Here is a 72089-nt window from a genome sequence, read left to right on the forward strand (position 1 = left end):
AAATATGGTGAGGAGTTTCTTAATGTCACAGTAATACATGTATGCAGCAATAATAACACTCTTTGTTAATTCATCCTTCTCTTTATCCATAATTGGGTGTCTAATTTTCAGGGATGCAGGGCATAAATCTGTACTGAGGATTCTTAGAAACTCTTTGGTCATTTGCTTTAGATTCAAAAAGCACCTTTTCTGTATTCTCTTTGTTGAGAAGCCATTAGCTGCCATCATTGTGAGCAGCTGAGAGACAATGTGAATCATGATATTCAGCAAATAAACTGAATGCTTTTGTTATTAAATCCTTTTAGTTTATCTTGCACCAAGAGCATCAATAGCTTCGAAAGGGTCTCATTTGTAAGAGAATAGGGAAATAATTATTTTTCTGTAGATAGGTGGTAGTTTTCCCATTGCTGAGGTATACAGAATAAACACGTTTACGGATTTCAGTAACTATCCAAGTAAGATTATAACAAATATTTCCATGGACAGGAGAGCTCTGACTCAACTTTCCCAGTAGGTCAGACTCCCAGTATGCATGCACACAGTTTTGCTCCCACTGAAAATCCTGCTCTGCATTGCCACCTGTTTTGATCTGATTTGCAGTAACATAGTAACCTGTAACCTTCTGTTAAATTTGGTTGAAATTGGTCACAAGTTCTAAAACTACCTGGTGAAATTATGCCACGCAGACGGAAAGATACCTGCTTGTTCAGGTTGCATAATTACATAGGTTTTCTCTTCGTAGGAAAAAGTTTAAAAATTGTATGTGGCAAGGTAATTTTTTTTTAAATTTTCTCTTCAGAATTTGGTTACAAGTTAGTAATGTGCTTCTTTTAGATTTCTTTCCTATCTTCTGTATCTGTTCTAGGTAGATACATATTTCTGTATGTTACATACTACATTTTCCACAGTCTATTGTCCTACTACAAAACTTCATAGTTAACAGACTTGAACTAAAACTTGGCTGCACACCAGTATGTGAGCATACTTTTAAAGCCAAACTTTCCAAGCTGGCAATCAGGCCCCTCTCATTTGATGACTTCCAGACTACCAGTGTCCATGATCACTATTTTGTTCTGAATCCTCTTCTCTCTGTACTTATATTCTTCTCTACTGTTGATCAATAGCATTTATGGACTAATAATAAACTAAAGGTAGGAAACAAGGATTAAGAAATCGTTTTATAGTTTTCTAAAGGATGAAGTCACCAACATCTACAGAAAGGCTGCAAACAGCAGCGATTGTAGTGTTGACAAAATCTGTAAATGTTGCAGAACTATTCACAGCAATCAACTGGAAATCTGACTGAAAAAGGTCACTGAAGTATTCCAGAAATAAATTATAAAATGACCCCAAAAAAATCAGTTTGGTAAATGCAAAGTGGTGTGTATAGAGAAGCAAATTATAATATCTATAAACAGTATTTAACTATTTTGCTACACAGGAATGGGTTCTTGACAGACACTGTAGCTCAGGAATGATCAGAAGGTATTGGAAAAGAAACCCAAAGCAAACCAATCATCATAATTCTATATAATCCCTAATCCCATAGTACACATAGTTTAATCATTACATGAAATTCTGGTCATGCAGTAGTATTAGTGTAGGAATTAGAAAAATTAGGGAAATTCAACAAGGAGACTCTCATGGAGTAGATTTAGTATACAAAGAAAAAAGGTGAACTTTTCAGTCCAGAAAGGAGAATACTGAAGTATATTAACAGTGTATAACATTTTGCAGAAAAAGTGAATAGAGTGCTTATTTTTTCCTCACAATGCAAGAATCAGGCACTGGGCTTGAGACGAAAAGAAAACACTGTTTCAGACAATACATATTTAAAAATGGAACATCCTGCCCAAGACGGTGCAAAGTGTAAAAGCATAAAAAATTATTTCTGCAGTTCCTTCGGGGAGAGCAGGCCCATGGGCGCTCTCAGACACCATGGCTGACCACCTGGTTAGGAGACCGATTAAGGTCAGGCGGCAGGAGGCTCCTTCTCCCCTCTGCTCTCCCTGTCGGTGTTGATCCAGGTTATCTGGACACACGAGCCTCCAGGTACACAGTGGCCACCAACAGAAAGCATGAACGCCTCTTAGAGCATTATCCTTTACACAACCGAGCATTCCAGTCCCGAGGTGTCCCATCCCAGTGAAGTCCATGAGGGACAAGAGTGGTGGGAAGGAACGGCTGACTCTGGAAACTCCATCTCTCCTCTTCCCCGAGCAGTTCCCTCCTCCAGCGCCAGAGTGACGGCGGCGGCGAGCGCACGATACCGGAGGCCTACAGAAGGCAGAACGCCTGCAGCAACCCTAATGTCCAACCCACCGCCCCTCAACAGCGCAGCCCCGCCGCCATTTTGGGGCAGCCGGAAGAACTACAGGTCCCAGCGCGCTCTGCGCCGTGGCGCCATCTTGGCGCTGAGCAGTCGGGGTGGGCGTTGGCGGCGGCCGGCCCAGACATGGCGCTGTTCCCGGCCTTCGCCGGGGCTGTCCAGCCCGAGAGCCCCCCCGCCGGCAGCACCGAGGGCTCCAGGAAAGGTAAAGTCCTGGGAGAACCCTCTTTCCCCTAAGAGCCCACCAGCGGCCCTCGGCGCACGCCGCCGGGCCCGCTCCGGCCTCCGTGCTGGCCCGCGCTCCGCCCCCGCTATGGAGGCGGTGCTGCCGCCGGGCCTGGGCCCGTCACTGTGTCCATCGCCCCCGGAGGCTGCGGAGCGCGGCATAGGGGCTTTTGATTTGTTGTTGTTTTGTTTGGGTTTGCAGTGGTTTTTTTGTTTTGTTTTGGTTTGGTTTTTTTGTTTGTTTGTGTTTTTTTATTTTATTTTTTTTTAGCCACTATCTTTGGATAACGTAAAAAGTGTTTTCTGAGTTCCTTGCCTATTAGTTGTAAGCGACATTTTTTGCGACAGTCTCACGACTGAGATGATGACGAGTGTCTCATTTTGATTGTTACCGTTGCTGTCTAGCAAGTTACGCTTTTATTAAATAAGTAAAGAACCCTTTCTGGTGTATTGCCAAGCAGTGAAGTGGTTACTAGGTTTATTAATTCTGTTCGGAGAAGATTTGAACTAAGCCTTCTGCTTGCCAGCTTCCACCACCCTTGAAATCTGCCCGTTCTCTAGACACCACAGCAAGGGGAAATACGAAGAGCATTCTTTAATTAGGCTAAATTTTTTGTATATTTGGTCCAATCTGTATGATGAGTTTGTGACGCTTTTAGCAGTTCAGACTAAACCCTGTTCTAACCCGTTCTGCATTACCACCTCATGGTATTACAGTTGTTCATACTCGGTCTGCCAGTACAGGGGTCTTCTAGCCACATTTAGGAACCTTTCTGGTAATGACACTTAGTGGAGGGAGTAGTGGACATAATAAGATCCCAAATTGCGTCTTCTAGGAATAGAGGAGCTGCTATGCCAGGCAGAGGTACAGAAAAATTCTCTGGTAATAAGACCTTGTTTATATTTTAAAACATGGAATTTAGCCTTTAGGTTTGTTACATGTAGTCTGTGTCACTGCAGGCCTGTCTGAAAGATCAAATTATACAGAAAAAGATGGAAGACTGACTTTTAAGTCCAAATTTGAGTTGTTAGCACTGTTTATGAGTTACATTTTGGTATACTGGATTTTTTTTGTGGAAGAATTATTGATAAAATTTGGTTTGTGTTTTAGTCAATATTTTACTTTGCAGTTGACAACGACATTTTAGTGTAAGTTATAAAAATTAAGTATTAACTCAGAACCACATTTATGGTGGCATATATCAAATTTCACACATTCAGCTTATGAGAACTTGAGAACTTGACAGGCAACTTTGGTATCTGTCTGATAGATGGTTCTCTTTGCTCAGAGCTGATGTGAAGCCAAAGTCCGTCATAATACTGAAATCCCAGAGTATATTGGTTTTAACATGTTATGCAAAGCTGAGGTACCTTTAGCAGACATTTAGGACTGCTTCATAGCTTTATTTTAAAAGTTGAAGTAATAATATGAGTATGTTGACCATGTTTCATTGTGCCAACCACCTCTGTCTCATGCTCTTACAAACCTTCCTAAACCATTTCTAAAGTACAAGTGCCACCTGAAACACAAGTGTTGCTTATACTACCTGTCCTGCCTGATTGCTGAGTTGCAGCAGCCTCCAGAATGCTGATTTTGTATGTGATTTCTTACAAGTATGTTGTCAAGCTTAATTAGTTTCTGATAGAAGCTAAAATGCAGATTTATCAGTAGCCATGAGGAGAGCAGTGGTAATAATTAACCTTGCTGACATTTGTAGGCATTATGTGCACCATTACTTGCAGTCTGAAATATGCTGTAGGTCAGGCAATGCAGTGATTTTTGCTGAAAGCAGATTTTCAGGATCCTGAGAGGCAACAAAAGGCTTTGTATGACTCTTAAAAATGGTATCTGTAGATATGCACTGTAAATTTTTTTTTTTCCTTTAGAAGGTATAAAAAGCATGCCACTGGATTGCTGCTACTGTTGTACTCATAAACATGGGTGGTAGAATAGAACATATTATCACAAAATAGGTCTTCTATATGTTTTTATTCTTTATGTTTAAGAACATAAATCCGGTCTGCAAAAATGATAAACTGTTTAGACATTCCACAAGAAAAAATGCAAAGAACTGAAGAGACAGCGTTTTGGAGTTTGGAATGCATTATGATGTTTGAAATGCTTGTATCCAGCTAATTGATTCACTTGAGATTATTTACAAGCTCTTTGGACTTGAATATTGTATAATGGAAAAAACTGTTCAGTTCTGTCCAAGTATTAGGTCAATTCAATTAAATTGTTCAGGAGGTGCTGTACTTGGAAAATTTGGAACATTTCCCTGCTGTATCCACAGAGGTGCATCAACTGTGCTACAGGGGTTGGTTCTTGCAGTGTGATTCTTCAGTGCTTTAAAGATGCAGTTTGATCTTATTGGCTCAGGTAGAACCAAGCTACAGGACCTTGGAGGCCCTAAAACAGTAATTTAAAATATAAAAAACCCCAAACCTTATTCTGCTTGTGCTAACTGTTATAATCATATTGCACCAAGTTAGTGAGTGACTTCACATTTGTAAGGGAATAACAGGTTCTTTCAGGTAAAATTAAGGGAAAATGACATCTTGGAAGTTTGTTTCTAATAGTTATTGTTTTGCTGCATTTGAGGCAAATTTCATATGGAAATGGATCTCATGCATGATTACTGTGCATCTGTCTGCCAGCCTACTTCCTCAGTATCTCTCTCTTCCTCAATACAGAACTACCTTACAATGAATTTATTTCTGTCAAGAAACAATACTAGTAAATTATTTATTACATATTACATTTTATTAAAAAGAAGAGAAACTCAAAGGCTATGGAGAATATTTTTGTGCCTGAAAGTAAGTTATCAGAGATCTGGCCAAAGACAAATTAGATAAGTTTTGTATATATTTGAAACAGATACAATAGTTTTAAGGCGGTCTATCTAGCTATTAAGTTACAGTTTTGTGTGGTTATGTGATACACCTTTACACCAGAGACTCTGCCAGCCAGTACATTTTTCTGCTTTGTTAGGTCCATCTGGGTAGTAGAATGCAAATCAAAACAGAGATGGATTTATTTTTTTTAAGAGAATTAAATTTGTCTTTTATTTCTGTAAATAAATAAAAAAAAGGTTTTTTGCACAAATTAGTGGCATTTACTGAAATCTGGAGTGCTCTCAACTATTGTACTTTCTCTGAATTTGACTGTGTTTAGTAAAGACCAGAGTGCGACCAGTGGAAAAACCTTGTAGGGTTGTAGTTTGCTCCTGTGTTCCTGTACACCTTGTCTGCATTACCAAAATTAGCAGAAATAATTTAATGTAAGGAAGATAATTTTTCAAATCCATATGACGTTTAATAAATATATCTCAAAAATCTCATGTATGAAGTGGCACCCAGTATACTGCATGACATACATAGTGAATAATACCTCTAATTTGCTTATGCAGTTATCAGGTGTTTGGACTTATGTAACTCCTGTGTAGTTTTAGTATATAATGGCTACAGATTTGTCCATGAGAAACATTTTGGTATTTCATGGAAAATGCTGAGTATGATTCTTCTAAGAAGTAATTCTGATTTTAGGTTACTTCTTAATACATCTCTTACAGTATTGAAAAACGAAATTAACTTATTGTTGCATGATACTTTGTTCCCCAGCAGAGGGAATAATTATTTTGATAGACAAGTGAAATGTTGCTTGCATATTATCCAGCATAAATCTTTCTCTTTTAAGCTTGCCATGGTTTAGGAAGGATGCTTTGTGGTAGATGTACAGTTTTAAAATCAGACACATCAAAAATAAAGATGTTTGTACCAGAGTGGATTAACTGAAATTAAATAGTAGATTTTTATCATATTTAAATAGGCAAGCAAGTTTGCAGTTTTGAGGTTTCAATTTTTATTCTAATTTTACATTCACATATCTTAAGTATTTTCCTGAAAGGGGAAAAAAGTTGTCATGTTTATTTGCAACAAAGTAGTGGTAGTATGTTTGCCTTAGGTTTGGTGATTCTGATTGGCAAGCAGAAAGTCACAATAGTATGGATATTTATCATTCAGCTGAATTTTTATTTTTCAGTCTCCATTCTTTGTTTTGGTGAGCTGGGAAATGGTACATGGTGGTGTTCTGCAGCCTGTTGGTTGGGGTGCTCATGGGAAGTGTGGTTTGGTCCTGACAGTGCCATGGATTTTAGGTTCTCCTGTGCACAGAAGTGGAGGTTCAAGAGGAGCCAGGGAAAGTGACCCTCCCTATGGGGCCTTTGGTAACAGAGTCAGTCTCTTGGGAAACACAAAGTGGAGCTTTGCTTTACTGAGTGTGCTTCTTGAGGAGTTTAACTCAGGTTAACAAACTGTTTTCCAGCCTTTTCTGTTTTAAATCCTTTTGTGCACAACAATTCAGGGACATGAGACAGAAGAAAGAATTTTGGTATGAAGAGCTATTTCTGAAAGAAATACTTTAGGAGAAGGAGAGATATAAGTTTTGGCAGACAATGAGTTCATGCTGTTTAAGGAGTAGAGGTCAGTGTAGTCAAGAGCACAAAGACAAGAGTGTGACAGGAAGAACACTGAGACAAAAGTGATCTTAAAGACCATAGAGAAGAAGCAGGGAGACCAAATTTGTTCCTTTTGTTGTTACCTCCAGTAGTCTGCCACTGGAGAGGTTACTGTTAAATTCTGTACTTGAGCGAAATAACTTTTGTTGTTTAATGTGTTAGAAAATTTCACATACTTAAAAGACTTCTAGAAATGACATCTATGAAAATTGTTATAGAACTCGTAATACTAGTAGAATTATGACAAAAAATTCCCCCTCTGCTTTCTGTCAGTATCTGATCTTATCTGATGACTGAAATGGCTGAGATCTAGATGCAGAATGCTTAATGCTGACTAATATATCAAGATTAGCATAAAATTCACACTAGTGAAAAGTCTAATGGTATTTCAGTGGTTAGAGAATTGACCTGGTTTGACCTTATATAAAACACTTGAGTATTCTTATCAGTGATGGATGTTCCTATCAATAAGATCATGTTAAGAATATTTCCTGTACTATGGGTAAAGTGCACTTTTGTTAGTTTATATAAATTGTGTTGCATTCATTAACTGCACCTTTCATTTAATTATGCTTTTCTGTAGTTTCTTTAATTTCACTCTTTAAATATGTAAATATTTCTATATTGTATTGTATATAGTATATTCAAAGTAATGTATATGATAAGTAACATATAATATTAAATATATTATACAGTAGACAGTCTTATTATAAATAACAAATTTATACAGTATATAAATAAGTAAAGCTTGAATTTTTAAATTATAAAAATTAATATTGGACAGATTTTTTTTTTAAAAGTGTAGAGCTGTGTATAAAATATACTGAATGGAAATTTCATGAGCTGCTTTCCAATATGCTCAGTTATCACACATGACTTAGTGACATTTGCTGTGAATTGAGCTGTCCGCTGACTATATTAAACCCCAGTTTAAAAAAAGTGTAGCAAGCTAATTTGTATTGATCTCACACTTTTCTTTACCTGCAGAATTAGACTGGCTGAGTAACCCGAGCTTCTCTGCAGAAGATGCACTATTACTGCACCAGCGCACTACAGAAGCTGCCAATCTCATTCCTGAAAAATCACCACTAAAAAGGTAGACTGTACTTCGGTGTATTTTAAAATAGCCTCTTTCTTTTGTCCTGCTTATCTTCTGTTATATGAGAACAAAATCAGGAGCTAAAAGCTGCTTTTCATTCTACTGTTCAGTATTTAAAAAGGCCTGAACTGAGTCATGTATAAAAGTATGAATAATGCTTCCATGTCCTTTAACTTAAAATAATGAGAAATTGTACTTACGCAATTACATTCCAATTTTCTTTTTCTCAGAGCTGCATTTAAATCATTGTTATTTCGGAATAGAAAGGGAAGTGAGCAGTCATGATTATTCATTAGCTTTTGAATGTCTTAAGTGACCCTTGAAATAATGTAAAGATTAAGCATCATCTTCATGATTTCTTTGTGGAAACCAGAGAAATCAGCCATTTCAGAATTGAGTTTTTTACTTTTTAAAAGACAGTTGAAGATGTGAGCTGATGAAATACTACATGTATCAAGTTGTGTGGCTGTAGAAGATGCCGATCATTGAAGTGGCTTTTATATTCTTTTACAAAAATGATCTTTAAGCAGCTGCATTTGCTGAAGAACTAGTTTTAATACATTCACTAGACTAGTTGTTATACTTGGCTTATCTACACCGTAACTAGCACTTTATAATAAATGGAATAAACTTGTAGTTGTCAGGTTCAAAACCTTAGTCACTTTTAATTTGATACAAGCTCCCGTGTTTACAATGATTGTTGGTGGTCATAGTAGAGAATATAATCCCAAGCACAGCTGAATACATCTTTTTGTATAGATATTCTTGCATTTACATATATTGTACATATATTGTGTGTTTTAAATGCAATCAGTGTTCTGTTTATCAGTCCTATATTCTACATATATTTCTTCAAATCTTGTCAGGACTTTAATGTCATAAAACTAAGGATTTTGCAAATTACCATTCAGATAGAATGACGTAATAAACCCACCATATTAATTTTACCTTTGAAAAAGTTTGTCAAAAAATAATGTGCAGAGGAATTTTTTATTTTTTTGCCTATTGCTAGGGTACTTGGTTTAATAAAAACTAATCAGTTTTATCTCAGTTCCATAAAAACTAATTGCTCCAATCTAGTTGGTGGTTTTAGGGGGATTTGTTTTGGTTTTTTGTTTTGCAGGAGTGTGTGTGTGTTTGTTTTAAAGACCTGCTAATGGTTCTTCTATGGCTGCTTTTTTCTTAGTGTCCTTTAAAAAATTGTGTTAAGGCTGTTACTTGAGATGCCTTACTTCTGAAATGGTGCAGTTTCTTTTATTGATATATTAGGAATACTGAGACTCGTCACTCCTTTCTTTCATTGGAAGATTGCAGGAAAAAAAAAGTTTAAAAGAGGTTGTGCTTTAATTAAGGGATAGAGAAGACCTCCATTGTTCATTTGATTATTAAGTATGGGAGTGTCTGTGGTATGTATAGTGTGTTTTGCCAAAACTGTCCTTTTTTGTGATCTTTCAGTCAGTTGTCTGTTGCATATAGTGTTATTATATTATATGATAACATTAGTTCAGTAATCATAAAAAATTGTACCTTGATTGGTCAGATTTGGATTTCTAATCTGGAAGTGATTTTAAAAGTGTGGTTTTGGTATTTCTTAGATAAGTCATAAAGAAACAGGTCACCCTGAAAGATTTCTCAGTCTTTTAGCTTGACCTAAGTTGTTTAGTGAAGTTAGGAAATTTTATCTGCTCAGTCATCTTCTTTAATTTGGCAGTGTTAACAGGTGGATGTTTATACAGATCACACATCAAAATGCCTTGACAATTAAAATGTTAAGACTGGTTGTCAGTAATTCCAACAGCTGAAAAATATAATTGTTGTTTAATACAGATTTATATCACTTTCATTGTATGTGTTACTGCTACTTTCTCCAAAAAATACAGGGATAGTAAAGGTAAGGGGTAAAAGATTCTGAACTTTCTTATAGTGCTATTTCTTAACAGTTTTACTACTTGGATATAAAGGTGTATATATAGATATATATACTTTTTTCCCCAACAGGACTTCTTCAAGATCTGAGTTGTCAGGAGAAAGTGATACAGATGAGAGTCTGAAAGAGGGAAGTAAGAAAAGGAAAAAAAAAAAGAAAAAGCATCACCACTATAAGAAGACAAAAAGGAAAACCAAAGGGGACTCCAGTAGCAGTGAATCGGATGTGGACAGTAAGCACATCAAGAACAAAGGAAGTGGTAGAAATGGTGAAAAGGAAGCAGCAGCAAAGTATGTATATATCTATTTATTAACACTGTGCGAGATGGAAATTCATTGGGTTCCTGTGCTTGTCTTTTCAACTGAAATTCTTAGCACTAGTTGACCATTTTTTTCTAAGCTGTATATGACTAAGCCTGCATTCAGAGCAATGAAAATAGATTTAGAACCACTTGTTTAATCATATTGAAAAACTGTGACGAAAATATTCAGTGCAGTACTGTTGTGCAGATCAAAGCATGATGTGGTGGTAATGAAATACATTTTTAAAGACATGTAGAGGCGTATGTTCAGTTTTTGTAAGCATCTTGTTTCTTTTCATGGACCTTCTTTTGGGAGAGTTTGGAGTGGGATTACATTAAACATTCTTAATTAGTGCAGAACTCTTAATATATGGATGAGTTTGCCTTGTAATATAACTTCCTCCCCACAGAATTAACGTTTCCTTTTTTTGATATTAAGACAAAGTTTGTTGTATGATTTAACATTTCTTTTATATGCAGGCATTTATTACTCCATATGCTCCATACTCCCTACTTGTAGTACATCTATAAGGGTATTGAAATTGTTTTGTTAGATCTACTTTGTTAATTCCAGGTGCTCTAAAGTCCTGTGTAGTTAGTGAAGATGTAGGTATGTAGTGACTATTGTGATCTTTGAGCACTGAAAGAGGTTCTGTGAATGCACTGAGTATCCAGGTTGGGCATGCCTGGCTGTGCTTTTCTCAGGCTGTTGGGTTTTGAGCGTTTCAAAGTGTCGCTATCCAGCTGGCTGTGTAAGTCACCTTTCCCTGGCTCTCATCATGTTTGCTAGCTTGAGCAGCCATTTTGCCTCTCTCTGTTTGCTTAGTTCCTGTGTTTTCTTTGGCATCAGCAGCTCTGGCTCTAATTCACAGCATTGCAGCTACTCCCAGGCATAGAGTGAGGATTTGGTGACATTGAGGAGTTGTTGTTATAACTGCGTGTAGTCCAGGTAGACTTTGACTTTCCACCAATTTACTGCTTTTCTCAAGGCAGATGAACAAGGAGCCAAACGCACAGGCTTGTGGGCGTGTGTCTGTGCCAAGGGCTTGTAACATTGTTTCCCTGTGGAAGAGTGGCAGTGGTGCTGCAGGTATTGTCTGACATCTCTAGCCATGCTAGCCTCCTCCTTTATGAGAACTCTCTTGTTGGCTTGGGGTGGCTCAGGTTGACTGTCAGGAAGGACAGTAAAAATCATTTGGTTGCTAAAACCATTCTGCTCTGTCTCATCACTCATTTTTGCTGGAGGGCTGTCTGGGCCTGGTTCATAAGCTGTTTGCTAGATTGGGCCAACCAGCTCATGCTTTGCCTAAGTGAAAGTGTTGAAGTTCTTTCATGGTGTCTATTTTTACTTCTTTCCATAAATTGTTGATGCTGAAAGAATTTAAATTTTCAAGAGACTGGTTTTGAAATCTGAACCACAAAATTGCTCTGAATGTGAAAGGTCTTGTGAAATTTTAGAAAACATCTCAAGACTCTAAAACTCTCATATTTGTACCATGAATTCATATTGGAAGTTCATAGTTGTCTACAGCTCAGAGGCAGGTGGCAATTTCCACTTAAGTTCATTCGTATAACTGTAATCCAGAAACCACTTTGATGCACACTGTTTTATCAAATGCATGGATAGAATTACAGCTAATCAGTGTAATTAATCCTCTTACAGATTGTCCTCTTTCTCTTAATTGTCACATCTTACTAAGACAAAAGTAAATTTTAGAAGTAGTAATATATAGCTTTTGGGTTACAGTTTGCCAGGCAATTGATTGGATTGATTGGTTAAATGTGTTTATTTTTCCCAATTGTAAATTCAGTTTTTGGAAATGCAGGGAGTGTTTGTGTTTTGGTTTGATGGTCCGATTAGTGTATTTCTAATTGGTTTTTTCCAAGCACAGGACTGACTGTGAGATAGTGGGTCACGTAGCATGACTCTGAGTAAATTAAATTATTACGAACTACGGAAATGTAATGTTTCCTGGGTTTTGTAAATGCTGAATATGTGCACAAATGCTTAGAATATCCTCCTCCTTTTCTACAGTCTAGGTAAGAAAACATCAAGTCTCACCAGCAGTCGCTCTGTTTGGCTCGATGATGTCCAGGCTTTCACAACAGACACCTTCAGAATAGACAAGAAACCAGACCCTGGAAACTGGACCTACAAATCCTTGTATCGTGGGGACATAGCAAGGTACAAAATGTTGTTTTCTATCGGTATTCAAACTATCACAGCATCACTAACTTGTGATTTATTAACTTGAGTCTGGCTGTGACATTTTGATATAGAAGATGAGAAAAGGTAACTGAATAGTTTATTTCAGAATTTGACTTGCCTTTGGACCAATGTCACATGTCCCTTGGGGATCTGTATTGGGACCAGTGCTATTATTTAATGTCATCATGACATGGACAGAGGGGTCAAGTGCACCCTCAGCAAGTTTGCCAACAACACCAAGCTGATCAGTGCAGTTGACTTTCCTGAAGGACAAGATGCCATCCAGAGGGACCTGGCCAAGCTTGGGAAGTCAGCCCATAGAAACATCATGAGATTTTAGAAGTGCAAGATGCTGCACCTGGATCAAGGCAACCCCTGGTATCAATCCAGGCTGGGGGATGAACAGATCAAGAGCAGCCCTGCTGAGAAGGACTTGGGGGTGCCGGTGGATGAGAGGCTGAACATGAGCTGGCCATGTGTGCTCGCAGCCCAGAAAGCCAAGTGTCCTGGGCTACATCAGTGTGACCAGCAGGTCCAGGGAGGGGATTCTGCCCTCTACTCTGCTCTGGTGAGACCCCACTTGGAGTGCTGCATCCAGCTCTGGAATCCCCAGCACAGGGAGGACATGGACCTGTTTGAGCAAGTCCAGAGGAGGCCACGAAGTTGATTATAGAGGGTGGGGCACCTCTCCTGTGAGGAAAGGCTGAGAGAACTGAGGTTGTTTACCCTGGAGAAGAGAAGGTTTCATCCAGCACATGAAGGGACCTACAAGAAAGATGGAGAGGGACTTTTTTCAAGGGCATGTAGTGATAGGGCAAGGGGTAATGGCTCTAAACTGAAGGAGAGTAGGTTTTCATTGGATATTAGGAAGAAATTCTTTACTGTGAGGGTGGTGAGGCACTGCAACAGATTGCTTAGAGAAGTTGTGGTTACCCTGTTCCTGGAAATGTTCAAGGCCAGATTGGATGAGTCTTTGAGCAACCTAGTCTAGTGAAAGGTGCCCCTGTCCAAGGGGTTGGAACGACATGATCTTGAAGGCCCCTTCCAACCCAAACCATTCTATGATTCTTGCATAAATATTTTAAAAGGTAAAAGATGGCATTAAATAATGGGTATAAAGTGTGTGATTTTCATTGTCTGTGTAGCAAACTGCAGGCATGTGAGTCTGTAGAACTGCCATCTGGTGGTGGCAGAATGGGTCAGATCCAAAGGTATGATTTGAGGTCAGGAATCCCAGGTTGTGTTAGAGATCATTGGGTGAGTTACCCCTTTTGGTCTCTTATTGTTCTGTGTCTATGTCTGAAAGGGAAATGAAGGTACTGATTAGTTTGATATCCTTGTTTAAAAAAAAAAAAAAAAGAAAGGTACAGGTACTTTCTTAGCAAACAGATTCAGTGATAGATCAATCACCCAGACATTGTACCAAAAGGTGTTAGTCTTATGCAATGCTACATTTCAGATTAGTATAGATGAAATTGCACATTCAACATCCTTAGTGAGTTACTGGTACTATGATGACCCTTCAGAACATTTCCCTGCATTAACACAGAAGCCCATCTAAAGGAGCCTACACTTGGCCTGTGCATTGTCTATGTACATTTCGTGATTTTCCTGAAAGTTGTTTACTGTATATAAAATAATACTGTATATAATTACTTGTGGAAGAAGGAGAATTTATGGGTTATATTTCTGTAGTGTTATATACCTTTGCAATAAAATTGCCTGGTTACAATTAATTTCAATTTTTTACCACCTTTGAATTGTCAGCTGTTTTCTGAGATGAAAAGTATTATTTTAGCATTACATGTCACTATATCTACCACTGACATTCTTGGTAATATTTGAAGATGGTATTTTCCTTTCTTAATCCATAGGAGTATTGTGACCTTTATGAATGTGGTCTTTCTTTTCTCTCCACACCCTTGTCCACTTTTTGGCATATAAAATAGACAGGAGCTTAGGGACATAGAAAGAAGTTACTGGACTGAACTAATGGTGTCTGATTTTCAGTTTAAAATAGTCTAATCTAAGTAGCCCTAAATGATGTTGTATGTTGTTCTTTCTCCAGGTTCTACTTGGCTTAAAATGATAGGAAGAAAAAAGTTTTTTCTTCTACTTGAGTATGACAGATATTGTTGAAGTCAGAGGAAGCTTATTATGATATTAGAAATGTGGTGGCATAAATTGGCATATTAAGACTTCATAAACTGAAGTCTTAAATAAGCAGAAAGTTACCAGGTTCTTAAACTTTTGAAGGTCTATGCATACGTTATTTGAGTCAATTTGAATGCCAGTATTTCTTCCATGCTTGCTTTCAAGAAGGAGGTGTTTTTTCTGATGTGTATTGTAGAATACGTTTGACTGTATTTTCCCTTCTAAGGTATAAAAGGAGAGGGGAGTCCTGCCTTGGCATAGATGTGAAGAAACAGTGTATAACTTGGGACAGTTCTACATCAAAAAGGAAACAAGTACAGATTCAACCTGAGCGCTACTTTACAAAGAGCAATGTGAAGATGCTGAACACAGATGGGATTCCTGTTTGCAATAAAGATTGTCCTTCTGACCCACCTGCTTTTATACCAGTTTCCCAAGCAGAAATTGATGATTCTTCTGACAGAAAAGAGGTAAATCCTCTTGGGATTTATGATCCATCAACTGCAGTGTGGCTACAAGGAAAAGGGCTCAAGAGTGCAGACAATGAGTCTGTAAATACGCAGCAAACAATTCAAGAGCCTGGGATAAACATGAACCCCATCCTAATGACAAAAGTGGAAGAACATAACAAGAAAGTCAGAGAAAACCCAAGAGATATTAATGCTTGGATGGAATTTGTTTCTTTTCAGGTATGTATTCTAATAGACCTTGTTGCTTATTATAAGTAATAAATACATAAACATTATATTGTAATTTCATTTGTTTAGTACTGTATATCTTCTGTCGATGAAGAATGAATTGTTTATTCATATTCACAAATGTCAGTATTCTTGTGATTCTAGTGATGATTCTTCCTAATGTTGTAATGATTTTTCTTTTTGTTTTAGGATGAATTAATGAGAGGACCTAGCCCTTATGCCAGTAAGGGAGAGCAGGAAGTAAGAAGAAAATCACTCAAGTTAATCTTAGAAAAGAAACTGGCTATATTAGAGAGGGCAATTGAAAGTAATCCCAGTAATGTTGATCTGAAACTTGCCAGGCTGAAGCTTTGCACAGAGTTCTGGGAACCACCAGCTTTGATCAAAGAGTGGCAGAAGCTAATTTTCTTGCATCCCAATAATCCAGAGATGTGGAAGAAATACCTTCTGTTCTGTCAAAGTCAGTTCACTACCTTTTCTGTTTCAAAAATCAATAGTCTCTATGGAAAATGTTTGACAACATTGGCAGCTGTACAGGATGGCAGCATGGTATCCCATCCTCTGCTGCCTGGCACAGAAGAAGCCATGCTGGGTAAGGTTCTTCTGTTTCATATTATGGTCAGATTGTCTTCATAGGAGCCAATTACATTAAGAATAGACTTTCCTATGTATTGTGTGAAGCTTTTCTTCTCTTCAGAATGCCTGGCATCCTGATTTCTTAGCTGAGAATTAAAGGAGATATTCCAACCAAATATGGATATAGCAGATCTTTTTGTTCCCCAGGAGAGTTTATGATACAACATCCAGTAAAGTCTAATGTGCTGAGTGGTTTATAGTGCAGTGTCAGGACTGGAGAATCGCAGCCAACAGCCGAGGGATGCGCTTTTGAAAGAGTGGCTTGTGAAAAAAAACCAATTATCTCTTGTTCAAAAGTTTTACAGCTAATTACTTTAATCCAGAAAAGAGGAGGAACATGACAAGTCTGATGTGAAATTTTCTTGAGCACCCCGGTTTGTAAATAGAGAATTCTAAACTGTAATACCATGTGAACATGTCTTTTGTATTTGTTCTATGCATATATCTACCACTTGATTATATAATTATTCTTGCAAGGAAAATTAGTCAGATGGTTAGGATGCTGGAGTGGATCCAGGGAAGAAATGAGTTCATGCTCAGTTCTGGCATGGTCTTTAAATTTATTTGGAGCTAAATGGCTTATCCTTTCCTGTTGCAGTTTTGCTTCTCTACCTTAGAGTGTCATTGTGATTATTAATCAATGAGTACACTGAGGAGGGTGAAATATTAATGTCATCATGAATATTTTTGCCTTTTTTTTTCTTTTAAAATTTTTTTTCAATGTACAAGAGACTATGATGAAAGAGTCCATTTTTTTAAATGTGTGACCTCCTGTTTTTATCTGAGTCCTGTAACTGCTGTTTCAGCAATGATGCTGTCTGTTTTGCAATGTCCACTCTGGACTTAGAGATTTTGATGGTGGGTTTACAAATTAGTTTCAGGTGTTCAGATCTCATGTGGTCTTTGACTGATTCATCTTGGATCAAGCACTGGAAAAAGTGCTGCAAAGGAAAAATCCTGTACTGGCAGGTGGATATTATACAGCCTGATAGCTTCTAATTGCTTCCACTGTCTCTAATTTCCCACACTTCAGTCACTTTGTACACTAACCATGATAAATGATTCTCAGGACAGATGTTTTATTCAGAATCTATTTTTGGTTACAGGAAGGTTTTTCTTTAATTTTGTTTCCCTGCACACATTTGAACATGTGTCTCATTAAAAACTGTTTGTCAACTGCTATGAGATTTTTTTTTTTTGAGTTCCTTTAACTAGTTAGCTAATATTGATGTTTTTCAAAGTACTTTTTTGCTGCCAGTGTCCATAGATAGGTTAAAATGAAAATGAACTCAACTTTAGGAGTGGAACAGAAACACAAATAACTTCCTGTTGTTCTGTATTAAGCCTAGAGTTATTTGTTCATGAACACTGTCAAGTATTTTATTTTTCCCCTTTGGAATTCATATGATTGAAGTAGAGAAAATTCCAGTGGGAGACTTCTTGATTTGAGATTTCTTTATTAATGACTCAGCTATATAATTCTTGGGCTGATTTTTAACTGAGAGTAAGGAAGATTAGCAGGCTGTTCGTTAAGACAGATTGTTTCACAAATTAATTATGAGGAGTAGTAGTATAGATATATAGTAGGCTTGTATCTTCAACCTTTGACCTTTGCTAAGGACAGAGTATAAGATCTCTAATTTTAAATAGCAGCACACTGTGCCATCTAGTGTTCAATTCAATACACAGCACTATCTACTTGGAAATGGGTGGGTGGTTTTTTTTTTAAAACATGAAATTTAAGAAAGGTAGAACTGAATTTAAAATGATAGATCAGCTTTTACATAAATTTTGAGATAAAAATTTATACTTTAAATTTAGTAGGAATTGTTAATCAGATAAAGATAAAGCATTCTCAAATTTTGCTGTGTAAAAGGAATTCTGTTTTTCAAATTATATCTACTGGTTGGAAGAAACATCCTTATCTTTTAAGTCAGTTCAGCTGCAGAAGTGTCTTAGGATCATGGACTGAATTAAGTACATATTCGTTCTATTTACCACAAAGAAAATGCTGATCTTTGAATTTCTCTAAGTATCTTCTTCTTTTTTATAATGCAGAAAATCTTACACTGTAATTTATTTTTGGCACCAGTTTGGCAGCAAATCCTGGTGAGATATTCTCTACATTCAGACTCTTTTAATCAAAGTTCATCTCTTTGAAGTTTTGAGACTAGGAAAGGACAACTTTTTCTGTGTCAGTTGAACACAGTGCCTAAATTGGTTAAAATACTTTGGAAGATTCTGTTATACACTTAATAATTGTTTTAGTTGTCTAAATATTTTCAGAAATCTGAGTCTTTGTTATTGGAAACAATCATTGGCTTTGCAGAAAAAGATTGGATTAAATGCCTGGTTTGTATATTCTAGCTGAATTCAAGTTTTTATGTGCACACACATCTGATGTACATCTGAATACAGGTGAAAGGAGTAAATCTTTTTCCACTTCTTATTAAAAAATAGCATGATCTTTAGGAGCAGTTGATTCTAAACTATGTTGTTGCATGTGTGTATCTGGACACATAAATATTTTGATTGTTTAAAACCCTCCAAAGCCTGTGCATTTAGTGAAGAAAAAAGTTTTTGAAGAACCAGTTTCAAAGCTGTCAGTGACTTATTTAAGTCTTTATTTACGGGTTTTGGTGGTTTTTTTGCAAGCCAATTAAGATTATGATTTAAAGCAATTAGGTTTTTGAACAGCCTCTATTTTGTTAAGACTACTGGAGTGTAATTTGGAGTGATTAAGTATCTCTGAAATGTTCTTGAGCTGCCTGCTAATAGAGGTGTTTATAATACCTGTTATTTTCCAGCTGTTTCATTTAAGACTCTCATTGCAAATATATGACTAGGAAAACTGGGGCTTTGCTCCCTTTTTTGAGCTGGGACTGAGGCTCAGTATGCAGTAGGGATATGGCAGTGATTACAAATAAAATTTGTTGAAGAGCCAGGGATAGGGCTCTTCTCTACTTTTAAGCAGTAACACCTTGACCAAAAGACTGGACTTCTCTTAACTCAGGTCTTATGTAAAGGTGAAGAAAAAGGGAGTGACAGTTGGAATGAAAATGGTATATTACCAAAATATTACCAGTGTAACTATCTCATGCAAAACTGAGGCAAAGAGGATTTTTGTTGTTATCAGCTACTGTGTGCATTGTGATAACACCCAGCATCTTCAAAGAGGGCTGTGACCCACTGACAGATGTTGAATACACTGAAGTTGGGACCATTGTCTGTCTTTTTCATCAGTAAGGACAGTGCATGTCCAACATGAATAAAAAGTCATCTCTTTGGTACATTTGAAGTGGGCAGTCTTAGAGTTAACTCAACTATGACAGTTTTGACAGGCATTTGTGCTAGTTACTCTCCATGTTTTGGATTTTGATACTATCCCAAAACAATTATGCACGACAGCACTTCATGTATGTATTTTCTATATGTGGACTGTAATAAAATATTTTGCAACAAAATTAATTTGAAATACTAAAATTTTATCTTCTTTACTTTACAGCTATATTTATTCAGCAGTGCCACTTTCTGAGACAGGCTGGCCATTCTGAGAAAGCAGTGTCTTTGTTTCAGGCTCTGATTGACTTCACCTTCTTTAAACCTGACAGTGTAAAAGATCTGCCAACAAGGGGACAGGTAGCAATTTCCATTTAAATGGGTGTGTGTCTTAATCTATTACAGAGAATGCAGTACCAGGAACATGTTGATGAATTTTTGAGGACATAGGGAAATATTTTGGATAACCACTTACTTAGTGATTCTTCAAGGTGATGCTTTCCTTGAAAAAATGCTTGTGGGTTCTCTGGAACTGCAGGCCAAACAGCTACTTCTGCTGTATATAATACAAGTGTGATAACCAGTCATTTCATGACTTCTTTTTTACTAATTAAAGATGAAAAAAAATCGGAAAAGTAGGAAAAAATAGAACTAGCTGACCAATGTCTTTGTCTAGTTAGCACTTGCCCTGCTTCTTTTCCCCAGAAAAGCTGTTGTTTTGTTACTGTTGATGGAGAAATCTGATATGACCTAAAATCTCTTTCTCTTCTAGACGGTTCTTGAAAAAATTTCTTAGGTTCTCTGTTACGTGTTTTCATTAATTTGATGCCTCCATTAGGAACACCTTCATGCTTTCAAGTGCCTTTTATTTAACCCGTGTAATTCTGTTCAACTTATTGTGTTAAATGCTAAAGTAGTAAAATGCTTTTTCTCTTAATTTGCTCAGGAGAATTTTGGACATGCACCCCAATAATAATAAGTAAGATAATATTTAGATGCCAGTAGCATCATCCCACTGAACTGTTAGGAACTGTTTCATTTTTAATGGGTGATAGGGAGGGCCACCACTTAGACAGCTGAGCTACCACAGAGAACAAAAATTGAGTTTGCTTCCATTACCTCACCTTCTTCCCCAGAAACCACAACTGAGACTCCATTTCTGTTCTCTCAGTTAGTGCTGTTACCCACAAATGGAGCAATCTTAAAAGTTAAATAATTGTGATGTCTCCTTAAAGAGCCAAAAGTTAAGAGTTCAGTCATAGCTATCAGGTGGGATTTGATACAGTTGCACAGATACACATATACAGAGTTATAGTTCCAGTCATTTGAAAAACTTCAAGATTATCTATAGTATTTAAAAAATCTTAAAGCAGGATGAAAAGGAACCTTGATTTACAAGGGCAGTGTTTTGGTTGAAAAGTGCAGTTCTTGAAAAGAGGAGAATGCCAGATTTACAGCTGATCACACATTCTGCTCTCTTGCAGCAGCGTTATGACTCAGTCTGGAATTACTTGTTTCTGCACTGTTTTCACAGTTCACTTTCTCACTTGCAGCAAAGAATAAATCCATGAAGAGCAGAATTAGAATTTGCAGTTGCTGTAAGCCATGCTTTTTCTGATGTGTTGATGCTTGATTTTTCTTAGAGTAAATTTTATTGTTAATATTTGTATTAACAGTCACATGTCAGTGTCCAGGCCAAGGGTTAGTACTCAGCAGAAGCGTGTAATCAGAGAGAAATGGTCATTAGAGCAAAAGATATGCAAATATATATATACAGATATATAAAGATATACAATTGATCAATCTAGAGATGACCGATTGCATAGAGGCAGTGACAGTCAGGACTAGAACCCTGGACTTCTGATTCACTGGGAAGTGCCCTGACCTTATTGACCACCCTGAAATCTGAGAAGTGAAAGGCCTTACTGATCTTTTCCTCTTGTCCTTAGTCCAGTCATATTAATGTTCAGCTGTAACATTTTGATTTGACCATAGGTATGTGATTCAGTTATCATTCCATTAGCCAAAATCTTCATAGTCCCATGGAAGTTAGGGGGGAGGGGAGGTTTGGGATCTGAAAGCCACGCCTTGGGGACTTCGGATCTTTATCCTTGAAGGATCCATATAGGACATTAGGCTGTTATAGCAAAAGTATTTTGCTATCTTTAAAGCCTAGTGCCTTTAAAAACAGTCTTTATGTTCACGAGAAGAGCTGATGACAGTCCTTATGTGTCACAGGCATAACTGAAGTACTGAGTTGTCCCTGCTGAATCTTAAGCAGCATCTAAAAAGGTCTTCAGGTACAGCAATTGCACCCAGATAGGTGCTTGTAGGGTCTGGAAAACCTAAGTTGACTCAAGTGGTGTTTGTACAGCAGTAAAAATGATTTTTCTCTATGTTTTGTTTTGGCTACCCCTGCTTGAAACAACAGGTGGAATTCTTTGAACCCTTTTGGGATAGTGGAGAACCACGAATTGGAGAAAAAGGAGCAAGAGGCTGGAAAGCATGGATGCACCAACAAGAAAAGGGAGGATGGGTTGCTCTTAAGGATGGTATGTGTGTGTCAGTATGTGTATTTTTATGTCCGTGTGTTCTCCTAAACATGTTGATTAGAATGATATAAGCTGTTTCTTCTCATGTTTTTGTGTAGAAGTTCTTAGAAGTATTTACGGAGATTAAGATAATGTCTATCACACTTTCCAGGGAATAGTATGTGTTGAATGTTGTACAATATTGTTTATGGAATATTGCTGTCCTTCCTAGGATGAGAATTAAGGCAGAGGATGGCATATCTGCCACTCTGTGCTGAAAAGGCTAAAAGTGTGAGTAGTTAGTGGACACTCGCACCCACTAAAAGTGAAAGAAATCTACTTCCTTTAAGACCCTTTCATCATATTGGTAGATGAGGTGGGATTACATTATTAGATGATAGTTGCCTCAAGGATAGCTAGATTAATGATTCTATTTCTAGAATCAGATTTCAGTTTCTTAAGCAAAGATATAGTAGAAGTAGGAGGAAAACCTTTCCTTTTTCTTTGTGATGCAGAAAATGAAGGAATTCATTTGCACTTGCCTGGAGTGCTTCTGGGTGGGCAGTGATGCAGAAAATGCCTCCCTGCTGCTTAGTCTCACTTTGTTTTCTGGTCTGCAGCGCTTCCCTTCATGCCAAGGACTAGTTCTCGATCAGATAAATTGTGAGGGGAAGCAGGGGACTGGAATGTGTCTGACCAGAGATGAGCTGTCTCTGCTTTTGCTGTTCCTGCTACTGCAGCAACTCTAATGAAGCAAGTTTGGCTCTGCTTTTAGTAAACAAAGGAACTGAAAGATGATCATGCGCTTCCCTTGTCCCTGGATTAAGATGGAATTTCCTTGGCACATACAAGTGCTTTTCCCCTTACGTGTCAACTCCAAAAGTTCAGGTGCAATCTACAATCAAGTGTGATCATTAGAACTGCCAGGTTTTATCAAACTTTGGTTAGAGCGTGGAAATGCTGTCGTTTTTCATAGAGTTGCTGGCTAAGGGAGAGGCTACTGATCACAAAAAATATATAGAAGGTAAAAATCTTGCAACCACCTGTTTGTTTTACCTGACATTTAAGAACTGGGATTGGGAGTGTTTTACCTATTTAGTGGCAAATGTCAGGATCAAGAATGTGGAGGTGGTGTAGAAATGGCTTGACTTTCTTACAAAAAAAAAAAATTAGTGCAGGTAACCATTAAATTTGGAGGGCTATTTTTTCCTCAACAACAAGAAAGAAAAAATGTGTCAGAAGAATCTCTACAAGCTTTCCTTTAGCCTACAGGTTCTGCACAGAATTAATATATTGCTGTCACAGGAAAAATATTAAAATTTTATTTAATAGTCCAGAAAGATTATCATAAAAGTGGATATGGTTAAGCACTTCATTTTGTGTGTGTGTTTAACTGCATGGGTTGTTTCAATTGCACATTAATGAAAATATTGAAAATACCAGATATTATAAAACAATATATCCAAGCTTGTTTTGCAGTGTTTAATTTTGAAGTACTACTTTTTCATACAGTGTTTTTCTCAAAATGTTTTATGCACACAAGTATTCATAGAGCATATATGAGATTTTATACCTAGGTATGAAGAGCCTAAATTGCACAAAAAGATGACTGACTCTTGGCTGTTGCTTGCAAATTGCTATTGATAAAAGTAGTCTACAGCCCATCAGTGTTTTCTCCTCTATGAGAAAGTTTGAGTGCTGACACTGATTCAGAGCTTCTAAAAGTTTGGAAACTTCCCACTCTTACAGTTGGTGTCAAAACCCAGAACTGTAATGTGGAAATTCTCAGCTCTGTCTTGTGTCTGTTTTATTAGCACTGTATTTGTTTACATTGTTAAAGTAGTTAAATTGTGTGTCGTGTCTGACCTTTGGATTTGGTGAATTAATTTTTCTTTAATAATTTTGTGTGTGTGTGTGTCTTGGTTTGATTTCAGATGATGAGGATGATGAAGAGATAGATGAGGATCTAGAAATAAAGGATAAAACTCTCCCCAAGTGGCATATTTGGTTGGATATTGAATATTCCCGTGAAGCAAGGCATTGGTTACCTTGGAGGCCAGACAAAACCAAAAAGGAAACTGAAGAAGATTGTGAAGATCCGGAAAGACAGGTCAGTGTGATATAATAAAACAAGGGGAGATGATAAGACTAATTATCCTTTAATTTGAATTCATTGCTAGTGGATATGTTAGAAGAGTATTACTTTTCTTCATTTGGAAGAAAGATCTTTTCTTTTTTTGAAATTCCAAATTTACTTGAGGTTTTATGTTGAGACTTCTCAAATCCATAGGAAGCTCATGGTAAACTTTGGAAAGCCTGCAGGCAAATAGTCTGTCTTTGCTGTTCACTGATGCCTGTCATCTGTTTGTGGAAATGTCACAGAAATCTTATGTTTAAGAAGATATGGGCATTAAATAAACAAAGGTTTTGTTGCCTTTAAGTCAGATAGTTGGATTTTTTTTTTCCCTTGGGAAATAGTCAGACATTGATTTTCAAATCAAAATGTGTTAAATGGCCTAAGCCAATAATATCTGCAGACCTTCATTGTGTAAGTTTTCTGTGGAGGTCTTTGATGCTCAAGGGCGAAGAAATCTCTTCATAGTAAAGTAACAGTCTGACTGGAAAACCGTATTGTTGTTTTACTTCTCTCTTTTTAATTTGAATCACATTCTCTCATACCACTTAATAGTAATTCTAAATTGTATTGACTTGAAAAGGTTCTTTAATTACATAAGTTACAGATTTACTGCTTTTATTTGATTGCCTGAATTAATGGAGTTTTGTAATTTGGATTTTTTTAGGTGTTATTTGATGATCTTGGACCATCTTTAATCCGTCTTTCAAATCCAAATCTTCAACATCAACTGTTGTACTCATTTTTGCAATTCCTAGGAGTTCCATGTACAAGTAAACTCTTTCCTTCCAGTCTCTATATTGCCATGGATGAAAATAACATCTTTGACAGTGTGCTTTATGATGATAAACCGCTGACTTCTGTTGATTTTCCACTTTCTGGATTCAACAGTATTGGTCATATGGACACAATGCTACGAGGGAGACGTCAGATAGGCCACTGTAAAGAAGGAGAGGAGTTCATACAGAATGTTTTCCATGTTCTATTCCAGATATTTACAGGAAAGGAAAAATCTAATCTGTCTATTTGTTGGTTACAGTATGAAATATATAAGGTAATGAGGAGTCTGCATATAATGGCTTTTGTAATTTGTGACTTTATTCTGTATTAATGTTTATATTGAGTTAAAATAAATATTGATGAAAATTGTCTTGCAGGACTAAGTATTCAAATCAGGAAATGCTAGTTAAGATTGCACTGGGGTAAAAAAAAAAGCAAACTGACAAACCCTTTTCTTCAATACGTGTTATACACTGGCATACATGCAGCAAACTTTAAAAAAGTTTTGAATAAATGTTATTATATGATACATTATATGCTGGGCAGGAATGGTCGCAAGTGGTTTTTTTACAGGGCAAAGTGAGTCAACCAAGTACTTCTACCATACTGTTCTACTAAGTGCATAATTCCCCAATACCATAATACAAGCACCTAATCAAGAAACTTTCTACTTCGTATACAAGTTACATTTGGAGTCTTATTGAACACTCCAATCTTACTTATCATTTGCTGCAACCCTGGCAGTGTTCAAGGCCAGGTTATATAAGGCCTTGAGCAACCTGGTGTAGTGGAAGGTGTTCCTGCCTGCTGCAGGGAAGGTTGGGACTAGATGATCTTGAAGGTCCTTTCCAACCCGTAACATTCTATGAATATGGATTTACTCAGGTAAAACTGTTCTAATAAATGCCCACAGAAGGGCAGAGAATCCAGGTTGTCTTCCTAATGCTTAAGAAAGTTTGGTATTGTGTTTCCTTATGGATAAGATCCCTGTCTCTTACTTCAACACTACCTGACCAGAAGATCTACTGTCCTTTAATCTTCCCATCCGACCTCCAGATTTGTCTGTCAGAACGTTTCCTGCTGTGAAAAGCTACTTGGGTTTAGTTGTGCTAGTCATAAGATGCATAATTTATTTTTCCTTTCTCAGTCGTTGCAAGTTAGCAGCTCTGTGTTTGAACAGTTGGCCTTTTAAAAGAGTGAAATTTGGTATTACTTAATGTCAGCAGCAGGAGTAAGAATGATAAGTGTGTGTAATTTTACTGTATTGGAGGGAGCTGACAACAGGCAGTTGTGACAACTTAGAGTACTTAGTAGCAACAGATCTGGCTGGTGGTGAAATATGGAACAATATGAAAACAAAACACAGTATTGAAGTAAAAAATTGCTGTGAGGATTTTTTTCTCTTTTCTTCTTCCACCCCTCTCAAAATTTGTTCTGTTTATTTGCCCTGCAGGTGATTCAATGTCTCGAAGCAAAAAAGAAAAAGAAGCTAAAAGCACAAGGGAGGAGAAGTAAAAAGCTGGCCAAGAATTTCCTTAAAGCACCTGACAACAGAAACAACCTTACTCTCTGGAAACTCTATGCCTACCTAGAATGGCTGCTTGGTAACACAGATGATGCCAGGAAGGTGTTTGACACAGCTCTTTGCACAGCAGGGACAGGAGGATTGAAGAGTGCCCACCTCTGCAGCCTCAGCCTGCTTTATGCTCAGCTGGAAGTGGAACTGCTAGAAAGTATAGAAGGGGCTGTTATGTCACGTGCTGTTCATATATTGACCAAATTGACTGAAAGTGGACCATATGTGCCCTATAGCGGACAAGTGTTATCTGTGAATGTCTTGAAAGCTCGTAAAACATATGAGCATGCACTGCAAGATTATTTAAGTAAAATACCAGTTTCTGATCAGGATCAGGTCAGTGATGCTGATCAGCTGGTTAACTTGGTTGGTTGTTATGCACTGTTCCAGTATTTGACTGTTGGGATTGATGCTGCAGTACTAATATATACACAGGCTTCAGAAAAACTTGAAGCTTCTGGTCCACAGAAATGTGAAAAAACTGGAGAGAATTTTGGCATTCAAAATTTTCCCAGTGCTCTTGAAGCTGTCATGCTGCTGCATACAAATTTACTGAGATTTCACATGAAAATTAGTGTTTATCCTTTGAATCCTGTGCGAGAGGCACTAACGGAGGCTCTGAAACGGTATCCTAGCAACCAGTCTCTTTGGAGGTCATACATCCACATCCAAAGAAAGTCCCACAGTGCTAGCAAAGCACGAAGATTTTTTGATAATGTCACAAGGTCTACTAAGTCTTTAGAGCCATGGCTGTTTGCAATCCAAGCAGAGCAGATGAGAAAAAAACTCACAGAGAAAGTCCAGAGGTAATACCTTGCAGGTCGTTACAATTATGCTTTTTTAAATCTGTCTGATAATAGAGGAGAGCAAACGCTGTCATAGTTCTCATTTTGCAGATGAAGCTGTAACTAGCGAAGATTTTTTGTTCAAGGCTGATCAGGGAGTCAATAGCAGAATCTTGAATAGAATTAAAGCCCTAGGGGATACCCTCATGTCCTTTCCACTGGACCAGATTTTGTGTTGCTTTGTTTGATTACTTGCTACTGGCATCAGAGTGGTACACATTCCTTTAAAGAATTTTTAAATAACTAACCCTGTGAAGATGGCCAGGGTAGACACTATGAGCTTAGAAACTGCTGCATTATAATGCTACAGCAATAAGGAGTGTAATACAGAGCTATGCTGCAGTTCCTGTCTGAGCTGGCTGCTCTACTTTATTTCTGGATCACAGAATACAATTGTGGCAGATCTGTTTCCATAGTGAGTCCTTGAGAGTTTAGTTTTCATATGGGGCTGTTGCTAGGTAGAAGAGGCTGGAAATTCTCTTAATTTGCAGTAGTCTGTGATTTTTGTTTTTGCTCCTGAGAAAGGAGGAAAGGGTAGGAAATGTGGGGAACAAAGTATGTGTTCATTCTTAGAGCTTAGTCTCTTAACTGTTGTCTGCTTGTTGCTTGGAGCTACCTATCCACTGCTACCTACATATCTCTAATAACATGGGTAGCTTGGTTGTTTGTGTCTGCACGTAGCAACAGATTTCTTGTAAAGTGTTATCTGCAAGTTTTACATAGCTGTAAGCTTACAATATTCACACTTGGTGAAATTACATAATTATCAATATACTTTGAAATGAGGGCGCATCCACTGCTTTGATTGCTGCAGTTGGGCAACAGGCATTGATACATGATAGTGACATTCCTGAGCTGTCACTCTGTCATCCTAAATTGCAGTAAGAATTCTACAGGCATCTGTAAATCTGTAAAGGAGGATTGGATTTCAATTTACTGTTAATTACAGATTGACACTATGATAGATTTTCATTATTTTTACTGGAAACTGATGTTGAGTTCCTTTCCAGATTTTTTACTGCTAGCATAGCCTTTCCTGTATGTTATATTTGTAAGGGACAAATTGGATTCTGCAAGAGCAGAGCTGAACTACTGCAACAGGGAGATAAATGGCCTGTCAGTCATGCATAAAACTAATGTTTTGTGATGTTGTGACAAACTAAGAAAATGTCTGTGCTGTATGTGACTGTTTCCTATTCTGGCTTGTATTTCTACTTGTTTAAGTGCATGGAATTCAGATGAAGAAATGAACATGAAAGGTAAAACAGGAACATACGGAAGTCAGTGTTAGGTACAAGGCTTCAAATATCTGATTCCATGCAGAATAGATTTCATAATTTTGCCTCGGGGCAAAATGAGAGGACAAATTACCTCAAAGACCCTTGAAAAAAGAGGCAGATTAGGAGCCAAGTGTTGATGGTGACTGGGACAAGCAGGCAGGCTAAGCAAGCACACACAGACAGAAGGAACATTGCCGTGAGTGCTCCAGGCTGTTTCATCAAGCTCAAGCCACTCTGTATCAGCTGTAGATGGAAATCAATGCTTTGGTGAAAAATACCTACTTTTGTGTTGTGCCTGCAACTTAAGGAATTTGAGTCTCTGGGTGAAAGTTATTATTTTGATCATGGTTGAGATCCAGAGCTGTAATTTTGACCTGGATTGAAGACCAGTGTGTGGCCTTACATGGATGATGGGGTAAATTTGAACAAACTGGCCTGGGCACCAGGAGATCTACTGACCCAGACTTGAATTTGTTTTGAGATGCTATGCCAAGCTTAGAATGAAGAAATTATCTTGAATGAAGATGTTTTAAGGTCATATGATAGTGGGTTATCGTATTCAAAAAGAAATTACTTTTGACTATGCTAAAAGAATTTTTCACAAAAATATATATTTTTTTAACTACTTTTCCTATTTAAAAATATGTTGATTATATTAGCAAGTGCTAAAAATATTGTTAATAACATGCAGAGTTTGTAGCGTGAATTACAAAAACCTGGCTATACACAGTGCTGCAGAGACAGTACATTGTTCTTTACCCTCTCTTACCTGGATGTGGTCCCTTAGCTTGGGTTTAAAGGACTCTTGTTTCTTCTTTTGTCTGTGTTTCAGGGCAGATGTTGGTGAAGTACATTGTACTATTCCTGAAACTGGATTAACAAATCGCATTGTAGCTCTATTTGAACACGCAGTTCAGAGTGAAAATGGTACCCATTGTCCATTGCTGTGGAGAATGTATTTGAACTTTATGGTAAGATGAAGACTTATCAGTTTTGGTTTATTTTACCATATTTGGAATTCTCATGAACACAGCTGCAATGCTATATAAAAGAATGAATACTAAATGCTGCCATGCCTCTATGATTTGCAAGGTGATATATGTGAGCTGTATTGGTTCTTATTGCTGGGAATATTAAGGAAAATGTAATTCACATGGATTAGGAGTAGTAGCTTTGACAGTGTAGTCTTAATATGGATGCAGGCAAGTTACTGTGTCTGTCATCTTACATAGATAAAAATATGTCATAAAATGTCAATAGATGGATTCCACCCAATCTTACAAAATAAAGGTAAGTTGTCAGGGGAGAAAAACTTAAGAAAAGAGGAAGTAAATTGTAGGGATGTATGTTTTATTATTTTTTATGTGAGTAAAATCAGAAAAGATGACTTTTCTTTATGTTTTAGACCTACTTTGTGGTTCTGAAAGGAAATTACAAGGTCTTTTGATATTTCAGTCAAATCTCTATCCTGCTTTTTTTTAACTTCACAGAATCACAGAATGGTTGAAGTTGAAAGGGACCTCTGGAGGTCATCTTGTTCAACCACCTAGAGCTGGTTGTCTACTACAGTGTCTAGATAGGTTTTGAATATCTCCTGTAAACTCCATAACTCTCCAGGCAACCCATGCTAGTGCTCAGTAACACTCACAGTAAAACACTGTTTCCTGATGTTCAGACAGAGCCTCCTGTGATTTGGTTTGTCTGTTGCCTCTGGTCCTGTCACTGGGCACCACTAAAAAGGATCCAGCTCCCTCTTCTTTGCACCCTCCCTTCAGGCATTTATATATATGTATAAGTTCACCCCCCAAGCCTTCTCTAGGCTAGAGTTCCCACTTTCTCTGCCTCCCCGCTTAAGAGAGATGCCCATGTCATCTTAGTGGCCCTTTGCTGGACTCTTTCCAGTATCTGCATGTCTGTCTTTTACAGGGAAGCCAGCAGCTGGACGCAGGGTGTCAGGTGTGACCTCACCAGTGCTGCATAGAGGGGCAGGATCACCTCCCTCAGCCTGCTGGCAGTGCTTTGCCTGATGCAGTCCAGGGTGCCATTAGCCTTTCTTTCCAGCAAGGACACATTGCTGGTTCCTGCTCAAGTTAATGTCCACCAGGACCCCAGTTCCTCTTCTGCCAAGCTGCTTTCCAGCTGAGTAGGCCCCAGCATATATTGGTGCATGGGGTTGTTCCTTCCCAGTTGCAGGAATTTACACTTCTCCTTGTTGAACTTTGAGGTTCCTGTCAGCTGATTTCTCCATCCTATTATGTTCCCTCTGGATGGCAGCATGACCCTCGGGTGTATCAGCTATGCTCTCTGCAAGCTTACTGAGGGTGTAGTCTGCACCATTAGCCAGGTCATTAACAAACATGTTAAATGACATTGGACCCAATACTGTCCCCAGGGGTACTGCTAGTTACTGGCCTCCAACTAGACTTGTTCCATGGATCTCCACCCTCTGGGCCCAGACTTTGAGACAGCTTTCCATCTGTCTTGCTGTCTGTGCATCCAACTCTTACGTCAGCTGCTTGTTTAGGAGGATCTTATGGGAGACAGTATCAAAAGGCCTTACTGAAGTCCAGATAGACAATGTCCACTTGTGATTGTTCAGCCTGGAGGAGTGAAGGGTCCTGGAACATACTGTCAATGTATAGAAATACCTCATAAGAGGGTGGGAAGACAGCCAGACTCTTCTCAGTGCTGCCCAGTGACAGGACAAGAGGGAAAAGCCACAAGCTGAATCAATATATCAAATTCTGTTTAGACATGAGAAAGAGGTTTTTTACTGTGAGGGTTGTGAAACACTGGAAGAGGTGGTCTGGAGGTTATGTAGTCTCTATCCACAGAGATGTGGTTCTGAGCAGCCTGCTTTCGCTGACCCTGCTTTGAGCAGAAGGCTTGGAGTACACGGTCTCCAGAGCTCCCTTCCAACCTCAGTGACTGTGAAGAATGCAAAGGCAGAGTGTTACAGAAAGCTCTTTGCAGAGCTGCAGCCCTGGGTTTCCTGTGAGTGAGTGAAATTCTTTGCTGTTCAGTAAAAGGAGAGACTGGATGTGGCACTTACTGCAGTGGTCTAGTTGACAAGGTGGTGTTCGTTCAAAGTTTGCACTCTGTGGTCTCAGAGGTGTTTTCCAGCCTAATAGATTTTGTGATTCTGATTGCACCAGAACAGCACAAGTTTCTACGACCAATGTATCAATAATATGAAAAATAATTTCTATACTTTAAAACTTGACAAGGAACAAGTTGCTGATTTTTAGCAACAGTACTGATGTAGTCAGAACAAAAGAAAAGGTAAATTCATAATGGAAGATCTCTTCTCCAAAGATCACAAAATATTTAATGTGTTTTCAGTACTTTGAAATTGGTGCTTTTTCAGATTTACCATAAAATTGCATTTGTGAAGTGTTTTTCAAAGTTTTTCAATTCAAAAGATTTCTTCACAGAAATTGTGTAATTATTTCTATCTGTAACTGGGATGACTGAAGCTAAGGAGACTGTTCAGCACTCTGACCTCTGCTGCCTTTCTCTTCTAAATTTCATGATAGCTGTGTGCTGTGTACTTGTTATCCATAGTTAAATGGATACTTTGAGGAAGAAGTTTTAACTCCTTCTAGACAGATGCTAATTTGTCATATACATTTTTATATGTAAGGAGGTTCAGCCTTACCAAGCTTCTGCTGAGTAAGAACATGTATATGTGTGGTCTCTTCAGTGCATAACACCAATGGATTATCACCTGCACTTTACCAAAGATGCTCTTGTGCAGTGTATGTGTAGCATATCAGATATAAATGTTGGTTAATAATCTGCACTCCTGCATTATTATCTAGGCAAAGGTACTGACTTGAACTGAAATACTCAGCAGAGGTTCTTTTTGTGAGGTCTTGTTTTATTATTTGTCATACAAGTAAAGTTCTGAAACTCCTTAAAGACATCTGAAGAGTGTAACCAGTGTAACGTGACAAATTGAATAGCTACCACAAGATATAATAATAAAGATTCCCCAGCAGCAGCAGAACTCTGAGCTTTTCAGCAGTCATTTCTTTATCTCAGAGGTAATTGTTTCATTATTTCAGCTATTACTGCACTGAATTATGAACATTTGTTTTTCTCGCACAGGCTTCACTAGGAAAAAAAGAAAAAAGTAAAGGATTGTTTTATAAAGCCCTTCAAAACTGTCCTTGGGCAAAGGTAGGCACAGAAAACATGTAAACCTATCATATTCTAATTTATGAAGTTCTGTATTTGAAAAAAAGTTAGACTTTAGTAGCTGTTGTAGTGAGTTATATGCAAATAAAAGAAGAAATTGCTGAGGAAGTACTATTAAGATTTTCTGCAAATAAGAGATGCATCTGAAATGGGAACATGGTTAGTACTCAGTGCCGTTTGTGTTTCAGGACACAAAAGTGTTGCATTGCATTGAGGCACGGCAGTAATAAGTCCTGTGTGATCTAGAAGTGACTGAGTCTTTCAGACTGTGTTTTATCATGAGCATGGTAGTACCAGAAATCTATAGGCAAATAAAAATGTATGTAGTTAATAGTATAGAAAATTAATGAGGAACACCTGCAACTCCTCAAGTAATGTCTGTATATGCTGCAAATGCTCCAGTGCCTCTTGACTTCTGTTTTATCTTTTTAAATAAAGTTATTTAGTAAAAGTTGGAAGTCTGTTGATTAAGCATCTACTCGGCTGTCACTGTAGAAGTACTAATTCTGTTTGTATTATTTTAAAGTAGTATATATTTCTTATGTTCTTGCTACAGAGTTGTTGCCTATCTACTTACTTCTTTATACCATGTTTCTCTCTGTAATAGAAAGATGGCACAGCAAACATTCTTGTTGCCTTTTCAGGTGCTCTATATGGATGCAGTAGAATATTTCCCTGATGATGTGCAAGAGACACTTGATCTAATGACCGAAAAAGAATTGAGAGTGAGGGTACCTATGGAAGAGCTGGATCTACTATTAGAGATTTAAAAGAAGACTGCAGAAATGGAGAAAGTTCAGAAGCTACTTCCAAAGCTAACAGTTAGATCCATTTGTTTTCATACAGGAATTCTGTTGGCACGTTGGTACTATGTACTTTCTTTTAATTTTTTTTTAAATATAAATTCCCATCAAAATGGAGTTCTGCTAGCTGCAAGTATTCTGGAATCAAGGACTGCGTTTTGCCCGCAAAAATGCATCCACTACTTCTCTGAAGTAGTGCTGGCTCCCACAGGATACCCTCTAAATAGCCTCCTGCTGAACGTTGCCCAGTTTCTTATTCTGTTGTTTGAAATTACATTCCCTAGGGTTCAGTAGAGGTTCAGTATATGCCAACTATGGTTTGGTGAGCAGCACGGGAAATAAACATCTGCCAAATGGATGCTCCACTGTCCTCCAGTTGGCAGACTTCAGTAATTTCTTTCAGCTTGGTATGCGTGTGTGTATATATAACTACTAAGTCAAACAACCATTACATCTGTACATATCCTGTGAGTAAAAGATAAATCTTTGCTTGATCAGGCACCTATTTTGGACTTGTATACTTTGACAGATGACCATTTTAATACAAATATTTATGAAAAATATACCAGAATATTTGAAAATTCAAAAGGAACTTGTTTTTTGTTTATTAATAGAACTGTAAGTGTATTAAAAATGAAAATGTGTCCATAATGCATCTCTAAGCAGCTCACTTCTAAACAAGTTTTTGTAATTGATTACTCGCTTTTAACCCAAATGCAGGCAATCATCATAAGAGAAGGCAGAACAGGCAAAACATGATTGTTTAAATAGTAGCTTCTATTCCAAGACTCTTTAGTCAAGCTCCTAGAGAAGTCATATGAAATATGGTAGCAATTTAAGGATACAGTTATGTTATCAATTTATTTTATAAGACAGAATATGCTGAAATATGGAAAAGACTGTTTAGCATCCCTACTCTTGAGACTTAAGAACTCAGATATTGGATCTTCATCTGAAAAAAGGGTACCTGCAGCCACTGAATACCCAGAACTGCCTCAGATGTTTTTCGGGAAAAAACTTAATTGTCACTAACAGCACTAAAATAATTGGGATCATCCAGCTGGTGAGACATGTGAAACTATTGACAAAGCCACACAACCTGTGGTTTGGGTTTGCCTGTAGCACCACAATACAAGATAGAATACATTTTAGTTCAGGCTGCACTTCATTTATTCCTTTATAAAATTATTTTAAATGCTACAGGGAATATGTATAATTCTAAATGGCCTTACAGCACTTCTGAAGAGCCTTATTATATTGCTGCAGTTCCAAGTGATGCTGGTTTTGCTGTGGAAGTAATTGATTAGGCTTCGTGAGAAATAAGTATTTTATATGTTAAATCTGTGCTTCTTACAAAAATTACAGCTCCTGAAATGGAGGTAGAAGTTACTCTGTGTCTGAACAGTAACATGACAAATTATGCCCGTGTTTGTTTATGCTTTCCCATCAACTCAGAACGCCATTTCCTCTGAAACCCTAAAAGGGCCGGTGGAGTGGGGATCAGCTTAATTGTGCTCCTGCTTAACAGTCACAGAGCAGCCCAGGTTGGGAGGGACCTTGAAAGATCATCTGGTCCAACATGTTGTGAGACAGGGAGCCTAGGTGAGATTACCTAGCACTGTCTCCAATCACAGCTGAAAACTTCCAGTGATGGCAGCAATTAGTTCTGTTTCAATCACTTCCTTGCATCCTGTCCCCTGAGTCCTTTCCTTTGCAGAGCTTTTCCTAATCCAGCGCTTGCACTACTTCCTTCACTTGGGTGGTCAGAGGCTGCTCACTTCCTGGAGCTCATGGAGTCTTGCCCAAAAAGCTACTCCAGTAGCTTTTTCTGTTCTGTTCACTTTCTCCTGATCTTTATTACTTTTGTCTTGATCTTGAGACTCTATTTCAGAAATGCTGGCCAAAGAGGTGTAAGTCAAATTCTGCTGCAAAAGGTAAGAACCAAATTTCCAAATATGTTTGCTTTTCAGTTCCTGTGGTGGCAGACATGGTACCAGAACAGAGTCCTTGGATTTGCTTAATGCAATGCAGCTTTTCTTCAGGGAGCTGAACCAACCTCTTTGTGGCTGTTGCTTCTAGCCAGAATTAACAGCTGTGTCCCAAATAAAAAGTGCCTTGCTCTCCAGACATCGTAAAGCTTTTCAGCCCCTCAAGCAATGATGAGAGCAACTGCCATGATTAGAAAGTGCTAAAAAATCCTTGGCTTTTTGTGACCTTTCCAAGGAGACAGATCTCCTAAGGTTTATAAGAATGGGTAATAAAACTTGTTTTTCTATCTGCAGATGAAAACCAATTCTATTTCAGGGTTTCTGTCATCCAGATTAAATAAAAGACTCCATTCATCTGTAGGGTTTGTTTTTAACAATGAGCCACATAATTTTTACATGGAAAAATGAAAGCTCTTGGCCTTGGTGCTACCATTGTTGTTACAGCACTGGCAGTTATCAAAGGCACTGCTCTGTGTGTAACTCTGCTCTCTTAGTAGCCAGCATTTGCTCCCAGTTTCCAGAACAAAGACTGCACATTTCTTAACTGTGGTCTGTATGTGGAACTTTATATAAACCTTAAACTTCACATGTAAAACATTTGGAAACTTATTCCTTAGAACTTCACAAGTCCTTCACAGAAGTACACTATACAGAATACTTCATAAGTAGTATATGCATGGCTACAACTGAGCCAACAGAAATCTAACCCCTGTGGAGATGAAGCTGCAGGCAACAGATTTGTGTAGATGGGAAGAATTCAAGATTATGCTGCAGAACACCAAGTGTGACTTGTAGTTTGAATTTCTCTGTGCAATCAGCTATGTGACAGACCCAGCACCTCCAGCATCTAGGCTGGCCAATGCCTCTGCCTGACCAGTGTGCATGTGGGCAGCGTGGGGGCTCTAGAACCTGTTCCTACTGTGCTTCGTTCCTTTCAGAGACATTATCTAGCTTGGATGTTTATGTAATGAACTGTAACCCTCTTGGGAAAAACAAATTTATAAACTAATCTCACAAGTACCTTATCCAAACATGTTTGGATCTTTAAGATTACTAATGAGTGTCTATCTTGCTCTCTTACAGGCACAAGTGATAGAGATGGGTACTTTTAAAGTGTGTCTCACTCAGGGTTGCAAATTTGTCATTTATTTTCAGGTATATATGACATTGAGGTTACTCAAAAGTGACTTTTGTCTTAGTTAGCCCCTAAAAACAAGAAGGTAATTAAGAGCAGCAGCAATGCTGCAGTAGATGTAAGAGACTGCCATGCCTAAGGAGGACTGAGAGGTGGGGCTCCTGGACAGCTCCCTGCCTGGCAAGGTGTGGGTCACTCAGACAAGCACTCATGGGTCACCAGCACTTTCTCTTGAAGGTAAGTCTGATAACGCAACAGACAGTTCCATGTAAATAGCAGGGCTTTGCCACCAAAGTGGTTCGATTCAAATAAATGTTTTATTGGGAAATGAAGAGTTACACTGACTGAAAAACCACAACTCACCAGCTTTTAACTTGTTCATGAATGAAAATTAGCTATGTGGTTTTACACAAGACTCTCATCAACACAGAGAGTTCTAGGTAGTCCCCACAGAGAGAGAGGACTTAAAGATACAGTCCCTCAGGGGTTCCCTCCTGCTTCTTGTAGAGAACGTTCTCTTTAGACTTTTTGAAATCTTCATTTGTTACTTTCATTCGCCGTTCCCTCAAAGCCATCAGTCCAGCTTCTGTACAAATTGCCTGCAACACAGAAAGCAAGAACAGTTACGGCTGCTCTGCAACCCCTTTGAGTCACACCTCTCAAGGCAGCTGCATCTTCATACTGCTCCAAAGACTGTAAAAGGGAGGAGTGTTAACAAAATCTGTTCTGCAGTTTGATGCTGTTCAGTAGCACTGAAGCATGTAAAACAGGCTGGGTAAGGACAGAATAGTCAGAGGAACGTTTCACTGACAGAAAGGCAGCTTTGTAACAACACTGTTTCCCTCCTGTGAGGACAGACGGACCCAGCTCTGTCCCCAGTGGACTGTGTGATCCTTCTGCAGGGAGATAAGAGACATGTGATGTTGGTTTAAGCTCATGAGTGTGGTAACTCCAGCCAGGGCTTTAGAAAAGCCTGAAATTTCCTAATCTACAGTTAAATTTTTATCTGCTTGCAACATATTCCCTAAAATTGCTTTTTATCCTGCACTATCTTAAGTAATATTTAATATATCTTGCACAAAATTCCACATTCCCCTTTTTTGCACTTTGCTACTTTTAAAATTTCATATTCATATAACTCAGGTATGTACTCTTACCAGCACAAGCTTCCTCATAATTATGTTTTTTTTTAATTTCCCACTTGTACAGCAGAGTACATGTCATGCATAAAAGGTATTTTAAAGCCATCCAACTGTCCCTCAGTAACATAAACACAAGGAACTAGAGAACAGTCAATAGACAACAGTTTTGGATGCAGTAAAAATGCGATTGAATTTTTGCTTTGAAGTGAAGAATGGTGATGGGCACTAACCTTAATATCTGCACCACTGAGATCATCTTTTGCCATAATCAGCTCATCCAAAGTCACATCATCTGCCAACGTCATTCTGCTTGTGTGAATCTGGAAGATTCGTTTCTTCGTCTTTTCATCAGGTAGAGGGAACTCTATTTTCCTATCAATACGTCCTGTGCAAAGAAAAAAGTTCAGTGCTAGGTTTTTTGCATGCAGCTGTTGGAAACAGAGCAGGAAGAACATGTGAAGGTCTGACTGACAGCAACTGTTTCGCTGGGGTGTGTCCAGAGCAAGGCAAAGGAGCTGGTGAATGGCCTGGAGCACAAGTCTTATGAGGAGTGGCTGAGGGAGCTGGGAGTGTTCAGCCTGGAGAAAAGGAGGCTCAGGGGAGACCTTATCACTCTACAGCTACCTGAAAGGAGGCTGTAGGCAGGTGGGGGTTGGTCTCTTCTACCAGGTAACAGGCAATAGGTCAAGAGAAAATGGACTCAAGTTGCACCAGGGGAGGTTTAGACTGAATACTGGGAAAAATTTCTTCACGGAGAGGCTTGTAAAGCATTGGAAGAGGTTCCTCAGGGAAGTGATGGAACCGCCATCCCTGGAAGTGCTCAGAAGAGATGTACATGAGGCACTTGGGGGCATGGCTTAGTGGTGGAGTCAGCCATGTTAGCTTAATGGTTGGACTGAATGATCTTAAAGGTTCTTTCCAACCTAAACAATTCTATGATTCTTCATGCCACAGTGAATCATGTCTTAGAGTAGAAAGTGAGATCAGACTATTTGCAATGAACAGGAAGCTACTGGAGCTGAAAGATACTGTGATGCTGAAACAGTCTGTCAGTGCAGGCAAGAGACCCCCTCACCTTGGAAACATAAGAAACCTTCCTTGAGTTACATATAAATATAAAAAATCCCATTGTATCACAGCACAGAAAAGAGTTAATGAAATACTTATGTTCTTGTAATATATTTCGTTCTACACTGCAATTACATTTAGCTCTGAAATTTAATTTTCTGCCACACACACAAAGAGGATAAATCACTATGCCAACTTGAATAACTCTTCCTCCTTATAAAAAAAACCTAAAAAACCAAACCAGAAACAAAACCAAAATCAAACACTCCTAACTGAAGAAGAAAGATTTTACAAAAGTAGTTTTGTTGCAAGTCCCTACCCGCTGTTTCCTCTGTCAGTAGGGACTTTGGATGTTCTGGTACCCATTGTTTCAACTGAGCAATCTTTTGAAAAATATTTTCTGTCTCCAAATCACTCCTGTTTTTCTTTAAAACATCTTTTCTAAAAAGGGTGATAGCACCACATCAGACAACTCAGACTATGATAAATAATGGTAAATCAGTCCACTGAGCTGCTAGAAGTGCCCTGGTTGCACAAGGAGTGGTTGTAATTTATTTAAATACTAGATACACAGGTGTAGGAAGTTCCCTTCCAACAACTTCCAGATCATCTTAGCTGTCTTTCAATACTGGCATAGTATTATCTCCTCTGTACTCTAACAGCACTGGGTTTGAGTTGAAGGGTGTAAACCTAAGATGGTGACAAAACCAGACTTTTTTTGAAAAACACAAACATACCTCAGCAACTTTATACTGTGAAGTTTTTTATTCTAACTCCTCAGGTCTAGTCTGGTGACTGTTCAGAGTAGTTCTTTGACAATTTCATCTTAAGTTATCTTTACTCTTAACTCTGTTACTTTAGGAGTATCTTTACAATTTAGGATACTTACAACTTCAGTATTTACTTGAAGGTAAATCCTTTGATCTCTGTGTTGCTCTCTACCTTCTGAATTAACAGACACCACAGACATTATGTCTCAGTACATTTTTAGTGGCCATTTAGAAATACTACCTGTCCCTATTCAAGCTCAACATGTAACATACACATCTCCCTCCCCCCCCAAACGGCAGTGTACCAGGTCAATAAGAAAGCAGCCTGGTTTCCTTGCACCAGAACCCAGGCTGTCTCCCTTAAGGCTTAGGCTCTCATCCCTGAAGCACAGGTGGTGCTGCCCTACCTTCCTCAGCTGCTGCAGGTGTTAGTGAAATGCTGCTGCTACTGCACAAGCCTTGTCTTAACAACTAGTTAAAATGGCTGTGCCACCTTCACAGAAAGGAAGAATATTCAAATTGTTATATATATGTCAGAGGGATTAACACATCTCTTCTTAGTTTTTTCTCCTATTTGGAAGATCGTAAATGGGTTCCAATTTTAACAGATGTACCAGCAGAGATGAGATGGTGAATAAGGACAAAGCAGTAACTTGCATTCTTTTTACCTGCCTGAGTTTGTCAAGTTTAGACAAGTCCTTCACAAGAAAAGTGGCTTAAGCATACACAGCAGGATGTCCCTTACCTGGCCTAATTAAAGCTGGGTCCAGTGTTTCTATTCTGTTTGTAGCCATAATAACTTTAACATCTCCCCGAGAGTCAAACCCATCCAGCTGGTTCAGCAGTTCCAACATTGTGCGCTGGATCTCTCTCTCACCACCTGAATTTGAATCATACCTTTGAGAAAAAGAGCACAGTCAGAAAAAGCACCATGTAAACTGCCACAGAGTGGCAAAGTGCAGGGGGAAGGGGTATTTTTTTAAAACATCCACGGGGTATTTTTTTTTCACATTTAATGTTTATGCTTACAAAACAAAGTGCAGGTTTTCAGAATCATTGTGGCATCTAAGTACGTAAAGAGACTATTTTTGTTGCTGGGGAATTAACAGTCATAAAAAGGAAATATATTCTTTTTCCACAGTTTGTTACATATTTGGAAATATCTTCTTTCCCCCCAACAAAATTAACATAAAAAGAGGCAAAACCCTAATTCTTAAAAGCATATGCATCCATACATTGGGGAGCAGCTGCCTATACTGGCACTTTGGGCTAGTGGCCGTGTATCTGTATGAGCACCTTCTAATTTATTTAGAAAACACCAACTACTTTAAAGACTATTTGTATTGGACAGTTCCAACAAGCCTACAGAATTTTCAAAGTAATACAGCTTGGATATGGGCTCAACAACAGTTTAGTGTGGCATAAGCAATGCTTCTCCAGGACAGTAACTTACTGTGTAATGTTCTCAGAGCATAAGTTTTTAGCCAGAGAGGCAAATGACAAATGGATTTACTGTGTACTAAGTATTCTGCTTTATTGTTGGATCGCTAAAGCCAATTACTGTACACTTGGATTTGCAGTTAGGGGATCCCATATGCACATATACACATCATGTCTTTCTGGTTTTGACAGTCTCTCACAGAGATGCCCTCAGGTAGCAAGAGAACAGAGGTTAAGTCTCCGGTCATGTCTATTTAATATGAAACTATTGCAATATATTTCGGTTCCAAAGAAGTTATTTGAAGTGTTACTTATTAAAAATGCTTACATCAACAATAGTATATGAAAACAGTCGCAGAACTAAGAAACTGAGTCCCAGTATAGTAGCAAAGGAGTGTTTCTAGTAAACCCCTCGTTGTCCCTGGCAATGCCCGTGTGTGAGGAGGGAGCTCAGCCACTGTACCTCTTTGTTCCAATGGCATCGATTTCGTCGATGAAGACGATGGATGGAGCGTGTTCCTCTGCCACGCGGAACAGCTCCCGCACGAGCTTCGGGCCGTCACCCAAGTACTTCTGTATGAGCTCTGAGCCAACCACTCTCAGGAAGGTTGCTGAAGTTTGGTTTGCCACTGCTTTGGCGAGTAAAGTTTTACCTATTTTTAGATGAAAGAAATATTGTTATTAGTTTGCAGAGGGGGGAGAGAAAGGAAAGAAGGGGAAGGGAGGAAGGCAGAGAGGGAGGGGTGCCTTAACAAAACAGTCATGTGACATTTGTGACAGACTTGGCAATGCTTTAAATACTGACCAAGCATAATTTATTTTACTTGTGTTAGCACAGATGTTACTGCACTGTAAAATACCTGTGCCAGGTGGTCCATACAGAATGACTCCTTTGGGTGGCTTTATACCCATCTCTTCATAATATTCAGGGTGGGTAAGAGGAAGCTCCACAGACTCCTGCAGCACAAAAAAAACAAATGTGTGTTTTTATAAAGATCTGTGAGGATCTCCAGAACAGCATTCCTAAAAGTAATAAAGGCAAAAAGAACTTAACTGATTTCAAGACAGACCTTGAAAAGCATAGCTCTCTGTTGCCTCCAATCCTAAGGCAGGCAACTACTCTATTTGCACAACTTTTCCTATTATTTCTGTTTGACATGTGGAAGAGGAGCAGTTGAGTGTTTCCCCTATTCCAACCTCAATGCATCATGCTGAATTTAGAGCCCCATGAGGGATCCACTCATGGAGGACCTTGGGGCAGGGGGACACTTTATGGAAGGATGCCTTCTATAAAGTCTTACCAGATACTACAGATCAGTATTTTGAGAGCATTTGTGGTTTTGGACACCTACCCAAAGCAAAAGGGTTGAGTTTCACCAGGGTTCAGGCACAGCTCTGCTGGTAGAAAACACCCCCTCACCCCCAACCAAACAACAAATGAATGCAAACACAAAACAAGCCAAGCACTAAATCCTCAGATCGCAGGGCATCAGACACTCAAAACAACGTCTGCACTTTTTACAATTTAACTCTCTAATTGCAACAATCATTAACTTTATATGTTGCAAAATAATAAGTTGTTGGAGAGATTTTACAAGCTCTGGGCTCTACAGGTTCCAGAGTAACTGTGAAATGTTCCTGTGTATGCAGCTGCTGAAGATCCACTTAAAAGACTGAGGTCCACGAGCCTGCCCAGTGAAATCAAATGAAGAAATGCACTCTAGCAAGATACAAACCACCACTACATGAACAGCAGCTGGTCCTGCTGTTTCCCTTTTGAGCTCCTAACACAACAGCTACGTTCTTGGCTTTGTGAGTACAACTGAATACCTTGATTTCTTGAATCTGGTTGTCAAGGCCACCAATGTCAGCGTACGTTTCTTGAGGAGCTTTCTCTACTTTCATCACAGTCACTAAAGGGTCTGTGTCATCCATCAGGACTCCTATCACAGCATGAACCTAATTCAAGAATTAAGAGCTGTCAAAGAAGGCAGGCAGCATTATGAATACAAGCTCAAACCTAATCTCAATGCCCCTCTATTTAGGTGTGTGAAATGCACACTCAGCATACATACATACATACAATACAGCATTCTCTCTCCTGTGGTTCTCAGAAAAAAAGGCAAGTTAAAAACAGTACAAGAACTTGTAAGAAACTTAATTTTATAAAAACAACTCACCTTGTGATTTAGTAAAACAGAACAACCTGGCTCCAGCAGATCCTTGTCCACAAAGGACAGAATACTGACATAGTGTTCTGATCCTACCGACGTGGACACGATGGCATGGTTGTCATCAATGATCTCCTCCAAGGTACCCACAGACATCGGTGTTCCCCTCAGATCATCCACCTTAGATCTTTCTTCCTGTTGTTAAGGGAATCCAAGAAAAGACCTTCTTGTACAACACTGGCTCAACAATTCAGACAAAACATAACAAAACCAGTCTTTCTATTGTTGTTTTGCTGCCACAAAAGGCATAAAAGCAGAAGCCAGTAACAAAACCCACTATTATTTTAGTCCTACCCTATGGACTCTACTATATGGATGTGAATAAGCAGAATATTCTTTCTCTGTTGATGGATATCTGGGGGCTACACTTTGGCAGAGCACTAAGAAACAAAAAATCACTGTGGCCTCATCTGTAGTAATCCATGCTTGGTTTAAAACCATTTAGCCAGTTAATGAAGAATTGTGATAAACCTAATATGTTTGTATCAACTTGCACATTCGTGGCACTTTATTTCCATTGCTTTGGTATGAAGTTCACATTAATGAGAGCACTTACTGTAACATTAGAAGCAACAGTTCACTCAAACCTCACCTCTTGTTTTTCTTCCAAAGGTTTCATCTGTTCTTGATTTCTGATAAATTCTTCCTCCATTAACAGATAATCTTTAATTCTCTCCAATTTCAACAATTTGAGTCTGCACTGTGTGTGAGGAGTCACTGTAACCAAAACAGAATCCCAGTATTTTAGACCAAGTTTGACATGGTACCAATTATTCACTAATTCATTTCCAGAAATCCTGGGTTTTTTTTTCTGGTAGTAACTCCTACATAAGCAGCAGTCACTATTTTACCTGTCTCACTGCAATTCCAGACAAAAAACATATTTAAAGATAATGTTTTTCTCTGAATTTCTTCTCACTTCAATTCCTTTCTCTCTTACTGGGAAATTCACAGGCTGCATTTTGAATTTTGCGGGTTTTTTCCATGTTAATTAGAAACAAAATTCCATTTGGCTTTGTGTTTATGACCTGCCCAGAGCCAGATCTAAAGGAGAGGACAGCTCCACACTTCCTGAAGAGCAAACAGCCCAGCACTGCTGGACAGGCAGAATGCTCACCCAGGGGCAGTTTGCTGGCAGCATCTGGTCCCTTTGTTTTCTTCTTCTTTTTCCCCACTCTGGTTGGAACCGGAGGTTCATATTTCTTCTTCTTATCCTTGTTCATAAAAAGAATTCCATGAAAAGAAAAAAGAAATCAGGATAATAACAATGAGAAAATACACACAGGTGTTAAGTGCACAAACTAAGAAAGAGCGCAAGGTGAAGGGCTTCATAACAAAACTGTCTCCTCAGGATCTACAGCGAGAAGCCCAAAAGAAATATGACTTTTAGTTTTTACGAAAAAATTTCTTCTCCTGCCTATTTTCCACCCCCTTTCTAATTTAGACTTCTGCCAGTTTTCAGTGACTACAGAACATGGAAGGCTCAAGCCTGATGTAAATCACAAACAAAACTAATACATGAGAGGATGACGAAAATATTGAATCTGAAGCTTTCTGCTGCACTTCAATCAAAGGATAACACACTTTCAGTGTCCCAGCTTGGACACTGCCTGCCATGTACACTGTACTTCCACTCCCAAATGAGACCAGCAAGGCCTCTAAAGGCCCAAAATGTAAAGGATACACCTCATGCAGGTGACTGTATGATGTCACTTTCAAGCCAAAATCAGTTCCTTAAGTGATAGCTTGAAGGCAATTAGTTTTTCTGAACCCTGACACATTTATAGCTTTATTCTTTTCAAAAATAAATTACTGTCAATTAGCTTCAGTTTCCCTTAAGTGCCCTTTCCTCTTTTTGAACAGCACTTGTTTTCTCCAATGCACACTCAGAAGAGATAGACATTCATCAGAGCCAGCAAGAGCATAGTTTTATGCAGTTCCAAATACAAGAATAATAGAAAAAAACCGTATAAAAAAGGCTACTGCAGTCATGCTCTGTAGCAGAGCTTGTACTTCATCCTATAAGTATTTGTTACCTTGTCATCCTTCTTGCTACCACCAGGACCGTGTCCACCGCTCTGACTTTGCCCCTAGATAAAAGGGAAAAAAAAAAACAAAATAAAAAACCCCAAATGCGTGTACAGTTCTATGAATCGTGAGCTCAGGGGCAGTTCCATGTACAAAAACGCCGTAACTGCATTTCTCCCGTCTAAACGAAGCACTAATATACTCCAACCGGCTGCCCAAAGCCAGTAAACAAAGAGAACTGCCCTGCCCGGCCCGGTCCCTCCGCCCGCGCTCCCCCCTGCCCGGCCTGCAGGCGCCGGCGGTGACTCCGCAAAACGCGGGGCGCTGGCGGCGGATGCCCGAGGGGGGCGGCCGGCACAGCCCCGCCGTGCCCACAGCCCCGCCGTGCCCACAGCCCCGCCGTGCCCACAGCCCCGCCGTGCCCACAGCCCCACTGTGCCCCGCGGGCCGCGCTCCCGCCGGGCCGGGCCGAGCCCCGCTCACCATCGCCCGCCGCCGACAAGCGGAAACACCCGGGCGGCCCCGGGACAGACCGGGCGGCGTCACTACGGGCCGCGGCGAGGGACAAGCGCGGGCGGGGCCGAGCGGGTGTCAATCCGGCCGCGGCCGGGAGAGGGCGCGGTGTCCCCGCGGGTGCGGCGGGCCTTCGATGTGGGCCGTGGAACGTCGTGATCCGCCCGAGCCCCCGGCTGTGGATGGTATGTCCCGGGTGTCCTTACCGGGGACAGCACCGGTACTCAACTGATCACTGCCTCACGAGGGGAAGCGGAGGGGCAGGCACTGATCTCTTCTCTGTGGTGACGAGTGACGGGACCCGAGGGAATGGCCTGAAGTTGTGTCAGGGGAGGTTTAGGCTGGATACGAAGAAAAGGTTCTTCACCGAGAGGGTGTTTGGGTGCTGGAACAGGCTCCCCAGGGAAGTGGTCTCAGCACCAAGGCTGACAGAGTTCAAGAAGCGTTTGGACAATGCTCTGGGGCACATGGTGTGACTCTTGGGGCTGTCCTGTGCAAGGCCAGGAGTTGGACTCGGTATTGATGGGTCCCTTCCAACTCAGGACTGTGGGTTACTCCTGCCCACAGGCAAACCGCATCTAAATGACTCCCCCTGGAATCATTCACTGGAGAGCACAGGGGTTTCTGTCCTTTGGACAGACACTCTGCGGTCACATTTCAGTTACTGCTCTCCTTGCAGCCGGTTTTGAATACAATTTCAGATTAATAACACTTTTCACATTTCTTAACAGAGGAAACACATTGTGATGGCTGAGCTGAGAAGACATTTTAAACAGTCCGCTAAGGCAGATTTTGCTTCAAAAGTGTGAAACTGCCTTCTCCAGCCTTGAAACTTGCAAGAAAACGGAGTTCTTCCCCCATGAGATATTTCTTATAAATCTTACAGTTTAGTTCACAACAAAACGGAAAGCACATGGTAGCAGCTGCCACAATGTTAATATCCACAAAAAAAGATACTAAAACCTCTGAATATCCTGGGAAAATATGCCTATTTAATCCTGGTAGTTCAAGTCACCTCCCTTCAGCACTTCTACTTAACCACTGAGAGGGGTCTTCCTGGAAAGCCCAAAACACTCAGGATGCATTGTGCCACAAGTAGAAGTGTTAAAGAGAGCAGCTCTGGCCTGCTTTGTGTACCTGCCTGGGAAGAAGTCCTGCTCCTGTCAGGTGTCTTGGGAGGTTTTTTAAAGTATGCTGTCATGAAGAATTAGTCACAATTTCGCCTTGCACATATTGCAAACTCTCCTTTCAGTGTGTGGCTTGGTGCCATGGAGGAAGGTTTGTGGACACTGTAAAGGACAGCAGTGTAGCCTAGAGTATGTAAAGGAGCCAAACTAGAGCTAATGTTTTGCAACATGCATGGAAGGATCTCTGCTGAGACCATGATATACTGGGTATTGCTGACAGCAAATGATTTCGAAGTGCTGCTGGTGCTGGTGGTTCTCCACCTGTAGCTGAGCTGCCTTGTGTTTTGACTGTTCCAACAATATAAACAGGCGTTCATTCTGTGTATAAAATGCCAGTAGCTCTTCTTCCAAAAGTTTGTTTTTCCATAGCATTTTTCCATCTGTGTTTTCAAAATAAATGAAGGCATCCAACCTTGTTTTAAAGTTACTTGCAGAGAGACTAACCAGAAAAGCTTTATCTTTAAAGTAACAGGGTTTTTTTCCCTAGACCTGATGCTTCCTTCCATGTCTTGCATCAGCTAGTCAATATAAAAACATATTATTTTTGTGTGTGTTGTAAGAATTGTTTTTCTTATGGGGTAGCACTGTAAGAACACTCAAAAAGTTTCCAGGAAATCCCTCCCTCCAGAAAAACATAACTTATGCATACAATGAGTTCTACCGGTCTGTGATATTCCTGGGGAAATGCAGTAGAAACTTCCAGTGTCTGCTTTTGACATTCCCGTCTGAGTAGGGAACTTTATTGGCTATTAATGTAACTGGCAGGGTTGTGTAGAAAGGTATGAGGTTTTGATCATTTACTTTGGTTTGGTTCCATTTGTTCACAAGGGTTACTGTTGTGCACTGTGGATTTAATCTGACTTTTCTACTGGTTTTATTCTTTTATGAATTAGCTGGGTTTTTTTGCAGTATCAGCCGTTCTGTAACTTCTAAGAACATTGGAATGAAATTAAATAAAAATATGTGTTTTCTTCTTTAATAACGTTCACTTTTTGGAATTTACTGTCTTATAGAATTGCATCTGTATTTCTTACAGGGTACAGGTCCTAGAACATCCTTTCTCTCAAATATATACAATTTTTCCTCCCTTCAACCTCCCTTTAGATTCAGACATACCCATATTTATTTTCAATTATACCTGTAATTGATAGTTCTCTTCATGATTGAGATTTCTTGTCACTTTTTTCTTATGAAAGCCTGATTTTAGAGGCTTTTGTTTAAGTGGGATGATTATGGCCCAAGCTGACCTCAATGGTGTAAGGTGAATGTAAAAGCTGAACTTCGCACTTATGAGCTCACAAGACAAATCTGTGACAGCATGTCTGGTTTTGTAGCCTTTATAAATATTAGGAAATTATATGTGGCAGCAATAGTCAAAGGGTGTTGTCAAGATTGTCCACCAGCTCATTTGCTTAAATGCATGCTATGAAACAGCTGTGGCAGAACTACAGGAGGCAAATGCTGTGGGTTTTGAACCAATTTCTGATTTGAGGTGATCTGGTAAATGGCTTTCAGTTCTTGGGGTTAGTAGTGCTGGTGAGCTGCAAGAGCCATAGAAATGCAGTTCTGTAACCTGGCTTGCCTTCACTTTGCACATCCACATTTTTGGCTTGGTCGCAGAGTACAGATAATGTCAAATTAGGAACTTTAAACAATAAATATGTTTAATGATCCAAGTGCCTCTGATTTCTTGTGTTACGCTTACTAGAAAAAAAAACCCAAAGGAGCGAGCAGGGGTAACAGGAAGGAACACACAGTCCTTGTTTGTTAAGGATGAACATAGCCTTGGGGGCATCAAAAAGCTTTTCTTTATAGAGTTGTTCAGGGAGGGTGGGTTTTTTTTGCTTTGTTTTTTCTTAGTGCTTTCTACTCCCTCTTCTTCATTCTGCAGTAAGATTACTGCTGATCTTTTTGGCATATTGTAAAACCCCCAGCTCTGTTCCCAGGCCTTTGAGGAGGAGGAGGGCAGCTGAGGGCTGGGGGAATATTGGGCTTGGGATTAGTACATAGCAAAGAGGTTTATTTTCCCTTTGCACATACAGGAAATTACTAGGATTGCTTGTGTTTTTGATGTTAATTTGTCTTTCTTAATATATGTCTAGCTGCCTAGAGCTTTATATGTTTGCATAAAATTAAATAAACCTACAGATTGGAAAAAGATTAATCTTGCTCTTGCTGCTGCATATAGTGGGTCACATTTTCAAAAGTTGCAATTTGGACTCTCTCTTCTCATAAATGAGCTAAGAACTTACATCCCCTTCAATAAACAAATAAAAATGCAGGTTATTATGGACCATTTGGATTTTTTTTTAAGTGTGCATATGTCAAGGTACCAAATTAACCATTAAGCTTCTCTTCTGCTTACAAGTTGTTCAAACATTTTAACAATGGAAGGTATTCCTACCACCTACTAACTGGCATGTAACTATGTGAAGGGTAGTTATTAGCAGGATACTTTACCCTTGTAGGATCCTCGAAGAATCAGCCAATTGAAGTTTCTCTGCCACTCAGAACAAGGCTCACCATCTTCTGGAAGAGTCTTTTACTTTACATTGCCCATCCATGGAACTAGGGACATGACTTTTTTAAACTAAGTTTCTCTAATAAGTGCCTGCTGTCAGGCAACATGATTGCTTCCTCCTTCTCCCATCACCAAGACTCAAATATGATGATTTTAAAAATAGGAATGTCACCTGCACACTCCATTGTTTTTCCTGAAGTCCATATTGTATGTTTGAATCAGTTAATTTTCCAGCTCCCACTGATATGTGCTGGTGTTGTGGTCTGAATACCACTGAAAAGCAGAATTCTTGGAGCAGGAATTATTTGGAACTGGACAAGCAGAATTCAAAACATCTGAAGTGCATGGATGCTTTCAAAAATTTTGGTAGTAAAATTCTTGGGAATCTCTGAGTGCTGTGGCACCTTGAAGACTGTTTCATATATGTTTTCAAAATACTACAGGACAAGTAATTTTATTAAAAGTTATGTTTTATGATATACTATGTCTTTATATGATGTCATTTGGAAATCTCAAAGCAACATACAACTCCCCTAAGTTAAACCTCATAGTCTTGTAGGCAGGCAGTTCTTCATCTGGCTGATTAATGGTTGCTGATGCTGAAAAGATGCCATCACCCAGTCTTCTTAGAGTCAACTCATTGATATACTAGTAGTCTAGAATGTTTTTAACAAGCTGAATACATAATCATTAATTACATCAACATTCAAGCAAATTAGTTTGTTCCAGAGCCACTTGGCAGGACTCAGTCAAATGATGAAGAGATATCAAAATAATTTTTATGGAAAGAGAAAAGCACGAAATAGGCTTTTTGTTTCATTTTACAGAAAGTAGTATTTCTAAAGACACATAAAAATGCTTTCTAAATATCATACTGACTACTACTTAGGCTGTTAGTCTGAAATTCTTAGACAGTAATAAATGTTTGCCAAATCTATGTGTTCCATTGTTTTTTAATAACTACTAATGATTTGTATGTTTTCTGTCATGAAAGGGCAGAGTTGTTCTAATTACTCATCTAATGCTGCAAGGGCTTATGCTTTGCAAAGCCCAAGAAAGGCATTATGCCTGCTCCACGGGGCTTCTCCTCACAGTGTGGTGCAAAGGGAGGCCAGAGGGCAAAGCACATCAGCACAAATACACCAGCAAAGCATTCATTAAAGACAGTAGTTTGGAAGAGAGTCTTAAAGTCAGAAAGCATTTAGAGACAGTCCTAAAGCCCACTGAAGCAGATGGAAAGAAAGGCTGAACCTAACAATGAAAAGCATAAGTGGCCTGAATACACCCGAGTGTTAAAGGGAGTAGAAAGTGGAAAGAGGGGAGAGAGCTATCATCAGTGTAGGAGAATGGGAAATAATTGTCTGAGACATCAGAAAAACAAATGGAAATATCTTAATGTCCCTGGTAACCTAGGAGTCACTAGCTTCACCACCTGGAACTGAGATGAAGATAGACTGGGTTTAATTGCTCCTCCCTGAAGTACTGGTTCTGCATTAATCTGTTGGCTATAATGTAATGGCTCCTCTCTGTCATTTCCTACAGCATTCTAATCTAATACTGCACAAGCATCTCACCATGTTCATATCCTCTGTTGAGTAATTGTGCCTTTGGTTTCATGATGCATAGTCTGTTCAATCAGCCTGTAATTGCAGCGCTATCTGGAGGTATGGTTGATATATTTATGTAATTATGTTTATTGTTAATAATGCAAATTGAATTTGATGAGTTAGTCAAATCGGTCATCCTCACTTGCAAGCAGCAGTTTCTACAGACGATTTCTTTGGCTGCTGAGCACTGGTTTTTTTAGTTCTCCTTTGCTCATTCGTAGAAAATATACTCTAATTGAAAGATAACTGTGAAAATAAGAACTAAAGTCCAATCGTGGAAGTGTCAGTACTTATTGCAAAGGCTGTGCAGAAATCTTGTCTACGCAAAACAGCTGAAAAAGGTCCTGAATTCAGTGCAATGAATGTGGCACTGGCATGAAGAGTGAGAAATGAGAAATGCATGAATTCCTGTTTGCTTTGGGTATTTCTTCATATGGGCCTTTCTAATAATTGCCAGGGTGATGAATTCAGGAGTATTTGGAAATACCAGTCTTGTCTGGAAAATCATAGGAACCATTCATAGGTGCTGTGATTCTGAGGCTGTATTTATGTTCTACAAAGATGTCTGTTGAAAAAAACTTTGTCCCTCCCTGATGTAGTTTTCTTTCCTTCCAGTCCCACATAAAATCAGCCTTGGCAAAGGTTTTCAGATATAGGTTTACGGTTGGTGAAATTGCCTCTACTCCCTGATGTAAATACAGCTCTCTATTTCAGTTTCCTTCTTTTTCATTAGCAGCAGTTTCCTTCATACTGTATTATTCAAATGTTATATCTATTAGGATAATATACTTAATATTCTCTTCAAGGCCAGATTAGTAAAGCCCTGAGCAATCTGGTCTAGTGAGTGGCATCCCTGCCCACAGCAGGGGGGTTGGAATTAGATGATCTTTAAGATCACTTCCAACCCAAAACATTTTGTGATTGTGTGATTATAGTGTGAAGTGTTCAGAGACCATATGAGTTTGATTTTTTTTTAGAATTATACTGTTTTTCAATAACATTAAACTTCACTGGGGTCCTGCTATGACATTTTGGGTGTCACCACTTCTTTCCTAGTCTTCTGTTTTAGAAGCTATGCTATTTACTCTTAACTACATTTGAAACATGTAAAATCACCTACTGTATTAGTGATTTCTTGAATGGCACCATGAAGAGTTTTGGTGACAGGCTGATGTGCACAGTTCTTCATGTCAAAAGTATTATACCACATTAGTATGATAACTCTAAGACAAGAGAAAGGCTTCAGCCAAGGATATATAAAATTATACAAGTTAGAGAAAGAAGAGACATTATTTTTTTTGGAGTAATTTTCTCAGTCTGATAAAAAAATTGATGTAACCTATGATAGTACCCCCAAGCTGGGTCTGAATGACCCCTCTGACACAGACTAGATGTGAACCAACAGCAAGGTATAAAATTCTCTGTTCCATTATCCTGCTTTCATTGCTCTTAACACCTAAAGACAACTTTCTGTAGCAGCAGTGTATTGTTTGGCAGGTCTCACATCCAAATAATGGTCCAGCCCCAACATATTTATACATGAAATGTGATTCTATCATGGCAGAGTCATGGATTCAGGAACCTCCTGGGAGTGTTCCAGTTAATTAAATATGAAGCAGGGACAGTAGTTACAACAATGTCCACATATTCTGCTGTCAGCTCTTAAAAGAAGAGCTCTTTAGCTCATGTTAAATCAAATCTCCCCAGCCCAGCAATGAAAAAGACAGATGGTCATTCAGAGAAACAATGGTCCTTCACAAAACTAAAAGAAATTCCAGCTAAAACGGTATGTGAAACACAGTGCACCATTGGTAATCATTATGCAGAACTGTATCTATCATTGGATCTAAGAGTATAATTTAATTTAGAGAAATTAATGTCCTTCCATGACTGTACTTTTATTATCAGTATCTCTCTTTGTGAGTATATGTGTTCCATCTACTTGTGCTTCTCTGTAATCAGATTCAGAGATATACCATATATCTGCAGGATGCAGGGTAGAAAAACATTTGCAGTTTCAGAAACTGTCTGGTGCTGAGTGTCAGATTTAAGTTGTTTCTAACTAATTGCCTGGAGGTCTGTCTCCAAACTCAGTTTAGGGATACAAGTGAAATAAGCAACACGTTTCCCTCCTCTCCCAAACCCAGACTGTCATACAAACCTTAACTGAGCAAGCATATTCTTTATGTTTATGCTATAGGTACAAAACCCCCCAAAAACCATCAGATCTGGCAGTATCAGAGGCTGCCTGTAAGATTAGTTTTATACTTTCACCAAATCAAACTGAAAACCAGCAACATTGTTTAACATATATGTAGCTTAATAAAGACACTTCTGATCAAAGAAGTGAAATGTTTGAATTGAAGAAAGATTAATAACTCAGTTCACCTCGGTATGCTAGGAGTGCAGTGCATGTACAAAGGTAAGGTAAGTGTGCAACTCTGAGTGCAGGGCTGAAATTTGAGAAGGAGCTTATGGCAGGACAAATCAGGGAGGAAAGGCAGCAGTGTGTAGGCTATGTAGTGCAAGGGAAATAGTGGAAGCCAAATGCCTGGACCTTTCAAACTACATTAGTAGTATATCTGGTAGAAAATCCATATTAAGAACAAATCATGCATTGTAAGAAAGAGTTCTATGGCAACATAACAGTATTCATCCATGAATACATAAGTAATATTTTATGTTTAAAAGTAAAATTCATTACAGAGGTTAACATTTTTAGATCCTCATTCTCATTTTGGTGATTCTCAGATAGAGCTTGCCAGCAGAGATCTTTGTGTGCATGCATGCTTTTCACCTTCATGAAAAGATGTACTTTTTGTTTTAGGTTGCTATGTTTTTCCCCTTAGTCACTCATGTATTGTTTGTTGTTGCTCCTATTGATACTGCACTTCTCTGCAATTACGATCTAAGTAAACTGTCTCCCTACGCTGAATGGTCGCGGCTGCAAAGGAAAACAAGCGAGACCCTTATAGCCAGTTTAGCTCAATTGTAGATACATAATAAAGTGAGAGACTAAACAATGACAAAATAGGATGTGATAAACAAATCACCAAGGATGAAATATTTAACCTTGCAAAATCAAAAATAAATAGAAAAGATAAAAGATCTAAGCAGTATCTAAATGTGTGTCAGGGTATATACATGGCAAGGGCTGAGAAGAACAGAATAATAGAATAATATAACTAAGAAGAGACAGGTTGTATGTAAATAGGGATACCAGGATGACACAAAGTAGCAGAACATAATGTTACTGCACAAGCTGCCCAGACGTGAGTCTGTGGAGTATTCCTCCAAACAGAGTATTGGAATAAAGACATTTAAACTGACAATGAGCCAAATGTTTGGATACACACACCTCTGGCTATGTCCCGCCCTGGCTGTGAGTGGCTCTGGGTAGAGACAATCTGCTCCCCAGCAGTATGTGGCACCTCATTTCCTTCTGTTGAAGCCTGCTTTCCTGGGACTTTTTTGTCAAAAGGAATTACTCACTTTGCAGTCTTTTTATCTTAGGATGCTCCTTTTGTAAATGAAGAATTGGTCATACAGTATGAATAAGATTTGAAAATGGATCTCTTGAGCACATTTAGTTGAGACTGAATACAACACTGTTGCAATAAAGTAAATTCAGTTCTGCCTGCAACAGCTGGGAACGCTATAGGGAAGTGTCTTGATGGCTTCTGTGGGGCAGGATTACAGAAAAGGTTAGAGAAAACAGTCGAGAAGAACCTACCAAATTTGCTATTGGTTCCTTAGCAGCACTGTTAACCTTTTTATACTTCATTCTTCTGTCTTCTGTTTAAGCTTTGAACTTTCAGAGAATTAGCTAGGATTTCAAGGTATTTTCCTAATCCAGGCTTTTGGCTGTTCAGACTGGAGCACAGTTACTACTTTGTAAATTAGAAGCACTTCCAGGTTGATGTTACTGCAATTAAACGGGAACTATCACTGTTTCCCTGGAAGGTAGCCAGGAGCCCTCTCCACTGTTAGTCCACCTCCACTCTGCTGAACGTGGGACTTTGTATGGAGATTAAATAGTTTTCTTCTCTACTCTCTAATATGAATAAAAAATAACATTAATTTTTCTCTTTATTACATCTTATTGACAATGACATAGTATTTGCCTTTTTTTTTCTTAACATAAGCACTATTCCTCTGGAGCAGCAACCGAGGCCTTGAAAGTATCTCAACAAAGGTGAAATACCCGTGCCAGGGCTTGGGCAAATGCAAACCATGTTATCTAGAAAGTGATTTCACTAGAGAAGCGGGGCACTCCTCTGAAATGGTGACAGCAATGATGTGTTCCCAGAAAGCTGGGAAGTCTCATGAATCAGCTGTAATCAAGGAGAGTGAAAACTCCATTTTTTCAGTCCTGGTCTATTTAAAGATGCCACGCTTCTTCTATAGCAGACAGTACAGAGCATGTCTTAAACACAGTCCATCACTGTGAATCTTATTTTGGAGGTCCTGACACTTTCTATGCACTTCCAGGGAAGCCCACGCAGCCAAGTCAAGGTCATGATTTCCAAGAGGTAACAAGAAAGAATTCACAATCATGTGATCCCAGAGAGTTCTGGTTGATTTCTGAAGCCCAACTTGACATTTGGCCACTTGAGAATCTATATTTATGGCCTTTAACTCCATAGTAACTACAAACTGCCCTGTCCTAGTGAACCATATCCAGGCAGACGAGAAGCAATCCCGTTATTGTAAGTAATTATGTTACCTAGGTAAAACTCCTAATATTAAATACTTGTCCTTGAGCCAGAAAAATCTGTAGTCTGTGTAGTCATGGTAGTTTTCACTTATGCTAGATCCCACACTATTAATATGCTGTCTTAAAGATATAAGGAAATTAAAACAGAATCTGACTCATTGCCTTGTAAGAAGACTGTCTCTCTTTTTATTAACTAACTGCAGTCTGTGTCTTCCCAAGATATTTGGAGCAGTTGATCTGTCTTCCACCTCATGAAATTAACTCACCTTGGCCATATCACAACAAGATAAATGGAATCAAAATAAATGGTGCAGAAATGATGCATTTGTACAGTGAAGGGCAGCAGTGTCAATCATGGCTTGTGTGGACTTCAGTAAAAATTTGCAAATTGTTCAACATCATAAGCAAGACAAACTAGAAGCAGAAGTGTCTAGAGCAGGTGGATTTACTACCCCAACCAGATGCATTTTTTAGAGATCCTACTGCCCGTTAAAAAGTGATTGACTGTGTAATTACGGATATGATTATGAATATTAGATCAACAGGCTGACAATAATCATGATAGTCAAATTTTGGTCCCTGGCAGAAATGAGATTAACGATTGAGAAGTTCTTTCATGGATACTAACTAGATTTCCTGTGCAACATAGGCATTTTTTATTAAGCTTGTTGAACAAAAAGGCCCCAAAGACATCCTGAAATAGCAGTTTGTTTCATCTATTTTTCTTTCTCTGGATATGTCAATGTCTGATGTCCTCATCAGTTCGTTCTATAGACCACTCACACATTGTGGAATGGAAGCCAGGTTTGATGAGCAATCCAAACTTGGCAGGGAAGGTAGCACAGCTGGATCACTGTTTGGTGAGGTATCTTACCTGAATCTGGAGCAGGGTAACTCAGTGTGGGTTCTGGACAAGCAGTGGGAGGCTGGTGCTCAGGCTGTTCACGGCAGCAGCCAGGTCTGAATTGCAGTCACCAATGTCCATTCCAAGGTCAGAAGTCACCAATGTCCATTCCAAGCAGCAGGTTTTGGCTGAAGGCAGCGCAGCCCCCAGGGAGGCAGCCAGAACCATTTACCTGGAAGTCTGTCTGCATGTTCATAGCACTTGGGTACCTTCTGTTCCTGACAGTTTGCAGAGTCCAAACACTCTCCCCCTCAAGTGAGCTAAATCCTTTGTAAGAGGCTCTTTTTGACTTCTCTGCTGCCTCCTCCTGATAATTTTTCTGTGGAAGCTGCAGACAATCCAACCCCATGCTAACAACTGCTTGCTGCAGGGCTTGTGTGTAACATTCACAGCATTGCCAATCCCAAATCTCAAGGATGTGCTGTAAACACTGAAATAAGAATTGCAATCTTTTCCATGATTTTTAGAAACACAATTTAATGCTCTGTCTGCCCACAGGTTTATGACCTTACAGCTTTTCTTTGTGACCATGACAAAGAGTACTTCTATAAAAGAAAGCTGAGATTCTCCTGGATCACAGTGATGCAGGGGCTGGGAGTTCCAAGGGAAGTGTTCCTGGCTGCTGGCTGAAGTACAATGGGATTTCAGCTGACTCCTGTCAACTGTAGCCAGGGAAGGTATTTCTGGAAGAGGAAAGTAAGAGTCTGGATGAGATGTGTACCAGTAATAGAAAAAAATGGGAGCATATTTATTTTTCATTGCTACCTTGTTGTTTACATACACTCCCAAATAAAAAGGAGTGTAGGGCAGGTGGAGGTCTGACATATACTCAATTCACACAAACCCAGCAGGAACATGATGTCTCTGTGTCTGCTCAGTCTCCTTGGAGGAGGCAAAAATTGCCGGGGAAACCCTTAATCATTTACTTGCTTTAATGTCCTGAGTTTCTAAACAATTCTATTCCTCCCATGGTAAAAGAGATGCAAGAGAGGAAAACAATCCTGAGAGTTTTGGTTCTGGAGTGAGATATCCTGACAACCCTTCATGTCCTGCAGACCCCTCCTAGCCAGGCTTCCCGGTGACTCAGGGCTACTGGAGAGCTCCTGCATTCACTGCTGGCAGCTGAAAGACAGTGTCACACAGAAATGTGAGTGGTCAGAAGGACCAGGAGGTCTTATTTTTTCCTACATCTCCATGCATCATGACTCAACATACATGGTGACTGAGGATTTCTATACATGCAAAAGACAGCCTGGATTTCATCCCTACTTGTGTGACCTGGTATAAAATTCCAAATGGGCAGTTCAGTTTTCATGACCTTCTGTCTCTTAATCCTTTCCCCTCAGCTCAAGTGGTGGCCAGGCATCCCAGATACAAAATACTGTGAGATAGGAGCATCAGCCTCAGATGAACTGGGAATAGACAACTCACCAGAACAGCTGCAGAGGAACAACCAGGTACTGAAAGCATCTGGACCCTGGAAACTTGTAGTAAGCAGCCCAAAGGGAAAATCACCCTTGTTCTGCCAGCCCTCCAGAGCAGACAAGTAATAAGGAGGAATGGAAACACACACAGTATCACCTACAGCGTGTCAGGCACCTCCCTGCACATGCTGTTCAATGACTGATGTGTGCAGCTGGGCTGTTTGCTGTACCAAGGCATTGGCTCATTGAATTAATACAGTAGGTGCACTGTTGAGAAAAAGAAGAGATTAGACTTTCCTCTCATGTGGCTCGTAACAACTAATTATTGTAGAAACTTGCTGTGAGAACATGGTAATTGTCAGATTAATGTATTTTTTTTATTGAAACACAATATCTGTTGAAAACATGTGAGCTGTTTGTTGTCTTTTTGGCCATCTATCCATGTTATCTCTGGTTCAGCAGAAAAGTTCCCATGTCCTTTGTCTATACAGCTAAGTGAAAATAAACCATCACTCTCCAAGCATGAATGCAACACTCAGAACCAGAACTGGGTCATTAGGCTGATTCAACTTTCTGAAAGTAAGTTTGCACCAGAGCTGACTGTAAGAGTCTGCCTGCAGTAAGCAGTGGCCAGAGCTAAGTGGTTTGATGGAAGTCCATAAGCAGCAATAATACAAATACCAGAAGTTTTCTCACTAAAAAAATGGAGATCTATTGCAAATCTGTAAATTCTTTCAGTTAAGCTTAGGTGCATGGGACCAGAAGCATTTAATGCTGCTTCAGGATTATGTCATTGAACAGCTATTGTTGCAATTAACCTTAATAGAAAAATCTTCCTGAAAGCACGTTTCAGTTCATTGTCTGAACTCTGCCTTTAGCTCAGTTATTCATTTCCTATCTAATTACCAAGTCATATTTCCTCTTTGTTACAAATTCCTTGCTATTTTATGCCTAAGAAAGAGCTAGTCTAAATTTTTACATTTGCTGTTATATATATAACAAGTAAATTGCTTCAGGAAATCCCTTGGGGCAGTTTGTAAAGCAAAGCTCATTAATTTACTTGCCTAGGTTGCCTAAACACTTTTCTGCAGCTGGGAGTGCAGGTGCATGCAAACCCTGGTGGTTCCCTTTTACAATCTAATCCTTTCCCTCGATGGCAGTGGTGAGTGAAACATGCACTCCCTTAACACCCAGAGTCTGCTCAGAGCAGGACCGTGCTCCTGTCTCCTGGGCTGGCAGCTACAGCTCCAGTCTGTCCTGAGTCAGGCACAGCCAGGGCTTGGCTGCCTCTGTCCTCAAGACTTCTTCTTCTAGAGTCAAGCAAAACTTTACCTTGTGCATCAGAATAAAAGAGTTACCAAGCACATATTTCAAAAACTTCAAAAAGCTGGAAGGGGCTGTTGGGGTCATGAAACCCAGTCTGTATGATCCCAGGCAGTGACACAATAGAATTCTCCAAAGCATCCACTCTGTGCCATAGCTCTGGCCTGGAAATATTTCCCCATTTCCTGTGACAAATATCACCTCTTTTGTACCCACTACCAAAAGTCCACTGTAACATGACATGGCAAAAATGCACAGGAGATATGGAGAGAGTCACCCCAGTGATTAAAGTATCACAAACATCTCCTTGCCTGCCTGACAGAGCAGAAATTAAACCTTTTATAGCACACAGGATGCCATGGACAAAGAGATCAGAGACTAATGCTGTTTAGTGTTCTTGTGAGACTGCAGAAACACATCAGTTTAAAGGTTTTGAAAGTATCTCTAGCACTGTACTTCATGAATGGGGAGAGGGGTGCAAACCAAAAGAACAAGGCTAAAGCATTTTGTTCTGAATCTGTTATTTCTTAAGACAAAATATTTCCAAAAGGCAATTAAAGATTTAAGCAACAGACATTAAAAAATGCCTGGATTGAGCTATGAATTTACCTATTATTCTATGTTCAATATCTGAAGAAACCTCAAAGCTTATGCCATGTAAGATGTGTTGGTGTATAAGCACTTGGATTATACAGGTCTCTGCAGCAGTGGGTCTTCAATGGGTCAGCACATCAATCTATCTAGAAACTGATGACAGCTCATCTCCTGTTCAGTTTGGGTTTTCATCTACAGGTTCTTCCTTTTGTTACTTTGGGACAGGGAATTTCAATGAGTGCTCTATACCTGTAAATTGTGTGGATGGTTTGGTTACTATGCTGCCATCTTTGTGCCTCTGTTTTGAAGCTGTCAAACAACTTCATATCCAAGCACTTCTGATTGCAAATTCCAGATTGTTTACTTGCATTTGATTTGGTTTCTCAGACAAAGGCAGAAACAACATTCACAAATGACAGAACAGGGCTGTGTTGCTAATTAGCATTCTGCCAATTTATAATATTTTATCAAGCCTAAGCTCCCAGCACAAGTGGTCATATGTTACACTCTGCTCTAAATTTGCTCAAAAGATCAACTGGAAACTACAGTGGTTCTTTTTCAAAAAGAGAAAACTAAAGTTAAAGTGAATGTCAAAGATGCTCTGAAGCCCTTTGTTGCACTTCACAATATGTTATTCCTATTGATTCATCTGGAGTGCCTGAAGCATGCCTGAGCTGAGGCAGAGAATCTGAAGTCTGTCAAGGGGGGAACTGGTCTGTAGAAATACACAATGATGGGCAGATGAGTATGAGCCCTCATGTTCCCCAACACTGCAAGCAAACTACTGGAGCATCCATTTCCCAGAGAGTTGAGGCTGGTCTTTTGGCAGGGGCTGTGTAGAAGGCTGTGATCTGTGTGTGCAGGACAGACTGTCATGAGCAGAAGTGTCTGTAAAAATGCTCACCCAGAGGGAACTGGAAGACAATGATGAAACACAAAAATGGTAGTGCTGGCGTTCCCAAACTTTCAGTTTCCTTTCTGTTTTTTACATTAGTCCTGCAGAGATCAGCCTGAGTGTATTCCCAGGGAATACACTTTTACCCACAGCTGAGATCAAGGCAGTCACTACTCTCCCTGCAGCAGCTGGTTGTCTTCTTCTCCTTAAGATGGAAAGAACAACTGCGGTAATACAAGGGCTTTTACATTTTGCTGACCCCTGAATTTGCAGCAGCTGCTGCTACTGTCCTCTAGGTACTTGGAACTAGAGATACAGGCTGAAGAAGTAATTCATTCCCACAGCAGCAACCTCCAAGCCTTCAGTGTGGAGTGAGGCATGAAGGAAGGAGCATGTCACAGGAGAGCAGCTCCTAGGATTTTGCAGTACAAGATGTCAGTACATCTGCCTGTCCATGGGAGATGTGAGTGCTTTAGCGTTCAGTGCAGTGAATGACCTTACTTCTTTTTCATACCTCTAGAAATCACTCTGAGAAGTTAGGACAAGTAAATCCTAGCAGGTGTAAGTGCCACTGTTGCTCATGATGCCAGCTGGTGATTTTACCAAGTATGATTTTACCAAGTTTGTAGATCTCCTTCTGAAACATTGAAGGAAATTTTACACACTGGTGCAGAGCTGGGGAGGTGTAGACAACACCAAAACTAGTATCAGCAGGGCACGACCACTCTCCCAGAGTGCAGCGACATTGCAATTGCTACCCCATGGTGCCATCCTTTGGCACAATGTGGAGAATGGAGGCTTTTAGAGAGATGATTTCCCTGCTTAAGGGCAGAAGCACTCAGATAACTAAAAAGAGCATTCATGTCAATCTGATGCCATTATGTTTAATGGAGCTGAATGTGTGATTCCTGCTAAAATAAAATACACTTCCAGCGGAGCGAGGAGAGAGACACACACATTTTACATTGTAATAGCCCCATGGGAAAGAGAACAAAGGCTATAGATGCTGTAAGCCTAATCAATAACTATGGTTATTTTGTGCATTGCAAAAGTGAACATGGAATTGATATTTACATAAATGCCCTGGGGGTGCTGTTTAAAGGCAGAGTGACTGGCTTCCTGGCTACCGTGGCCACACAAGCACACATGTCTCTTGCTCCTTAGTCTCCACTTTGTGATTTTTCTTTGCTTCCAATGTTGTGTCACTACAGAACCCTTATAATCATAATAAAGCCTTGGTAAAACTAACCTTCCCAGCAAAACAGCTTTTATCCTAAAATTTCAAAAATTTTAAAAGGGGTCAGTTAATAAATGGTTGCTTGTACTGTCTGGCCACATGGTCTCTCACAGTGGAGTAACATTGGACCCACTGAAGAGCATCTAGCCAGCACTGACTCTCTGGTCCCAATTTTTCTCTGAATCTTTCTTCACGGGGCAAGACTTGCTAGCATGACTAATGCTTAAATTCAAAAAGGATTCATATGCCCAAATTCTCTGAAAACACCATAGTGGAAAGTCTCAGATGCCAAACTCTAAACACAGTTATTGCACAGCCCTGGATGTGCCTGGAGTAAGTATCATTGTTATGTTCTCAAAGTGGGTCACAAGGAGCTGAATTTTGGCTGAACACGTGGCTTGCAGTGTGGGGCATTTAGCTACTGCTCCAGCTGTTTTGTCTGCAAGTGTTCCTGGAGCATACCTGATTGGGCTGGGGATAGAGTGGATCTGGGAGGAGCGGGACTCTCAGGTACCCTCCCTCCAAATGTGGCAGTGTCTGTAGCACTTTGAATGCATGTTCTTAACACTGGTTTGCCTTGGATGTCAAACAGACATCTCTTTTTCTGCCTACCCCCAAAAACTTAAAAAAATCTGTGCTCATAGAAGAGATGGCAGGGTAAAAACAGCTTAAAACAGCCTCTCATAAAAGTTAAGCAAAATTCAGTTTATGGTCTGCAGAAGATTATGGATATGCTGCTACCTCCCTAGATCGAAGTTCCATTCATAGCCCAATTAAAAACCACAGCCTTCTTTCAGTGCCACGTTCATGGGCAGATCAGTAATGATGTTGGTGTAGGACAGGAAACATCCCAAACTAAATGCAAAATAGACATTAATCCCTGGTCATCTTCAAAAGCTGGACACCTAGAATCAAACCACACGATGCAGACAATTTTTGGAGGAAGTAATGTAACTGCCATCTAGCATGGTCCACTGCAATCATTCTTTCCTCAGTACATGTTTTCACTGTACCATTCATGTAAATTTTGAAAAAATAGATGACAATGTAACTGCTAGTCAGCTTTTTCCCCTCTCTTCTGTTATAATTACGGGTCTCTGTTCAGTTCCATATTACTTAAGGAATCTTTGGTTTTACATGACTATTTAATTAACCCAATTGTTTTCTGAATTACAAATCATATTTTTAATTTATCCATTTAACAGGGTGGCAAACTGCTCAACTAGTTTTACAGTACAGAATTCTCATAAGGTCTGATAATTATTGATTGGCTCCCCATCACTGGGTTGCATCTATCACTTGAGGCTCAGTCATTTCAATAACCAGCAGGAAAACCAAGCATTTTGTATTTAAATGTCATCATTTTGATCCCAGTTCAACAGAGCATTTAGGCCTATGCTTATGGGCTAGGAGATCACCAGGACTAAGGATGTGCTTCAGCAAATGAATGATGCATTGGTGTGTCAGGGAAGGAGCTGAAAGATCTCAGCTGTATGAAAACAGCCTCTCTGCCCCTTACAGCACACGCCACCCTGTCTCACTCCTCTCTTCTCTGGCCACAATTACTTCTGAGCAACAACTGTTTCATTCTTAAATATGTTCTCCCAGAGGCATTGCTACCATCTCTGATGTGCTTGGCCTTAGGCAGCATCATGTCCATCTCGGAGCTAGCTGGCATTGGCTCTGTCAGACAGGGGGGAAGCTTCTAGCAGCTTCTCAGAGAAGTCACCCCTATAGCCCCCCACTACCTAAAGCTTGGCACCCGATACACCCATCTCAGGTGGAGGAGATGTGCTGAGGATGGACAAAGCCTGTGAAGACTTATCTGTGCCAAAAGCTTCCAAATGCCATTCAAAACCTACATCTGACTGTGGCAACCTCTGAAAGACTCAAAGGATGCCATCAGATTAGCTTACTGTTTTATTAACAATTGTAAACCTTGGAACTTATTCAGTATTTTGCAGTTAGTAGACTAAAATGATAAAATCAAATTAAAATCCCCAAATTGCTTTTCTACAGTATGGACAAGTTACTACAAAGTGAGATACCAGGTGAGTTTACAATGGGGAAGCATTGGAGAGCTGGTTCCTCAACAGCAAGGGTCAAACCACCTTGCCAGCTGGGCAGCTGGGGTGGAAAGTCACATGGCTGAATGTTCATGTCCCAGTACACTCCCTCATAATTTGCCTGCTCTGCACCAGATTAGCTGTGAGGGAATAACTGTCATGCTCATGTCATGGGAGCAAACCTGGGAACAGACTACCAGATCTCCTATGCCCTTTCCTTTGGGTCAAAGAGGACAGACATAATGTTTTCTTCTGAGAGTATGAGAAAAATTTTTCTTTACTTTGTTTGTATTTTATTGCTTGAAGTTTTATTGTGTGGTCTGTGGATCTGCTATTAACAATTACAGACTGACCATGACAGTAGGTCTGATTACAAGAATACTTCCTTCAGTCTCTCCCAGCTCCTCAGTAAAGAGGGATATTCATCAGCTAATACAGGGGAGTTTATCTCCTGTGGTTATCTGAACTTATATAATCACTAAACATGTAACATATTGTTTTACCCTCACTGAGGACAGGACTCAAATAACTTGCAAAAGAGAAACATGAAAAAGCCATGTAGCCAAAACACATACACTGATTTATTCATTGTATAGAGTGAAGATAAAGACTCATCTGCATCTATACCTGTAAATTTATACCTATAACACCATAAATCTCATTAGAAGTCTATTCACAGCTCATAGCAAGCTGTAGATTCTTTTAAAAAAGTCAGCATACTTCAAGGGAGGTGTAAAGGCCATTGTCAGCCAGCAAAACTAAAATTAATTATGATCATACTCTCTGGTGATTAATTGGCAATTAAATTATGATATTATTCTTGTTTTTCAAACAAATCACAGCAGCTGTAAATTGCTGAAGGGAAATATTAGCTGTGATCTTAAGATATTGAAATGCTGTGATATATTCAGGTATTGAGTGTTGTCATTTCTGTGTTTGTCTGAATTAGTTTACTGCATATGGCTCACTCTTGAACAGATGGCTGGAATTCTTGCTTCTGAATGTTGCTCTGATCGTGGAGGGTCAAGAATTCCTCAGTTACAGGAAACCATTGCAAAAAGCAACAGTGATCGGGGGGTGAGTACAGTTGTTTTTCTTTGCTGCACAGGCAACCAACTAACTACTCTCTGCAGGAGCCAGAGTGTGTGCTTGTGGTGAGACAGCCACCCACTGCTGCTGGCCATGCACCTCTCTGCTTCCCCCCTGCATGTGCCTGGGGAAGACGGAGGTACAGAGAGAGTTAATGGGATAAATATGTTTTGGCTACACAAGTAAGATGTCAATTCCACGGGTATTGACTTGATTAGAGACGTCTTGTTGGGCAACACTTACTTTTACAATTGAAGGTTTACTCTGTCAGTCACAATAAAATCTGTACTCAGTGACGAATATGCCCAAATAGAGACCCTGAGAAGAGGATTCTAAGGCTTATAAAATGGGACCTGGTCACTGATTGTGTATTTGTTAAAAAAAAAAAATTGAACATATCTGCCCAAAGAACAGTGTTATTGGTATTGCAGGAAATAATTGCCCAGACAGGCCCAGTGGTTTGAATCAATTCAACAGTCATTATATCACTGAGGACATTCTGTAGTTATTCTATATTTAAACAGTGGATAGAGTCTCAACTCCCTGATCAAAGCTACATGCATATAATCAGTGCTCTCAAAGTCTCCCTTCCTCTACCAAACATGCTGCCAGCAAGCCTTGTTTTCCCATTTTTCACAAGCCCAAGTACACTTGCTTTTTGCCTCAAGTAGGTTTCCTGCCCAAACAGGACACAGCTGCTGCACTGTGGCCTCTTTTCTGAACCCACAGGAGGAAATGGTGCTCTCACATCCTACACCAGTGCTACACCATCCAAAACATGCCATCAGCTCCTGCTGCCTCCCTCTCTGCACTTCACTGTATAAAATCTGTCCCCATGTCACAGGCCACCCCTATTCCCCGTCTCACAGAACAATACAGCAGTTCCTGTACTTTTTGGACCATCAGACTTAATTTTGTTCTCGGGGTACATTTTAGGAGAGGTCTTCCTCAGCTAAGATCCAAAAATGACTGCGACACTTGCCCATGATGCAGAGCCTTTGGCACATAGAGGCAATTTCACCCTCCCTGCACTGTGCCTTTCAGTGCAGATCACCCTGCTTGTGTCTCAACACAAAGACCACAGCAGAAGAGGCCACAATGCTGCTGCTGTGACTTTTTCACCTCTGAGGACGAGAGGAAAGAGAGTAAGAGGCAAAGCAAACACAGCTTTTGTGGTGCCCCACCAAGGAAGCTGTCACCAATGTAGGGCATTTTGGTGTATTTGTCTGAGAACAAGACTTCCCCTTTTTCAAATTGCTATAGAACAGATTGCCTGTACTAAACAAGGGTTTATGGAGGCTTTACTCAGAAGGGGAAGACTTGCTTCTTGCCAAGCACACATAGCTTTTACCTGCATCACCTAATTAGCTTCCTACAGTCCAATCTGCATTGCTTCAGAACCTGATATATCCCATATCCGACAAAGTAATTCCTGTTTCTGTGTCATACTTCAATTGCACCAGTTTGCAGGAAGTATTTGGATGCTAAATTTGATTTAAGCCATTATGTTTCATTTTTGTTGAGAATCTTCAACTCACCATTTGTTTAGCTGCTTCAGTTGCTTGTATGGCAGGTTGCCCATTGCCAAGGCATCTGAGCACCTCATCACCACTTTAAAAATCAGCAGACTGACAAGCCCCAAATCCTGAGAGGCTGGGCCAGATTTTACAAGGGGTGATTCATCTTTCAGTTGACAACTTCCAGCTGCTGATATTGGGAGGTTTGGTCCTCTGTATTGACAGCACAAATGTCTCAGCCAATCTCAGTGATTTTACAAAGAGATAATGTCTAAACTAGCTGATCCTTGTGAAAGGGCCTAAGTATGTTTTTTGGTAATGTCAGCAAGGCTATGTACTCTTTCTAGTGCCACTGATAGCCCATGATGTCAGTGAGAATGGACTAGAGGCAGAGGTGTCTGTGTCATTTTCTTCATCCATAGTATCAAGATTGTGAATCAAGACTAAGTGTGAGGCTTCGTATACATCTGGGAGCTGCCTGGAGGGGTGTGCACAGTGCATTCCTTAGAGCCTCAGAGGTCATAATTAGCAAGTAGGTTGTGGGAGTTCCTGGGGTTGTTTTCTAATTATCCTGATGACAGCCTCCCTCTAAACAATGCTGCTGAGAGGCAGAGTCATTTCACTAGGCTGTAAAATGGGTGAACAGCAGACAAGATTTATGACACATTGTGTGTGAGCAAAGAAGTTGTTTTAGTAGTTACAAACAGAGATAATGAATAACTGATATTTTCCAAAATTAGGGTATTTTTTAAAGTTGTCCTTAGAAAGCCTCAGACCCATTAAAAAGAACTGCAAAACCAAATTAGGGACTTCACAGAAGCTTCACAAAGCATAATTAATGTTAGTTTTAGACAACTTTAGATCCTCAAAATGAATGTCCTGTTACTATCCAGCCCTTGAGGACATATAAAACAGATCCAGCAAACACACAGCCCATGCACATGTGGACAACAACCAAGGCAATCTTCTTCAGTACTGTCTGACCCACATGGCTTGCAGAACCTTCATTCAGTGATCTAAGAGCATTACAATGTCACAACACCACACATTTGGGAAGAGGTAGTGCCATTCAGGAGAATGCTTGTAACAGCAGTCTCCATGAAGTTTTTCTACATCCTGTGAAACTGTACTTAAGCTATAAAGCACACAGGAACATCAGCACCAAAACTGTCAGACACTCCTGAGGCATTGCCTGGTGTTTCTGACGTTTCCTATTCTCCTCACCATCTGCTGTGATGGCTACACCGGAGGTCAGCCCCACATAGGGCCAGCCCCGCTTGGGGCTGCTCCTGCACAGCTTCCTGACCCCACCAATTCACAGAATCGCAGAATCAATTAGGTTGGAAAAGACCTCTGGGGTCATTGAGTCCAACCTATGACCCAACACCACTTTGTCAACCAGACCATGGCACTAAGTGCCACATCCAGTCTCTTCTTAAATATCTCCAGGGGTGGTGACTCCACCACCACTCTGGGCAGCCCATTCCAATGTCTAATCATCCTTTCTGTGAAGAAATTCCTCCTAACGTCCAAACTAAACTTCCCCTGGTGCAGTTTGAGGCTACATCCTCTCGTCTTGTTACTTGTTGCCTGGCTGTAAGAATTGATACACATGCAGGCAAACCTTGATGACAAATCACGGGCACGGTATTAAGAAAAAGTTTATTCCAAAGTCAGAAACTCTAAATATACTGCTAAATCATGCAGTGGGCAAAGTAGCAGCCCAGGAAACCTGTTTTGTTACTTTTATACCACCACCTTTCACATGTGTGTAACTTCAAGACTGTCTTCTCATCTGTGCTTATGGTCTCCTTCTCTCCTAGAAGCGACCTTAGGCATCTCTATGAGAATTTTTATTTCTTCTTGCAACAGGGAAGGTAACTTCTTAAAACAAGCAGGTAGAAAGATAGGGAAATTCAAGGGAAAGACTTTTCTCCCACACCGGGTTTTTCCTAGACCTTATTTTACCAGTGGAGAAAACCTCTTAAAGTGAAATTCTTTTTTCTCTTGCATAAATCTTCTGTGTTTAAACTTTCTGTCCCTACACTGAGAGAAGAGGCTGACTCCCCACTTGCCTACAGCCTCTTTCCAGGTAGTTGTATAAAGACTGACAAAGTCACTCCTGAGCCTCCTCTTCTCCAGGCTGAACACCCCCAGTTCCATCAACCACTCCTCATAAGACTTGTGCTCCAGGCTCTTCACCAGCTTTGTGCCCGTCTCTGGACTTGCTCCAGCACCTCAATATTCATTCTGAAATTGAGGGGCCCAGAACTGGACACAGTACTTGAGGTATGGCCTCACCAGTACCAAGTACAGGGGCAGAATGACTTCCCTGATTCTGCTGGCCGCACTATTCCTGACACAGGCCAGGATGCCATTGGCTTTCTTGGCCACCTGGACACACTGCTGGGCTGTGTTCAGCCAGCTGGCTACAGCACCCACAGGTCCTTCTCTGCCTGGCAGTTTCCAGCCACTCTTCCCCAACCTGTAGTGTTACCTGGGGTTGTTGTGACCCAAGGGCCCAGCACTTGGCCTTGTTGAATCCCATACCACTGGCCTTAACCCATCAATCCAGCCTGTCCAGATCCCTCTGCAGTGCCTTCCTACCCTCCAGCAGATCAATATTCCCACCCAGCTCAAACTCTTAAACAAGGCTGACAGATGTGTTAGGGCTGTGTGAGGGAAATTTGCAAACTGGTATTTGCATCTGTGCCTCCCCAAAGAGCTTTGAGAATCCGGACAAGAGGTTTTCCTTTGCTTGCAGGGCAACACACAGCATTTCATCCTCAAGAATAATTGTAATAGAGGACAAAAAATCAATAGGGTGCCTTAATTGCAGGATTTGGGTCCTATGAGTCACATAAATTTTACAGCCCAAATGACTACTGATGTAAAATCTGCATACATGTTTTACATTACTTGGCCCTCGAATGCCTGCTTAGTGACAAAACTTTTGTCACACTCTGACTTCTTTCTTGCTCCTTCTTTTCATCATTGTATTTAAAATAAATAGGAAGAAGATGCTTTGAAAGTATTTACATTACTATTTGAAGCATCATTAATATTAAATTTGTGTAGAATTATGAAATTCAGCAGAAAGTAACCCTGATTTTGGATAAATTAATTTCTTAACACCTTCAGCTATGTAGGGAAAAAACAATTTTTTTCTGTTCTACAACTTTTGGTAGTGTTTTATTTAAAATCCAACTCAATCACATCTACATCCAGGCATGCAGCCACCACAGAAGCCTGACTATTGCTAGCAAAAAGTGAAAATCCATTTTCTGGCCCCCTCCCAGGAAGGACTGGTATAATTGGGTTGCAGAGGAAGGGTATGCTCTTTCTTAAATTTGGTTCTTTTACCAGATATCCCTAGGGTAGCAGTATATTTTTTTTCCCTAATTCTTAGTTCAAGGATATTAAAGTTACCACAGGGAAAAATATTTTTATTGGATAAAACAACAAACAACTAAAGTGAATTTCTGACTCTGGACCTGCTTACTTGCCTTCCTTAAATTAACATCTTCTCAACATAAACCCAAATATTTCCTAGTGTAAAAACCACTCGTCTTGTTTATTTACATCAAGCAGGGTGAATAGTTCACTTAGTAGGCTCAAAAGGAAATCATTGTAAGCATCACCTGCTGCTGGAGAATGGTTGCCCCAGGGTTCTCTGAAAGTCTTTCCTATCTATGTCCTTTTGAGTCCCACCATGTACCCAAGACAGCCAGAAGGTGTCTGGCAGTGGCAGAGCAGACAGGGAAGTGTTCCATGAGCCAGAAGAGCCAGGCTTGTGATTTTCTCATTGCTTGGCCCTGGCCAAAATACCTCTTGCCCTACTTCCTCCATTGGTTGTCTGCTGGTGGAACATAGTGTTTGTGCAGCAGGGGCTGGATGCAGCAGAACGTGCAAGGATCCCTCCTGAAACCGTGGAGCAGAGGAATAGATTTGCCTTACCTGTCAGAGCTGGAGTGGCCTTTCCATGTCTTGGAGGTGTTCAATAACCAAACACTAGCTGTGTGAGTGAGACTGGGGCTATGAAGTGAGACTGGGGACACCTTTCAATGTCCTCTAAAGTCAGTGAAGAGCACCAGCCCTAAAATTGAGTAAAAAATAAAATCCAAAGAGTTTCTCGTAATCACAAATACAGACAATTAACTAATTTTCTAGCATTCTTTACACTATTCACTCTAAGACAGTCTAAGCTCTTTACTAAGTTACCTTATGGTAAGTGTCTGGATATGAAGTGTTAACAGAAGATTCAACTTTCACATTCTTCACTGTAAGCTCAGTTTATAAAATACACCTGTTTTGGTATGTACAAGTGGTCAGTCCCATTTTCGCTTGATTTGTTAATGCTTTTACTGATATAACTGCATCTCACCTAGTCTGTCCTGTTTGCAGGTAAGTAGGAGAGCCTGGTATACTCTGTTTAGAGAAAATAACACTTATTCTTAGTGTAACCTGCAATTATTTTTATTAGACAACCTGTGAGGAACTTGGAGAAGAGAACATACCTTTATCCTAATATTCTTCACATAAGGGGCATCACATTGAAAATTTCCACTTTTTGTGCTTTGGAGTATCTTTTAAAGGAGAATGTCTAATGCAAGTTTTATTTAAAATTACATAACTGAATACCTACTGAAGCTGCTAAGCCAAGCACAGAACTGTTAGAAATTCGAGGTTATTTGATTACGATTTTTCTGTCTTCATTCAGGTGCATTAGGCTACAATTTTATATGACTTTTGGGACACCTTAAAAGGAAATTGCTAGTAATTTAGTCAGAGTTTAAAAAACTTACGTAGTTTTTATTATGAAGGATGCAGTAGAAGAAGACAATGAAATATTTTTGTTCTTTTTATTACTACTGCTGTCACTTTACTAAGTAGTATCATTAGTCATCTTGCCTTATAAGGAAAATGAGTACATTGCCACCAACTTTGCAGAGTGTTGAGCTGAAAGGGAATGCAGGTGTTTACATAGGTGCAATAGAAAATAATTTATTAAAAATGAAAAACGTGTTTTCCCTGTAAAATTGGGAGAATGAGGAATTAGGCAGATCAGTAAGACTTTTCTGGGTCAGTTAGAATATCATATTATGAGAGTGAAGATAGTAAAGATGGTTCGATGCTTAAAGTCTTGGAGAGCTTTGATCAGGAACCTTTT

General features: G+C 39.6%; 2 protein-coding genes across 2 annotated transcripts; one reads left to right on the plus strand and one right to left on the minus strand.

Moving 5' to 3' along the window:
- Window positions 1-2413: 2413 nt before the first annotated feature.
- NRDE2 (NRDE-2, necessary for RNA interference, domain containing) lies at window positions 2414-34163 on the plus strand. The gene is made up of 14 exons (XM_051806597.1): window positions 2414-2534; window positions 8059-8167; window positions 10169-10387; window positions 12434-12583; window positions 14988-15450; window positions 15649-16051; window positions 19601-19734; window positions 21806-21926; window positions 23840-24015; window positions 24707-25093; window positions 26273-27201; window positions 29353-29491; window positions 32631-32702; window positions 33365-34163. Exons 1-14 carry the CDS (start codon window positions 2456-2458, stop codon window positions 33488-33490), a joined length of 3507 nt encoding a protein of 1168 aa, XP_051662557.1. The 5' UTR covers window positions 2414-2455; the 3' UTR covers window positions 33491-34163.
- A 2781-nt stretch (window positions 34164-36944) lies between these two features.
- On the minus strand, window positions 36945-45896 carry PSMC1 (proteasome 26S subunit, ATPase 1). Its single transcript, XM_051806678.1, has 11 exons — window positions 45809-45896; window positions 45334-45387; window positions 44415-44511; window positions 43890-44014; window positions 43247-43432; window positions 42897-43025; window positions 41927-42023; window positions 41530-41719; window positions 40372-40523; window positions 38019-38173; window positions 36945-37245 (listed from the first exon to the last, which is right to left on the minus strand). Exons 1-11 carry the CDS (start codon window positions 45809-45811, stop codon window positions 37111-37113), a joined length of 1323 nt encoding a protein of 440 aa, XP_051662638.1. The 5' UTR covers window positions 45812-45896; the 3' UTR covers window positions 36945-37110.
- Between the last annotated feature and the right edge of the window lie 26193 nt (window positions 45897-72089).

The sequence above is a fragment of the Manacus candei genome, unplaced genomic scaffold, assembly GCF_025592945.1.
Source record: "Manacus candei isolate 608988 ecotype Guabito, Panama unplaced genomic scaffold, ASM2559294v1 h1tg000067l, whole genome shotgun sequence".
In the NCBI taxonomy this organism is placed as follows: domain Eukaryota; kingdom Metazoa; phylum Chordata; class Aves; order Passeriformes; family Pipridae; genus Manacus; species Manacus candei.

What these genes read in the sequence shown, in the direction of transcription:
- NRDE2 (XM_051806597.1), top strand. Translation starts at nt 2,456, where the DNA reads ATGGCGCTGTTCCCGGCCTTCGCCGGGGCTGTCCAGCCCGAGAGCCCC. An exon ending in CACAGAAGAAGCCATGCTGG is followed by an intron (nt 16,052 to 19,600) that starts GTAAGGTTCTTC and finishes TTTACTTTACAG; the next exon opens with CTATATTTATTCAGCAGTGC. An exon ending in GTGAAGATCCGGAAAGACAG is followed by an intron (nt 24,016 to 24,706) that starts GTCAGTGTGATA and finishes GGATTTTTTTAG; the next exon opens with GTGTTATTTGATGATCTTGG.
- PSMC1 (XM_051806678.1), bottom strand. An exon ending in TGCCAGCAAACTGCCCCTGG is followed by an intron (nt 44,015 to 44,414) that starts GTGAGCATTCTG and finishes TTTTGGTTACAG; the next exon opens with TGACTCCTCACACACAGTGC. An exon ending in GATGCCATTGGAACAAAGAG is followed by an intron (nt 40,524 to 41,529) that starts GTACAGTGGCTG and finishes TTTTTCTCAAAG; the next exon opens with GTATGATTCAAATTCAGGTG.